Source organism: Ahaetulla prasina, chromosome 1, assembly GCF_028640845.1.
Source record: "Ahaetulla prasina isolate Xishuangbanna chromosome 1, ASM2864084v1, whole genome shotgun sequence".
Taxonomy (NCBI): domain Eukaryota; kingdom Metazoa; phylum Chordata; class Lepidosauria; order Squamata; family Colubridae; genus Ahaetulla; species Ahaetulla prasina.
The window spans coordinates 28,869,056-28,925,294 of NC_080539.1; the positions used below are offsets into that span (position 1 = coordinate 28,869,056).

Consider the following 56,239-nt stretch of genomic DNA (forward strand, 5'->3'; position numbering starts at 1 on the left):
GTCTAGTTGTTCTGGTGTGCAGTGCTCTATAGCAGGGGTCACCAACCTTTCGGAATTCAGGGACCACTAAGTTCATAATTTTAAATCCCGCGGACCACTAATATGATCTGTCTAATGACAGTCTGGGTGGGCGTGGCTAGGTGGTCATGTGACTGGGTGGGCATGGCCAACTCAATGTCACTCATGTCGAGGGGCACCTTGCCAGCTTCTACTCACCCCTCCCCTCCCAGCCACTTCTTGCCTGCCCACCCTTAGGGCACCAACAGTTGGAGCTAAGCAGCCACCAGGAGAAAGTTGGCAAAACAGCTGGCGCAGTTCAAATTGGATATGGCCAAGAAGGAGGCTCAGCAGAAGCACCTCTCTAAGGACTAGGAACATAGGCTCTCCAAGCAGAGGGAAGACCTGCAGGAGTGCAAGGCCAGGTACCGGTACCTGGAGGCTCAGCGGGCTGAGATGGTCAGCCAGTTCCAGGCCATGATGCAGTCCCACAGGAATGAGGCCCTCCGGCTTTTTGCTACCAGTGGTGCTTCCCTCCAGCCTTCACCCAAAGCCCTGCACCAGGAGGTTGAAGCAGACCCCCAAGTCAAAATTTATCCCCCCTTCAACCCACACACAGAGACTCCAAAGGGGGAGACTCTCTGCAGCAACACAAACGTTCATTGCACATATCTGCCTCAGGGGCCGTAGTTTGAGGACCTCTGATTTAGTGCAATATAAAAAAATGCAAATAATTTTTCTGTGGACCACCAAAATTTTCTCGCGGACCACCAGTGGCCCACGGACCACCCATTGGTGACTGCTGCTCTATAGCGTCGTTTTGAGGGTAGGAGTTGAAACAGTTTATGTCCAGGATGTGAGGCGTCTGTAAATATTTTCACAGCTCTCTTGTTGACTCATGCAATATACAGATCCTCCATGGTAGGCAGGTTGGTAGCAATTGTTTTTTCTAATAGATCTCAGTTTACTGTATTGTGCTTTTCATTTTGGCTTTTTGCACTGTGTGAAGTGTCCCTCTTCAACCTTGGCAGTTTGAAGATGTGTGGACTTTATAAATTCCTCAGCCAGGATGGCTTGCTTGGGAATTCTGGGAGTTAAAGTCCATACATTTTTCAAGCTGCCAAGGTTGAGAAATGTTGCTTATTTTATTTGATTGAAAGAACATAACAAACAGCACGACACTGCTGGGTCTATAGAACATTCTAATCCAGATCAGTTAAACATTTAGCAATGCATTTCCCTAACAACCTAAGCTTCATTATTGTTAACTTTCACTTACAGCAAATAGAGCTGATTTCCTTTTGAGCAAGATACTGTCCTGTGTATTTTATATTGAATGCTTTGGTGTGGTGCCTGTAATAATGATTACCAGCAACCTACGATGTGAAATAAGGGTAACGAAATTTTTTTAACACAAACAAAACTTTTCTACAAGAATTTTAGTGTGGCAAACATTCGCAGCAAGGGTGAAAATGAGACGGTCTTTGCTGAAGTTTGTCTTGGCTGGACTTTGGCTGTCAGAATCTTCAGTATTAACCAATAGAAAAGAATGCCATTTTTTTCCTTGTTCAACGAACTCTTTTGTCTTTTTTCCTGATATTTAAGAATCTGGTTATCCTTCCCCCTTAATGGAAAAAAGTCACAAACCACTCTAGCCATACTAAAAGATTTGCTGGTTAGGGAATTCTGGGAGTTGAAGTCTAGGCAACCTAAAGTTGCCAATATTGAGAAACACTTCTTTTACGTACCTTTCTTTCTACACTAAAAATTCTAAATACTATTGTTTTTCCAAGATGGAGAGCAATTTTAACCCTTAACTATTTTGGTTACCCTTCTTTGTATTTTTTGTATCTCGGAGTACTTTTTAAAATCTACTGCTGTGTGCACAGCATTCCTACAATTGTTGCACTACATAAAAATATTGCTGTCAGACTCTGGCCATATCTCAAGATCTCTCATAATGTGAAATTGTTTCAGATTCGTTCTGTGTTCCCAGACATTGGTGCAATCTGAGCACTGAACCCAAAGATAGCAGGTACCCCAGAGGGTTGTAGGCCAAACTGATGGAATGTGTTGATATGTCTGCCTATATTAAAGAAAATGACTCTTAGGTTAGTTACCTGGAGCTTTCTTCTGATCCAGTCAGGGCAGAATTACCCATTGTGCTAAAAAAAAATTCCCTCATATATTGTACATGTACTTATACATTTTACAAGACTCTCATGAATTGACATCCTTCCTTCCCTTTGTGTCAGTCTCTGGGAACAATGTCCTTTTTATGGTCTTGGATTGGGTAAAGTAAGCACCCCTTAGACTCAACCAAAGGACCCAGCAAGAAACTGCCTTGCTGGTTGAGCTTTGCTGGCTGAGGTATTCTGGGAGTTGAAGTCCACAAGTCTTAAAGTTGCCAAGGTTGGAGATCCCTGGTTTAGAGGACTTTCCTCACAAAGGTTGTTAAAACAATTGCTCTTGGATCAGCTCCTTGGGAAGGGTGAAATATTATATGTAACCTCTAGAGGAGTCCATTATCATCACTGCTAGCTATATAAAGAACTATGAAAAATTAGGAGTTAGCACTGGATTCTCCTGTGCTTTTTCCCTTACCCCCATTGTATATAAATTCTGAGATGTAGTATTAGAAAGAATCATGGTAATGGTTTACGTAAATGCTTTCTAAGTTTTCCTCAAATTTTGTAAGAGTAGGGCTTATATGAAGCTTTTGGATGCTGGTAACATAGAGAAAGAAAGGGAAGAGAGGGAGGGAGGAAATTGTGTGGCTGCAACTTCAGAAGTGTTCCCATCTTGGATTTATTTTTTTTATCATTGATAGGTAAAATTGTCTATATATTATGCTATTCTTTGAAACAGCTCAGCGTGGCACAGACAGATAACAAGAACCGTCTTGGGATGGTGAAACCGTTAATGCTTTTATTTTTTTTATAATAATTAAGTTAGAAAAACAAAATCTTGGCTACAAGCTCATGAAATATAAAATCTTTAAAAAGAGAACTTTAAAAAAGGAACAATTGAACAGTACCCATCAAAGTAGGCCTAAATAACTCCTTGCAAGGGCAAACTCTTTCAAGAGGACTGACAAACATTGAGACCCCTGACTAGGATGTCAGCTCCTGTAAGGTCTTCCTCTTTAGAGTCCAGAGCCTCTAACCCTAACCCTAACCCTAACCCTAACCCTCAAGCACCATGTAAGCCAATGGTGCCTGTTCAAAAAATGACTAATGAGATATGTTACAGTTGAACCTATATGAAATGGGGAAGGTAGGAGGTAGCTATCACCCTTTGGTCTCTTCTCAGGAATCATATGACCAGAAATCTCCAGTCCTTGTTACCTTGGAAGGCAATGCATTCCCACTTTTCATGTAATCACTAGTGAAGTTGGCCAGGATAAGCTATTTCAAGAATTGTATGGCTGTTCATGCATTTACACTGCCGGCTAAGCCACAATGCCCAGATTCATTCAACAAGCTATGTTGAAACAAAGCAAATCATGTGATGGCTTGGCTCAGCGTATGAATCAGGTCACAAGAGTTTCCTGCCCATCCATTGCTCAAGGGTAAAACTATTCAACTTTGCCACATAAACATCTGTCAGAATTGGACATTTAAGTATCATTGGATCTTTAACTGAAGAATTCAATTTTATTTTAAAGTCATTCAAACTGATTGAAGACAGCAAGAAAACAACATCAAATGAGTTCACCAATTAAAAAATTATTATTATTTTGTGACATTCATTCTTGCAAGTTTCCAAAGTCCGGCAAGCTACTATAGGAAAAATAATTTAAACATCTGCTTTATATATTTGTGTTTCAAGTGCCCTTCCTCCTGACGCTTGCAAAGAAACATTTGAAATCATGACTCTCATACTCAGAAGGCCAGGCAAGAAGAACTTTAGCTTAGGGAATGGGAGAAAATATTATGTATATGAGGATACTCCAGATGTTTTCCATGAATATTTAAAGAAGATCTTTTCTTCCTCTTTTCTCAAGGGAAGATTTTATCCAATAAATGATCATCTACCTTCCAGCTACTGAGTTCAAAGGCACTGACATATGTAAAATGTATGTTAGTCAGATGCACAAAATGCAAATTTTATTGTATTGCTTTTAAGGCAAATAATATTAAACATAAGTTATCTGTATTTAGCTCTGGCTGTTTTGCATTTACTTTGTCCCTTTCAAGCCCATCCCTGCCCATCCATATCCCCTTCTGCTTTTTCACTAGCACCCGCCTAACTCTGGGCCTGCAAACAGGTTGGGAAGACACAGCTGCATTTCTGCCTGGCTGGGAGCTACCAAAATAACACAACAGGCTGTTGTAAACCCATGTAGTTCAGATCAGCATGCCAGTGTGGAAGAGATATTCTTCTTGTCTTGAAGCATTTGCTGGGCCTTCCCAGAAAAAAATTTCCTGAATGAGTGAATTTAGTCAGGCAGCAGGAGTCACATGTAAAATGGTTAACTTGCAGGTCCATGGGAGACAATATAGGGAATTAATCAGGCCTGCGCTTGACATACTCCCAGTTTTACCTTAATGACTGTAAGTTTACTCTGTTCTGAAGCCATTTTCTTCTTATATTTAGGCATAGCAGTTTTTGCCTCCATGTTTTGTCTCTAAAGAACCCGTATTCTGCTCCTGCTTAGCCTGGAAACACAGCTGGGCAAGCACTGGCTGCAGGAGATGCCGCTGAGATGTTTGCTCAGAGATTCTTCTGGAAGCAGCACAAACATGTAGGTGCGGCTGGAATACTTTCCAGGTGGCCTGCCCCAACTCAGGACAAAAAATGGACCTCAGTGGGTTAACTAAGGTTTGAGAAAAGATTTGGGGCGAGAAAAGAACAGGACGTCCATACAAGTGCAGAATGCTTTTGGCTTTGTTTTCACTTCCCTATGGTGCCATTTGCCCATGAGGGAAAAGTGTCTAAATGGAACATGGAACGCCCCCAACTATTGATGGCCAGAGTTACGCAAATGACTCCAATGATGTTCATCACAATTCCAGTTTTAACCTGGAGGGGAGAGAAAAGCAAAGAAAACAATGAGCAGTCCAAAGGTTCTGTGGCTCATTCATAGAGCAAGCAAGAGGAGGAGTCATAAGGCCCATGTCAGTTTGTGATGTTTTTTATAACCGGAAGGGAATCACACCATTCTCCCTGTTCCAGGAATACATTGTGCAAGTACCCTTTGCTCCCCCTTTTGCATATTCTGGGAAATTCCAAAGAACAAAATGAACACCAACAACCTCCCCCTCCATTTAGAACTTAACACCGTCACTGGGGGAATTGTATCATTGGACCTTCTGAACTTCTCACATACGAACTAAGCTCAGATTTAACTGAGACTCACTATTATGCAAGATTGTTCCTTCATATATATATATAGGTCTTTGGATATTCGGGTTTTCTCCCACGTAAAATTGAAAGTGTCTTGGCGACGTTTCGACGAAGTCTCATTCGTCATCTTCAGGCTTCAGCTTCGTGCTTCTGGGAGCAAATTCTGGGAGCAAATTCCAAATTGCTCCCAGAAGCACGGTTGAAGCCTGAAGATGACGAATGAGACTTCGTCAAACGCCGCCAAGACACTTCCAATTTTACGCGGAGAAAACCCGAATATCCAAAGACCTACATACAAACACCCACGAAACCTCAGAAAACAAATATATATATATATATATATATATATATATATATATATATATATATATATATAGTCTCATTCGTCATCTTCAGGCTTCAACGTGCTCCCAGAAGCAGGCTGAAGCCTGAAGATGACGAATGAGACTTCGTCGAAACGTCGCCAAGACACTTCCAATTTTACACGGGAGAAAACCCGAACAACCAAAGACCTATATACAAACACCCGTGAAAACCTCAGAAAACAAATATATATATATATATATATATATATATATATATGTATGTATGTATGTATGTATGTATGTATGTATGTATATGTATATGTATATGTATATGTATATGTATATATATATCCCTATTTTATTCTAAAGAAAAAAAAATCAACACTGCTGAATTGCTGGAATAGTTTGGACAAGCTGCTATGGGATAGAATGGGAGCTTTCAGTCCATTTTGTTACTGCTCCTTCCTAATTTGTTTTTTGCCTTCAAAGTGGGAGTTACAACACTAGTTTTATGGAAACTGGAAGGTTAGAATGTATATATCACTGAACAACCACTGAGCTTTCTGGTGCTAACAGTAATTTATTTATATCCTACTTTACAAAAAATAAAGTGTGGTATTCCAACAAGTTCTAAATTAGTAGTAGGAATGCCTCAAAATTTACACTTGGACGCCAAATTGAAACTCTAGTTTTGTATTTCAAAATAAGGGTAAATCCATTTTTTTCAGAACTTTTATTTAAGTCTACATTCCAATAGAAGAAAAAAATATCTGGCTTTACAGACAAAGCCTGGTGTGTGATACTTTGCATACAACAAATATGTAGACCTTTTTCTGACAGATACATAAGCACTTTGAGTGGTGTGCCTAAAGACATACTCCCAAAAGAAAGCAAGTTCAGGATGAAAAATGTGTTTTGAGTGAATTTAAACCAAAATGCAATGTCAACACAACACCTAGCTTTACCCTGATGGATACTGAAAATAAAACACAAGTCAAATCTGGTTGCTATTTCCATCGAAGATCATCAAAAACCCCAGTACTGAAAATTAGGCTGAAAAAAATCTTTAAAAATGGATTTCATTTGTATGTTCCAGTCAGCTGAATATAATAATAATAATAATAATAATAATAATAATAATAATAATAATAATAATAATAATAATAATAATAATAATAATAATAATAATAATAATAATAATATTTTAATTTGTATACCGCCCTTCTCCCGAAGGACTCAGGGCGGTGAACAGGCAGATAAAATACAAATACCACACAATAATTAAAAACATCCCTTAAAAAACTAATTTAAATGCCCAAATGTTAAAAAACATACTCCCCCATAAAATCACAAAATTTTAAAAACCCATCCAAAAAGATAAAAATCAGGCTAGTCCAGCCATATGAAATAAATAAGTTTTAAGTTCGCGGCGAAAGGTCCTAAGGTCAGGTAATTGTCGAAGTCCGAGGGGAAGTTCGTTCCACAGGGTCGGAGCCCCCACAGAGAAGGCCCTCCCCCTGGGGGCCGCCAGTCGACACTGTTTGGCTGACGGCACCCTGAGGAGTCCCTCTCTGTGGGAGCGTGCGGACGATGGGAGATAGAAGCCGGCAGTAGGCGGTCCCGTAGATAGCCCGGTCCTAAGCCATGGAGCGCTTTAAAGGTGGTAACCAATACCTTGAAGCGCACCCGGAAAACAACAGGTAGCCAGTGCAGTCTGCGCAGGATAGGTGTTATGTGGGAGCTCCGAGCCGCTCCCTCAATAACCCGCGCAGCCGCATTCTGAACTAGCTGAAGTCTCTGGGTGCTCTTCAAGGGGAGCCCCATGTAGAGAGCATTGCAGTAGTCCAGGCGAGAGGTAACGAGAGCATGAGTGACTGTGCATAAGGCATCCCGGTCCAGGAAGGGACGCAACTGGCGGATCAGGTGAACCTGATAAAATGCTCTCCTGGAGACGGTCGCCAAATGGTCTTCAAAGGACAACCGACCATCCAGGAGCACGCCCAAGTTGCGTACCTTCTCCATCGGGGCCAATGATTCACCCCCGACAGACAGCCGCATCTGCAGCTGACTGTGCGAGTGCCGGCATCCACAGCCACTCCGTCTTGGAGGATTAAGTTTGAGCCTGTTCCTCCCCATCCAGACCCGTCGGCTTCCAGACACCGGGACAGCACTTGACAGCTTCACTGGGGTGGCCGGGGTGGAAAAGTACAGCTGGGTATCATCAGCGTACAGTTGGTATCTCACCCCAAAGCCACTGATGATCTCACCCAGCGGCTTCATATAGATGTTGAACAGGAGGGTGAGAGAATCGACCCCGCGGCACCCACATGAGGCACCTTGGGTCGATCTCTGCCCCCTGTCAACACCGTCTGCGTCCGATCAGAGAGGTAGGAGGAGAACCACCGATAAACGGTGCCTCCCACTCCCAACCCCTCCAACGGCGCAGCAGGATACCATGGTCGATGGTATCAAAAGCCGCTGAGAGGTCTAATATGACCAGGGCAGAGGAGTAACCCCTATCCCTGGCCCTCCAGAGATCATCCACCAGTGCGACCAAAGCTGTCTCCGTACTGCATCCGGGCCGGAAGCCGGACTGAACGGGTCTAGATAGACAGCTTCATCCAGGTACTGGGGTAGCTGACATGCCACCACACTCTCTACAACCTTCGCCGTGAGCGAAGATTGGAGACTGGCCGGTAGTTCCCTAAAACAGCTGGGTCAGGAAGGCTTCTTGAGGAGGGTCTCACCACCGCCTCTTTCAAGGCAGCGGGAAAGACCCCTCCGCAGAGAAGCATTTGTAATCCCTGGAGCCAGCCTCGTGTCACCTCCTGAGTAGCCAGTACTAACCAGGAGGCACGGATCCAGTAAACATGTGGTGGCGTTCAGCCTACCCAGCAACCTGTCCATGTCCTCGGAGTCACAGGATCAAAGTCATCCCAAACCACCTCAACAAGGCGGGCCTCAGAACCCTCGCCTGGATCTACCCAATTTTGATCCAATCCGTCCAAGCTGAACGATTTTGTCGTATAGATAACCATTAAACTCCTCGGCACGCCTTGTAGGGGTCCTCCGCCCCTCCTGTTGAAGGAGCGAGCGGGTCACCCAAACAGGGCGGCGGGCGGTTATCTGCCGACGCAATGAGGGAGGAAACATAGGAACGCTTCGCAACCCTCATTGCCACTAGGTAGGTCCTACTATAGGACCTAACTAGTGTCCGGTCAGCCTCAGAGCGGCTGGATCTCCAGGCACTCTCTAGGCGTCTTCTCCGGTGCTTCATCTCCCTCAGCTCCTCGGAGAACCAAGGAGCTGGTTGAGACCGACGCCGGGTCAGAGGCCGCAAAGGCACGACACGGTCCAAAGCTCCAGCCGCAGCCCGTTCCCAGGCCGCAACTAGTTCTTCAGTCGAGTCGTGGGCCAGGTGCTCGGGAAACGGCCCAAGCTCCGTCAGGAACCTCTCCGGGTCCATCATATATCCTTGAAGTTATTATAGCATTACTAACTCAAAGGAAGCTTATACAGAATTACAGTATAAACGTGATAACTAAAATCCCTTTCAATCAAATAAATAATTACAGCTTTTATATTTGGTTTGGCCCCCTAGATGTTGGAAATACCTCTACTTAAAAAAAACACCTTGCCTTCTTTTTAAAAACTTAGATATTGTAGGTTCGGTTGAAAGCAAAACTGTCAGCTTACCATATCAGCTACGTGGAGATGGCCATATGAGAATACAATGGCATTTGGAGGGGTTGCCACAGGAAGCATGAAGGCAAATGAAGCACTGAGAGTGCCTGGAATCATGATGTACAAAGGGTTGATTTCAATGGACTGTGACTAGACAGACAGAAACAGAGAAGCAATGGGAAAGACAGGAGAGAAACATTTACAGTATTGAACTGATATGTGGAAAGACGTGCAGGTCTGAAGCAGCAAAGGAATATTTTAAAGGCTCCCACAATACAACCTAAAATCACTTCCCGAGCAGAAACACAATATAAGGGAAACACTTGGTGGAGCTGGCCAAGCATTTTGTACTCCTTTCAGAGGCTATAAACAAAAGTCAAGGTTGGTGACATCATCAGTTGTGTCTTAAAGCTGGGGTCTCCAACCTCGGCAACTTTAAGACTTGTGGACTTCAACTCTCAGAATTCCTCAGCCAGCAAAGTCTTAAAGTTGCCAAGGTTAGAGACCCCTGTCTTAAAAGATCAAATTAATGTATATTGATCTCTTGACTGCCACACCAAACAAAGAACAAAATAATTTCTGAAGCACAGGTTGTCCCATAAGAGTATAACCTTGGCATAAAAAGTTGTTGGGCAGAATTGATATGTTATTAAACGATTCTCCAACAAGTTGCGACTCAAGGATAGCTCTTCCCACAATTCAAAACAATGGACCTCTCTCCAAGTTAGGAAGAAATCCTGAAAGCACTAATTTCTACATCAAAAATATACTTCCCCTCACATACTCCTCCTATACAATAATAATTGCTGCAGTTATGCACCTGAGACAAATTCCTTGTATGCTCAATCACATTTGGCCAATAAAGAATTCTATCTTGCAATTTTATAGTGTGATCAGATTGTACTGAAAAAACGAAGCATGCCCTAGGGCAGGGGTGTCAAACTCGCAACCCGCAGGCCAGATGCATCACACGCTAACCACAGCCATGCCTGGTTTAGGGAAGGGGGAAAAAGTTGTGATACGTCACTGTGACAATGTGAGTTTGACAATCCTGCTCTAGGGCAACTGCTCTGAGAAAGATTGCCTCCATATACAAACAAAGAAAGCATAAATATTTAGTCATCAATTCAAAAGCTCCCTCAGTATTTGTCCTTTTTTATTTTCCCTTCCATTGAAAACTGCTTTCCTCCCTTGTTCTTCCAAATTTCTCTATAATGCTATTGTTCTCATGGTCATGCTGGGTCAATCCCCTATTCTAACATCCTGTTCCATTGTTTTGTTCACATAACATGCTTCACCTGGTTTCTGAATTAACCCATTGTCTGAATTTGCATAAACACTGAGCCATAAACTAAATTTCACACAAAATGGAACATCACCAAAAAAATTAACCAAGGCTAATGCTGTAAGAATGCTGTAGGAACTGTTGGGTTATTTAGTTAGCATATATATATATATATATATATATATATATATATATATATATATATATGTCTTTGGTTGTTCGGGTTTTCTCCCGTGTAAAATTGGAAATGTCTTGGCGACGTTTCGACGAAGTCTCATTCGTCATCTTCAGGCTTCAGCTTCGTGCTTCTGGGAGCAATGTGTGATCGCAGCTGTTTCTTCCTTTTAACTGCTAGTGGGGGTTTGAACTGATTGGGTGGGAGCTTGGCTGTGCTCTGATTGGATGGGGTTTTTTGTGCTCTGATTGGCTGGGGTGCGTCGTGTGTTGGTGGGGGCTTGGTTGTGCCCAGTCTAGTCTGTGCTGCAGGGGGATTTGAGCTGGTGAGCTGCATAGCTGTTGTTTGGCTTTGTGGTCGTGCTACATCTTCATAGTGGGTGTCAGTCTGCTGCATGAATGGATTGGAGGGGTTTGAAATGGCTAATGTTGCAGCTGCGGTCTGGCTTCTGGTCCTTGGTCGTGCTTCATGATCAGTGTGGGTTTGGGTCTGCTTTCTGGGTGGATGTGCGGTGGTGACATCCTGTGTGGACCTTGTGAGTGTGGGTCTGGTGTCATTCCTCGTGTTAGGGACTCGTTTGTCAATAAGGCGGGTTTCCAAATGGCTGGTAGGCGGAGGTGTCATCTCGTTTGTTCATGCTGTGTGGGCGTTTTCTATCTCAATGGCTTCTCTGATTATTCTGTTGTTAAAGTGTTCAGTTTTGGCGATAGTTCTGGTCTTTTAAAGTCAATATCATGTCCTGTGACTTTAAAGTGTTGGACCAGGGAAGAAGTTGGTTCCTCTTTTTGAATGAGTTCTTGTGTTCTTCAATCGTGCACTTATTCTTCTGTTGGTTTGTCCAATGTATGTGGTGGGGCAGGCGGTGCATGGGATTTCATATACTCCTTGATTTTCTAACTCAATTTTGTCTTTGGGGTTTCTTAGGATGGTGGATATTTTTCTGTTTGTGCAGAATGCTGTCTTGATGTTGTGTTTGTGGAGGATCTTGCTGATTCTGTCTGTGGTGCCTTTTATATATGGGAGGAGGGCTGTGCCGTTTTCTTGTTCTCTGTCTTGGATTTTAGTGGGGGGTTCTTTTTGGATTAGCTTGGTAATCTTATTTCTTTGGAATCCATTGGATGTTAGTACATTAGTGAGAGTGTCTAGTTCGGTTTTTAGGTGTTGTTCGTCAGCTAAGCATTTTGTTCTGGAGATGAGTGTCTTGGCTACGGAGTTGATCTGTGCTGGGTGGTGGTGTGAGAGTGCGTGCAGATAGCGGTTTGTGTGTGTTTTCTTCTGGTAGATGGTGTGTCCTAGGGAGCCATTGGATTTACTGTAGACTAAGACATCCAGGAAGGGAAGTTGGAAGGGAAGTTCACTTTAACAACAGAATAATCAGAGAAGCCATTGAGATAGAAAAACGCCCACACAGCATGAACAAACGAGATGACACCTCCCGCCTACCAGCCATTTGGAAACCCGCCCTTATTGACAAACGAGTCCCTAACACGAGGAATGACACCAGACCCACACTCACAAGGTCCACACAGGATGTCACCACCGCACATCCACCCAGAAAGCAGACCCAAACCCACACTGATCATGAAGCACGACCAAGGACCAGAAGCCAGACCGCAGCTGCAACATTAGCCATTTCAAACCCCTCCAATCCATTCATGCAGCAGACTGACACCCACTATGAAGATGTAGCACGACCACAAAGCCAAACAACAGCTATGCAGCTCACCAGCTCAAATCCCCCTGCAGCACAGACTAGACTGAGCACAACCAAGCCCCCACCAACACAGGACACACCCCCAGCCAATCAGAGCACAGAAAACCCCATCCAATCAGAGCACAGCCAAGCTCCCACCCAATCAGTTCAAACCCCCACTAGCAGTTAAAAGGAAGAAACAGCTGCGATCACACATTGCTCCCAGAAGCACGAAGCTGAAGCCTGAAGATGACGAATGAGACTTCGTCGAAACGTCGCCAAGACATTTCCAATTTTACACGGGAGAAAACCCGAACAACCAAAGACCTATATACAAACACCCGTGAAAACCTCAGAAAACAAATATATATATATATATATATATATATATATATATATATATATTGAACATAGCTATAAATATATAACTGAAATAAATGTACCTTCCACTGCTATTTACCCTTGATTTTACTTTCTTCCTTTCCTATTCCTTGTGTTGAAATATTGTGTGCATGTTACTTGAGTAATGGATCATCTTCTTTATAACTATGCACATTGACAAAGTTATCAAAGCAACAAATCATCCATTTGGTCCTGCTGCTTTCAATTAATCAAAGAAAAGTCACCTCTTGGAGCCCCAGATTGAATCTGATCCCATAAAAAACACTGGATGATCCCCAAGCACCTAATCCAGAAGCCTATGGATCATTCATACACCTTGCTGGAATGGTCGTATTATGCGTTACAAAACAAAAATTTCAAAATAAATGTCAGCCATGGAAAGAGATTTACCAATGATGCAAAGACAGGCAGGAAGAGGGTGGCTGTGGCTACATTACTGGTACATTCAGTGAAAATGGCGATGGTAATAGACAGAATAATTGCAATGGCCCAGGGAGGAATGGTATGCAGTGGTGTCATCTGATTCCCCAGCCATTTGGACAGCCCCGAAGCCTGTTAGATAAAGGGAAGAAAACTGAATTAGAAAGAAAATCCTCTAAGATAAAAACATTACAAAGATTAAATTCATATAATACACAAGATCTCGGTTTTTAAAATGGAATAACTGTATTTAGGAATATGATTTGCCCAAATAAATAAGTCACGTTTTGGCTTAATGTGATGGCATAACTTACACAACATATTATCACAGTGGTTACAATATGCTGAACCACAATCTACCCAACCCATTTTAATGTAAATTAGCGCAAATCCTGGCATATTCCTCTCTTGACTATGAAGACAGATTGTGCTCTGCAAAGAAGAAACATAAGTCCTTATAGCTAGCTAAAAGTCAACTTCTATTTAATGGTGGAGAGATTTTTATCAACAACTATTTGCTCTCAGATTTAAATGAAACCTCCAAATTCAGAAAAAAATATATCTCTGTATAGTAGGTCTAGGGCCAAACAATTACTGGCTATCATAATACAATATTCAGATCAGAAAAGTGGAAATTGTGTCTGAATATGTTTAGCCTTGAAAATAGATGATTTTCACATCAATCACACTGGAGCAGAGGAGGAAGAATGTATGTTTTTAGTGGCCCAGAGGGAAGGACTAGAACCAGGTAGTAGGAATTGCAGGAAAGCACAATTTTTAGTAATCCTCAAAAGAAATCTCCTAACACCAGTTTACTCTGGGCTGTAATCTCCCACAAAAAAGGGTTTTTTTTCCTCCTTTCTTTCAATTGTGTCTGATCTTGAAGACTTTCTGGATAAGTCCGGTGGTGGAATTCAAAAATTTTTACTACCAGGTCTGTGGGCGTGGTGTGGCTTGGTGGATGTGGCAGGGGAAGGTTACTGCAAAATCCCCATTTCCTCCTAATCAGCAGGGACTCGGGAAGCAGAGAATAGATGGGGGTGGGGCCAGTCAGAGGTGGTATTTACCGGTTCTGCGAACTACTCAAACTTTCCACTATCGGTTCTCCAGAACTGGTCAGAACCTGCTGAATACCACCTCTGGACAAGTCCCTTCAGTTTTCCTGGCAGGGTGTTTCAAAAGTGGTTTCCCATTATGTGCTTCCTAGGGCTGAGAGAAAGGGACTGGCCCAAGGTCACCAGGGTGGCTTTGGGCCTAAGGCAGGCCTAGAACTCTCCGTCTCCCAATTTCTAGCCTGAATAACTGCACCAAACCAACTCTGGGGTGGAGCTTAAACAGCAATTTAGTCAAGGAAGAGGTTTACTTACACCTCTGGCTAATTGAGAGACTGGGTGTATATGATGTCTAAGATCCCTTCCAACTCTATGGCTGCATTCATACATACATTACCCCTGAATACTGAATTAACACACTTAATTCAGTTCTAAACCAGCAAAACTGTTCTTACAAATAGTTGGCAGAATTTAGCCATCCCTCCATAACAAAGCTGCTTTTTAGAAAAACAATGGGTTAATTTCTAAGCCACATACTTAAGGATATAACATTACAGAGACCTTGGGGCTCTTTGAGCTTGGTTATCTGCTTGGAGATGTTTCATTATCCAACTAGAAAATATCAACAGTGCATGATGTTATCTAGCTGGGTAATGAAATATCTATAAGCAAACAACCAAGCTCAGAGAGCATCAAGGACCACAGTTCAACTCAGATCTGCAGATTTTCTATTTAGATGCATTATTATTCCATGCACCATTTTTTCCTATCCCAGCTGCTTACTGGAAGGCTACAGCATGTGCTCTATTAGGCAAACATAGCTCAGTAAAGAATCTCATGAACCCTTTCCTATGTCTCACCAATTTTTTTTTTTGCCTGGGGGGGAAAGTGACAATCCCAACTTTTATTCCACGAGATGCAAAACGTATTTTATATTCTTCACATATACTAAGGAAGCAATGTCCAGTTCCTCAGGAGCCACATAAAATCCTCACACAACTCTTTCCACATCCATGAGGTGTGCACAGGAGAATTTGCCTATTCACCTCTAAAGCTATGAGAGTAGTAACCCACAATACGTATCTGCCAGCTGTAGAGGACAAAGCTCAGTGTCTGCTTCTAGTCAGTCAGAGCTCAATTACAGTATAACCTGAAACACATCGGAATATGAGCAGCAGCATCTTTTGGGTGACCATATACTCTGCAAGGCATCAACACCAAAAGAAGGGATGTGCCTGGCTGGGAGGCACAGGAACCTCTTTGTCTGGCTTCTGTGTTTCTCTCTCCTGCCAAAACTCTTTTGGAGAACAAGGGCAGCCTGTTCCTTACAGTCACTGACTGCTCAATTTGAATGGCTGGGTATTTTTGCATTAAACCTACAATTTAAAATGTTGCCAGATGAACCATGCTGAATAACCAACAAGCTTGCAGCCTAACTATTAGATGCTGCTTCCCAGATGCTAAATTTAGGTCAAGTTCTCCTAGTCCTGATGCCATCTGAATGCAAACGGCAGCTGCCTGCCATTCAGGCAGAAGCACTCTGGTTGGGTGCCAGGCAGCAGGGCGGGGAGCTCTCCTTTTGAACCCCCCCAGAACCTCATATGCACAGTCCTGACTGGTTTGCTATTAGCAGCCACAGTTGCACCAGCAACCATGTTTTCTGGAAAAGCAAAGCAGAATGTGCTAATTGATCGGTGCAGTGTGCTGGCCCAAGCTACACACAACATCACTTGTTTTGTAATCACGGGTTCTCCAGAAAATGTAGGACAAGTTTACCAAAGGGCTTCGAAAACCTATGTCATAAGATGTTGGTCTTTCTTTCACTTTTCTAAACTGTATTTAAAGCCCAGGATGCCCTAATATTACCTACAAACATGAATTGGGGTTTCATGAGTAGGAACAGAAATTATACTTTGTTTGTTTGTTTCTTTATGTCTTGAATTTTGAGGCCATATGGTTGATTTATGTTATTTTAAGAACTACACAAGTAGCATCCCCCAAAATTCAACAAGGGCTCTGCAGACAGCCTAATCTCAGGCCTGGGAACAGAACCAGGTCCTAAGATACTCCCAGAATGCTTGAAGAGTGGAAGCCATAGGTATTTATTTATTTATTTATTTTATTTATTTTATTTATTTTGTCACACAGTATATATAAGCATAAGCATGAAATAATTATACAATATATAAGCATATATATGAGTATGAGTATGTAATAACTATATTAATTGGCTATAACGAAAGGAAACAATAGGACAGGAATGGTAGGCATGCTTGTGCTCTTATGCACGCCCCTTACAGACCTCTTAGGAATGGTGTGAGGTCAATGGTAGATACTTTTTGGTTGAAATTTTTGATATCTCCATAGATATTGAGCAATCACTTGAGGCATACTGGTACCTCTTCACTGAAAACTCTACATTAGACCAGAGGAAAATCCTGATAATCTGACCCTCTGCATTGTGCAGTCCATGGGAAGGCTTTTTTGGTTTTGTTTTGTTAAGGGAAAATCTGCTCCTCACAGCAGTTGCTATCAATAGGGCTGCATTTGGATCCTGAGCAAGTTTTATGCAAACAGAATAACTTGGTGAATCTAATTTAGAGGTCAGTTGAAAAACAACCAGGATTGTGTATGGACAGAACCAGTGTTTTAGTTTAGCCATAGTTTAAACAAGCTGCAACGGCTAAGTTTATACATCACACTAAGAAATAAAGCATGATTTGTAAACCATACTGGCTGAGTCCATCCATTGCATAAGCTACATCTCCACAAAAGTTCAAATTCAAGTTCAAACTAATCAAGCTTAGTATGTTTAGCAGCTGCCAAATTTCTTACTAAAAACACTTTAATCCGGGGGGGTGCCAAACTTGCGGTCTGCAGCCCGGATGCATCACACGCTGATTATGCCCACCCCTGGTTTAGCGAAGGGGGGGAAAAGTCGTGATACCTCATATGATGACAATGTGACACCATGAGTTTGACACCCCTGCTTTAACCAATTCAGTTAAAATTGGCAGCTGTACTCACACAATATACCAAGCATAGTTAGTTGTTTGTGTGGTTTAACTCAATTTACAAACCCTACCTGTTTGGTTAATTTATGGCTCAATGTTTGTTGAACTATAGAAAGTCTGTGTAGAAATATAGGACTCTGTGCAAATGCAGAGAAGCATGTCAATTTAATCATGGTGTTATATGAGCACAGCACAGTAGGACAGGAAAAGAGCTCAGATGGCTGGGCTCACAAAAACGACAACAACACTCAACCTGGTAACTACAGCATGAGATTTCCATCATAAATTGGATCAGGTTTGCAAAATATGTTAAACCACAAAAAACCAATTAAGCAAGCAACAAGCAATCAGCAATTCTGCCTTTTTACACTGATCCATCTGTAGATAAGGTGCAACCATTGTGAATGGACTGGGTTTCCTACTGTAGGATGAATGCTACCAAACGGAATTCCTCTTGTAACTGAGTCTAAGCATTACAGGAAACAAGTTCTAAGGACTTACATCACTTCCATTGGCCAAAGCAAAGCCACCTCCAAGTAGCAGCACAATACCCCAAGGCAACTTCTTCTGAACAGTTTTCCAATCCAGCAACGGGGCTGGGAAAAATGGTTCCTTCATATCTGTAGAAAGAATTCAAATTCAATTCAAATTCAAATCTTTATTGTCAGCGCACCACAGATGTACAATGAGATTGGTTGAGCTCCCTCAGTGCACTCCCCCAACACAATAGAACTCACAGTGAAGACAGAAAATCCCTAACCCAATAAATCATATTAACAAATATTGCACCAGTATAAAGAGCAGGATAAACTAGATGTGTAGGACGAGGTCTGGGGTGAGAGGAGGACATACTTCATTGCCAATATCAACTCTTTCTTTCCAAGAAAGTAGATGAAAGGCTTAATTGCCATTGTGAGGAATGCATGTTTTGTCTACACTCCACTGTTGAACTAATCTGGAGAATGGTATCCGTTGTTCCATGTTTCTGGGACACCTCTAATACAATTAGAACATTCCCCAACAGCAACACTTATAGATGCCTAGTCAACAAGGAGCAGCTATTTTACATTTCTCTCTCAGCCTTTTGATCTAGAGCTAATCCTACCTTACTCACCTCCACTCATTCTGATTGGGTTTTTCTTCTAATCTTAATATACTTGTGACAGTATATTTGAGAATATGTATATTTCAAAAATACTTTGGAAGAAATGCTTTGCACACAAGCAACTATAACACCTCCCTTCTATGCATTAAAACGGCCCTTTTTTCCCCTTCAGCCTGCCTTATGAGTTCTGAAGCACTTCTGAGAAATTTTTGAAGTATCCTCAACCTTGTTGAATCCCCGCATAACTCATGTCTCTTTGTGAACAGGATCGTTCCATTCAATGTGACAACATGGAGCATCACACAGCCCAGGTCTCAAAAAGCTTTCTGATTCCTTCCCTTGAAGAGCAACCTCCTTTCTTCCCTGCTTCTTGGGAAGAAACTGCTCTTCTGTAGTTCAGAGTTGGAAGATAAGCTTCCTGAAAGTTTCCAGGACCGAAGGAGGAAAATAGTGGTTTTCATCAGCTTTACCTTCCTCAGCCTCTTCCAAATCACAGCTGTTCTGGCTGCAGAAACCACATCTGGGCTTCGTGGAAGGAAGAATGAAGAGCAGTAGGGCCACAAAAATGGCCACAGTGGCGTCAGTTACATACCTGGAATGAATTTTAGAAAAAGACAAAGGAGAACTGAGGCCCATCTCATTTTTTTCAGCCCCTGAAGCCACCAATCAACCAGTGGGAAAGGTTTGTCCTTCCTGATTAAACATCTTGAAGTGTGCACAAGCCACTCTGTATGAGGAGAATCAAGATTGCCATCCCTCAGCCCTCAATCTCTCCTGGAGATTATGTGTATAACGCTATGTTTGGTAGCGGTTTAGCAAATCAATAAGGTCTCCCTCAGCTTTGCCTCAATTAACCTAATGTCTGTGTTCCAACTTCTTTGAAATATAAACAATTTTCAGATCAATTGTATGACTGACTTGGGTCAATATTTGTCATGAGTCTGATGTTATTCCTGACCTCTCTCCAAATAGGTTAGGATAATCCAGTGGACATCCAGCAATGTCCACTGGATTATCCCATAAACATCCTGCAGAGAGAGGCAGGGTTTGCCCAAGCTGTTTACTCACAGCTAAGCAGAGATTTGAACTCAGTATGGGATGTCAGAATGCCATATGCTCATCATTGTACTATAAAGCCTCAGTTGCAGCAAACCTGCTTACAAATTCTCTGCTTTCCCTCCATCTGGAGTGGATGGTGCTAATTTACATTTATGTCTTCAATTTATGTAAGAACAGCAGTGATCTGTCGATTCACTGTCAATTATAAGCTCTGTGCCATCTGGGAAGATACGGAAAACTCTCTCAAGGTAGACTCCGTCAAAGCAGTTATAATATCCACTCACTCCTTGTCTTTATTGAAGAGAAAAGTTGCCCAGCCTGGGATGAAGCCTGGATCTCGGGTGAACCAGAGGAGAATCAGCAGTGTGAAAACCATGAGGACATTGATTTCAGCAAAGGAGATGGGCCCCAACTTTCGGTACTCCTCCTTCAAAACGTTAAAAGCAGCCTTCTCTTTCTCCGTCTGTTGGCTTCCACAGCCCCAGGTTTTCCGAAAGCTAAAGGCAGAAGTGAACAGTCAAGCTAGCTGGCCAAGCTTTTCTTGCCAAGTGAGATAGAGGAGACTTGAACAGTTGTCAGCATTCTCTGACACTAAACTATGTACTTTACATGGGTTACCTTTGAAGATCACTCAGAACCTTCAGCTGGCCAGAATGCAATGGCCCAAGCGTTGCCATAAGCATAGTTCAATGAAAAGAAGGACTAGGGGAGACATGACAGCAGTGTTCCAATATCTCAGGGGTTGCCACAAAGAAGAGGGAGTCAAGCTATTCAAAAAGCTATTCAAAAAGCTATTCAAAAAGCTATTCCCAAAGTGTCTGAGTGTGGAACAAGAAGCAATGGGTGGAAACTGATCAAGGAGAGAAGCAACTTAGAACTAAGGAGAAATTTCCTGACAGTCAGAACAATTAACAAGTGGAACAACTTGCCTGCAAAAGTTGTGAATGCTTCAACACTGGAAATGTTTAAGAAAATGTTGGAAAACCATCTGTCTGAGATGATGTAGGGTTTCCTGCCTGGGCAGGGGGTTGAACTAGAAGACCTCCAAGGTCCCTTCCAACTCTGTTGTTGTTGTTGCTGTTATTTTTATTATTAGAGTGGTGCTGCAGGCTTTATACTGCCTCCCTATTGGTTTCCAGATGCAATTCAGAATGCTGCCTTTGGTTCCAAGGTAACTACAGGGCCATCTCATTCAACCAAAACTGACCCACTGATTCCTACATCTGAGGAGAAGCTGCTGGTGGTTCTTCATTACAGGTAACCCTCCACTTACAAACTGTTCATTTAGTGACCATTCAAAGTGGCACTGAAAAAAGTGACTTACTGCCATTTTTCACACTTACAACTATTGCAGCCTCCCCATGATCATGTGATCAAAATCCAGACGCTTAGCAATTGACTCACAATTATTATGATTGCAGGGTCCCGGGGTCACCTTTTGCGGCCTTCTGACAAGCAAAGTCAATGGGGAAATAACTGTGTTATTAACAGCTGCAGTGATTCGCTTTACAACTGTGGCAAGGAAGGTCATAAACTGGGGCAAAATTCACTTAGCAAATGTCTTAGAAAGTTTGATCATAATTTGAGAACTATCTGTACTGCAATATAAAGGGAGTTGAGATGCACGACTTTTTTTTTTTTAAGGGGCTGGTTTCTATGTTGTCAGATTGCCTCCCTCTAGACCAGGGGTCTCCAACGTTGACAACTTTAAGACTTGTGGACTTCAACTCCCAGAACTCTTAAAGTTGCCAAAGTTGGAGACCCCTGGTCTAGACCTCAGACTTAGCCCCTCATTCCTAGCCTTCCAGAAGCTATTAAAAACCAAACTGTTCTGGACAATGAGTGGTGATTAAGAGAACACCAATGATTGATTAATGGATTGTTACCTTGCCATAATCTTAGTTTATGTATTTAAGTATGGCCATTTTTTATTTCCTTGTGGTGCACCTCTGAGAGTTCTACTTGCAGTGGGTAGAAATGGAGTAGCATAAACAAAAGAAATGAGCAACGTTGATAAGAAAGGACAAATGTGGGCAAGAAATGACAAGCCAACAGAGGAAGGTGTGTTGGGTCACCTGTTCATACTGGGTGGTTTCATTCTGAACAGGGAAAGAGGTGAACAAGAGGGAAAGAGACATAGCCAAAAAAGTGCAGGCCACAAGAACAGGGAGCAGCCAGGATACAACAAGGAAAGAATGGAGAGGAAAAGTGAACGTCTGGAGAAGGAAATAAGATAATAATAACAATAACAGAGTTGGAAGGGACCTTGGAGGCTTTCTAGTCCAGCCCCCTGCCCAGGCAGGAAACTCTACACCACTTCAGACAAATGGCTATCCAACATCTTCTTTAAAATTTCCAGTGTTGGAGCATTCACAACAAGATGTTCCACTTATTAATTGTTCTAACTGTCAGGGATGGTCTGGGAAAGTAGCTATGCATGGTGGGAATTACCACTGCAGTTTGGGAGGCCTCAATAGAGGACAACACCCAGACTAGAAACAAAGAGATGGCTTGGCATAAGCCAACAGGTAACTTGGTTAATCTAATTAACTGATTTAATTAACACACTAAGCCACTAACCACTTTTTAAAACTTTCATTAAAACTAAGCAACAATATTATGTTGTGCAAATGTGATTGCTAGATATTTAACTGATTTATGTACATTGTGCAAACGTAGCTGAGCCCCACACTCACACACATACTGTCCCTTGTTCAGAGGAAAGGACAATTGGGAAAAATGAACCATGAAGAGATCTATCTGGCCCTAAATTTTCCCCCAAAGCTGTATTGCTTAACCTGGTCAACACATTGTCCCAAAGGTACTTTTTCCAAAACTTTTCGTTTTTCATCCAAGCAAATCATTTTCAAAGAAAAAAAACCAAAAAAGTCCAGTTGCCTTTTGGAAAAAGCACCTTTGGGACAATCATGAGCTGGATGACTGAAGATCTCCATAGATATTTGTCAAGACATTATTCATTCATTCACTCAAAAACTTACTTAAATCCTATAAAGGAAAACTGAAGCCAAAACCAGGCCAGTACCAGCATCAGTAACATATTGGGAAAAGCAAATCCAAACCAGGAAGCAAAATTCACGATGTCATCATTTTTGGGAAACAATCTGTTTGCAAAAGGAAAAAGAAGAAGAAGATGTGATTGTGCCCTGATCTAGTGACCTATGGCACCCTGAAGGTAGATTGGGATGGGTGACAGTCAACTCTGGGAAGCCCATATAATTTGGGGTGCTACCCACGAAAAGGATCGTGTCCTCTTTCACAAAAGGGAATCCAATGGGCAAGATTTGGGTGGATGCTTTCATATGACCTTGGGAAAATGCATTTCTCAGGGACAGTTGACAATTACAAGGAGCATAACCTCAGTTGTGATCCCAGGAGGAACGAATGAGTCCTCAAGATAAGGAAAACCACTTCCCACTCTGGTTTTAAAAATTGTATGTCATTAGGGCACTTACTGATTCATCTGACCTTTCAGGACCAAGTTAGGGCCTGTCCCTGTAAGGGTGGCTGTCCCGCCAATGCTTGCTGCGTAACACACACAAAGGGTCATTCCCCTGTTAGTGCGCTTCTTTGCTATCCTGTCTTGCTCTTGAGAATCATCAGGAAGGTATCCATTGCCTACAGATAGGAGAAAAATAAGCACTGCTTGACCTACCACAAATCACCTTTGTGATGAGAAGAAACAGCAGGGCACAAAATTAACAGCAGAAGAACACTTTTCAATTATGCTCCCAATACCTGCTCTCAAAGTTCAAAAGCCAGAGAGATAGTTTCTTCATTATCTGTCCTGAACATCTGCTATCTGGAAATGTATTCTCTCTGAACACGGAGCTTTCATTATGCATGACTGATAGCTTCTAGTAGTCTTACAGGTAGGTGGGTGTTTAGATATCTACATTAACAGGCAATGATTGTATCTTCTGCCAGCAAACAATTTGCTTTAGATTTCATCAGTGAGAACTGTTCCCAGGCAATTGTTCCTTCTAGGCTGGGAACTGGCTGGCTGAACAGAAAGATTTAAAGTATAATATTTCAGATTTTAATTGGGTTCATCGGTTTTGTCACAAAAATGCCAACATACTTGGTATGTTAATCCACAGGGACTCAATTTACACACTGCAATAAGTCATATTGTGGTACGTTACAGGTGCATAAACTGTGCCTGTGGCTTACCAACTTTTAGTTTATTCATTTACTGAATTTCTGTACTGTATTGCCCAATCTTGTGATGCAATGTGTGAATTAAATTGAGCCCTATTTAGGCAAGCATAGTTAGCAGAACCATGTCTTAGCATGGTGTATCACTCTAAGGAAAGAAGGTTGTGGGATTTGTAGTATTTGAGATCAATTTGCCCTCTCCTGGCTGAAATGGTGGACAATAGCTTGGAACCTCTCCAGGGACTAGGCGGCAGTCCCCTTATCTTTGATTGCTTTATTATTGCATTAGTAAGCAGGAAACACCTTTTGTTTATCTCTGTTTATGCGATTGCTCTAAAGTGATAAATTATGGGTCCAAAGGCAAAAAGTTAGAGAAATTGATCCAACCACCACCTTCAATATCAGAGGGAAAAGAAAACCTTCACAGAATTCAGGTGTAGAGGAGTGCAGAGATGAGCTTGCAGCAACTGTTAGTAAAACATGGGCATAGTCTGGGACAACAGGAAAGTATGAAAAAGAAAGATTGCCCTGTCTTGACTCTCTTTGATATAAGAGTAATGTTTCTCAACTTTGGCAACTTTAAGCTATGTGAACGTCAGGTCCCAGAATACCCCAGGCAGCCATGTATAGAGGGTAGGAAAGAGAAACACTGCTGGGCTTTCAAAATTCTGTTACTACAGCCTCTGGTGGCGCAACAGGCTAATGCAGCCTATTATTAACAGCAATTGCTTGCAATATTGCAGGTTCAAGTCCCACCAGGTCCAAGGTTGACTCAGCCTTCCATCCTTTATAAGGTAGGTAAAATGAGGACCCAGATTGTTGGGGGGCAATAAGTTGACTTTGTATATAATATACAAATGGATGAAGACTATTGCTTGACATAGTGTAAGCCGCCCTGAGTCTTCGGAGAAGGGCGGGATATAAATGCAAAAAATAAATAAATAAAATAAATAAAAATAAATATATTAATAAAGCAAAGTTCCAGTATTTCTTCCACCCCAAAGGGCAGACATGAAGTTGTTTAAAAAGCCATTAATTGGGATTGCTCTTTATGCTCAGAGTTGATGAGTTAAAGTCTTTTAGAATAACTGAATTTATTTATGCAAGGCAAGATTTCAGTGGATGAATTGAAACAGTAACTTGGACATGAGATAAAGACTTAGACAGGAACATGGCAGAGTTTAAAGCTTTAGTTATTAAATCACATGAAAAATGTATTCAAAAATCCTGGGAAACAACAGGTCATAGATGTTGAAACAATGCTGAAATGAAATAAAAATATTCAAGATTAGACTCACAGCTTTGCTATGATTAGATTTTTCAGATCCACAATATGGGTCTATATCCTGCACTTATCTCAGTAAGAAGGATCTTTGGCATGAAATGCTAATAAAATCATGTTTTTTCCTCTCTGTATTGAGGTAATTCACAAGAACAAGTTGTTTAATGGAGGGATTTTTAGCAGCAAGACCCAAAGTACCGTAATTAAACGACTTTTCATTTTCCAGGATAGTCTGTTTAACTTTGTGTTCTGGGATGATGAAAAGTTTAAAATAAATTTTATTAAAAGTTTTACAAATAACACAAGAACACAAATTAATACAGAGTAAAGAAATAAAGGAAGGAAGGAAAAAAGCAACAGTGCAGAAAGAAGGAGTAGAAAGAAGATACGGCTGTCCATTGTAGCAAATATAAGTATAATTACAAAATTATCCCTTAGTCCATGATTACAGTATAAAAAAAGGCTCAATTTCCCCTCCTATTATCCAGGCTTTTTGTTCTACAAATCTAAGTGCATTTTTTATATTTCATGTAAAAAGTCTATAAGGGATTTCCTGTCAGCCATAATTATACATACTGTCTTTTGTCTGATCAAAGAAGTCAATTTAGCCTTCTCCACAAGTCCACCTTCAGCATCCATTTCTCTATTATGGGTAATGTCAAACCCTTCTGGGATGGTGCAATTATTTGATCAGCAGACTGCAGTTAAATTTATTGGGTTAGGATGAGCTGAAATGAACTAGCACCTGTGTGTAAGGGGTAGGTTATGTATACATATCTGAGCTGAATCAGTGGAGAAATCCTGCCAGCTTGAGTAAATCGGTAGTGGAGGTGGTGTGTGGTTCGGCAAACCGGTAGCGACAGCAGTGCGAGGCTCTGCCCACCAGCCCGGATGTCATTACTGCCTTGTTTTAACCAGAAAGCAACCTTCTGCGCATGCACAGAGGGTCAAAAGTTGGACCTGACGATGGCATGCGTGGTGTGTGTGTGAGCACAGCGAGCACGCATGTGCGGCACAAGCACTTCCGGACCGGTAGGGAAGGTAAATCACCCCTGAATGAGACCCTTTGCTATCCTTGCTGGGATTATAGAAAAGAACAAGTTAATTATTTGAGAAAGACAATCTTGAAAATACAAGGATGCTGAGCCTTGTAGGGCTTTGTAAATTAAGACCAGCAATTGAAATTTGGCTTGGAAACCTGCTATAGTGAATGCAATGTCGGTGCAATACCATTCCTCCCATTAGTTGTTAGATACCGCATTTTTAATCAACTGCAACTTCTCAGTTGTTTTCAAAGTCACCCCTATGTAAACATGTTGCAGTAAACAGGCAATAAGGGCATCAGAGCTACACCACTTCCATTCATTAATGAGATAGTCTAATAATTGTATTGCATTCATTAATGTCTACAGCAGGGGTCGGCAACCCATGGTCTGGAGCCGCATGTGGTTCTTTCATCCCTCTGCTGCAGCTCCCTGTTTGCCGGTTGGCTCCACAATTGATAGGGCTTTTGATTAGGACAGGTATTTATTTATTTATTTATTTAATCACATTTCTATACCGCCCTATCTCCCAAGGGACTTAGGGCGGTTTACAGCCTATTAAAACACAAAATACAGAAATATAAATACAAAATAAAACATTAATTAAAAAACTTATTAAATAAGGCCAAATTTAAAATTTATAAATTAAGATAATAAAACCCCATTAAAAACTAAATTTAAAATTAAAATCCTAGCCCAGTCCTGCGCAAATAAATAGATGTGTCTTAAGCTCGCGGCGAAAGGTTCGAAGGTCGGGAAGTTGACGGAGTCCCGGGGGAAGTTCGTTCCAGAGGGTGGGAGCCCCCACAGAGAAGGCCCTTCCCCTGGGTGTCGCCAGTCGGCACTGCCTGGCGGACGGCATCCCAAGGAGTCCCTCCCTGTGAGAGCGCACGGGTCAGTGGGAGGCAGTCGGTGGCAGCAGATGGTCCCGTAAGTAACCCAGCCCTAAGCCATGGAGCGCTTTGAAGATGGTTACCAAAACCTTGAAGCGCACCCGGAAGGCCACAGGTAGCCAGTGCAGTCTGCGCAGGAGTGGTGTCACATGGGAGCCACGAGGGGCTCCCTCTATCACCCGCACAGCCGCATTCTGGTAGAGGAAAAAGGATGCCACACTAGGAGGAGACTCTATGGTGAGGGAACCCGACTTCCAGTCAGCAGAGAAAGGATGCCACGCTAGGAGGAGACTCTATGGTGTGGGAACCGGACTTGAGAATTGAATGGGGGGGCTTCCGGTTAGGATTTTTGTGGCTCTTTGAGTGTTTAAGTTTGCCGACCCCTGGTCTACAGCCCTACTAAAAATCATCTGCAGGTTTCATATAAATTTTAAAAATCTTCTTTATTTAGCTATGAATCTGGTGGTTATGGATGGACATTTTCATTACATGTTCACTTTTCTAGGGCCATAATACTACTCCAATTAAATTTCGTTATTGTACGTTGAAAAGGCTAGTAGCTTTCACAACTAAAGATTTATTTGTTAGATATAGGTAGTCTTCGACTTACAACCATTCATTTAATGGCTGTTCAAAGTTACAACAGCACTGAAAAAAGTGATTTATGATCAGTCCTTGTATTTACAACCACAGCAGCATCCCCACTGTCATGTGATCAAAATTTGGGTGCTTGGCAACTGGCGTGTATTTATGATGATTGCAGCATCATGTGCTGGAATCATGTGGTGCCATTTGCAACCTTCCCAGCTGACTTTCAACCAGCAAAGTCAAAAAGGAAGCTGGATTCATTTAACAACTGCAGTGATTTGCCCAACAACCACAGCAAAAAAAGGTTGTAAAATCAGATACAACTTGCGTAATAACTACCTTGCTTAGCAGCAGAAATTATGGTCCCAATTGTCATAAGTTGAGGACTACCTGTATGTGACAATTTTTAAATCCTTCATAACAAGAATATTCTTTGGCTGAGGGGACTTTGGATCCACCCTGTACCAATTCCACCGTTTAATCATTACACCATACTCAAGATCATATTTATATGTTCTGCTACTATTATTATACATGCCTCCTTGAATATTTTTTTTTAAAAAATGAACATTCGGATAATGGTTAAAGAAACTTTGAATCTATAAGTGCAAGAGAACCTACAGCAAAAGTACACAAACTTTTTACATTAGCCAAATTCAAATTCAATTCTCTTTCTGGAGCCAAAATTGTACTGAATTGCACCAGTGATATTGGGAGTGCCCTGATAAAATTATTGGCTATAATAGCAATTTTAAAATAACATAATTTACTCTGCTAAGTATGTGAAGAGCAAATGACATAACGACTCTAACAAATCAGCAAGTTTTTTTATTATTACAATTTACACTTGACCTTATAATACTGAGTTAAATATTAACCAGGGCAGAAATTAATTGCTTCTTGAATAATGTTGTTCTTCCAGAGATCACATATAATCAGGCTGTTACACATTTACTTCTTCAAGAAATAATAACTACTATTAAATCTATAACCAAAAAACATGCTGGAGGTGATACTTCAATGAATTGTCCTAAAATTTGTTCCCATTGTATATTGTTGGTGGTTTATAACAGTCTTTTTTTTAAAAAAAAAAACTTCTTTTCAATTTATTTTAATGAGGATAAATAATTTTGAAAGCTGGTACACATCTACTGATTATACACATGATTATCTAATTCTTAGTTAAGTGCCTGATGCTAAAATTTTGATTCTTGCATATAGATTACAAATGAGATTACCTTTGTTTAGTTACCCATCTACAATCCGGTTTTATGAAAGGGCAACAAAACTAATAGTTGAGTATTAACTGATTATTAATTATGCACTTTCACAAAAATTGGAATTGGCAATAGAATTTCATTGGCAGTGGAAAAATTTATTTTATTTTTAAATAAAAAATAAAAATAAAAATTAATTATGCACTTTCACAAAAATTGGAATTGGCAATAGAACTTCATTGGCAGTGGAAAAATGTCTTTTGCAGTGGTGGGTTTGCTACCAGTTTGCCCTAGATCGGGCGAACCGGTAGCAGTGGCGGTGGGAGGCTCCACCCACCTGCCCGGAAGTCTCCGTGCATGCGCAGAAGCTTCTGCACCAGTGATGGGTTTCAAAAAATTTTACTACCTGTTCTGTGAGTGTGGCTTGGTGGGCGTGGCATGGCATGGCTTGGTGGGCGTGGCTTGGTGGGCATGGCTTGGTGGGCATGGCAGGGGAAGGATACTGTAAAATCTCTATTCCCACCCCACTCCAGGGGAAGGATACTGTAAAATCTCCATTTCCTCCCAATCAACTGGGACTTGGGAGGCAGAGAATAGATGGGGGCGGGGCCAATCAGAATTTTTACTACCTGTTCTCCGAACTACTCAAAATTTCCACTACTGGTTTTCCAGAACTGGTCAGAACCTGCTGAAATCCATCTCTGTTCTGCGCATGTGCAGAAGCATTGCACACGTGCATGAGTGCACACCTATGAGCAAACTGGTAGAAACGGGATTTGAATCCCACTACTGGTCTTTTGATATTGTGAAGCTGAAATTTATTGAAACAAGTTTTAGTCAAAATAATTGGATGAAAATGTAATTGTGCAATCCTTTAGTCAGACTGATACAAACAGAATTATCACCTCAACTACCATGAAGTTGATTAAGGTTTTCTTTATTTTCTCTTATATTTAATTTAATATTGGAACTATTATGCCTGTATTGTTAAGGGCATAAAAGCAACTAAATACATAGTTACTATACGCTGATAGATTATTTCTACTGATCTACTGAATGTTTTGCCAAAATGTGTTGGTATAATACAAAAGTTTAATTCTCAGGCTACTCAATTACGGTAATTGAACCATTTCATATACATTTTACTGGTTCTAATGTGTCCATATATTTCTAAAAAAGTGAGTTTTACTTGTATGAATTATTTTAAATAAGAGATTTTAAAAAATTATTTGTAAATGTAAATATTTCAAATTATATGATAAAAATTACTGTAATTATGCCTAGTCCAAATGTATTAGTGACATCAAAAGTTCTTAATTTTGAGTAATGAAGTGTTTTGGATTATCTCAAATCTATGGGGTTTTCTTAATGGATAATTAAAGAACACATTAATTAATTAAGCACTATTAATTATTTGCAAGAATTCTGAAATAAAAGTTAGAATGTACCATATTGAATAATCAATGGCTAAGAATCCAAAAGGCTATTAAGTAGGTTTCTTATAATTTTATGATTCAATAAAAAGTATTTTCAGGTTTATTGGAGAATGTTTAAAAACTTAAGAATGTTTAAAAAGAATAGGTTGTCAATATGTTAAAAATATAACATAATGGCGTGAACTAACATACTATATATGGTATCAGCTTGTCCAACTACTATTCTATTTATCCACAAGGCTGAATATAGTTGTGGGAACAATAATATGTTTTAAAGATATGGATGTGATTTTCAAGTATGTGTTGAAGTAGTGCATCTGGCCCCCGGGGGTACTTAGATCTGGCCTGTGGGGCCGCCCTGGAAACAGCGAAGGACCAGCCCGCAGTTCTTCTGCCAGTAAAAAAAGAGCTCAAGAGGGCCTCACACGAAGGTCACACGACCTTCCCGAGCTCCATTTTCACTGGCAGAGGGTTGCAGAAGGCCATGGCAGCCGAAAAAAGAGCTTGGGAGCCCACTTTTGCTAACAGAGTGATTGGGCCACTATAGGTGCCCCCGACATGAGTATCGTCGAGTTGGCCATGCCCACCCTGGACATTCCCACCCCGGCCCCCTGAGGTCAAACACAACGTTGATGCGGCCCTCGATGAAATCGAGTTTGACACCCTTAGTGTAATCTATCAATATATGAAGAATTATAGTTTTAACAAGAGTAGGACGTGGAAAAAATATGGAAAAATATGCATCTTGATTTAATTATTTGTATTTTCTTTCTATTTGTGAATGTTTTAATAAAAACTTCTATTAATATTATTCTATGTGACCGAGATGTAATGCTATATTTAAAAATTATTTCCTATAATATATGATTTCTTTGTTCTTGTTCTTTTTTTCTCTCGTTTCAGATTACTCATCTTTCTTTTCTTATTGTATTTCTGTATTTCCTACTGATTTCCATATATAATGCGCTCGTGTAACCAACTAAAGATAACAAGGGGCTTCAAAGAGCAGGAAATACAAAAAGTACACACCACAAAATACTCTGTTGTCCTTAGTAGCTTCTGGGCCCTACTTATGTCAGCCAACTGATAATTCTGTTTATCTTTAAGAGAATGTGAGATTCTCATTTACTCTCATCCATGTCATAACTGGGTCATTGCACTCTCCCCTATTTAGCTCATTTAAGCGTTTTTGCAGCTTAAATCAGTAGCCGGGAAGCTGCCAAGGATATAAATCCCAAACAAATTTCAGAAACGCCGTTTTCTTCTACCTGCTGGGGAGGGAAGCCACTCACCTTGCACTGAGGAGACTCCAGTGGCCACCTTCCCTTCCATTTCAATAGCGTTGTTGACATGTCCAGCACTTGATTCCATGACTCTCAGGTCATGCTCTGAATTGTTCATCTGCTCTAAAACAGCCTGGATGATGGGAACCATCATAGCCGTGGTTGCTGTGTTGCTGATCCACATGGACAGGAAAGCCGTAACCCCCATAAATCCCAACATCAGTCTGAAAAGAGACACAGTGAGGGGGAAAGCATCTCGTAAGTTAGAAGCACCAAATCTGTATTTAGGCCTCCATGCTACCATCTGGTGGTGATCTGGGGTTTTGTTGCCCAGATCTGGAGCCTCTGTTAGCTCTGTTGAATGAGGTGGGATTAACTCCTTGGGATCAGACTGAAAACCTATGGATTTCCCCCTTGCTCTTGAACAACCAGCATCTGCATATTCAGGAGGGGAGTCATGCATGTGTCATTTTTGCATAATAGCCTTAATCTCCCCCACACATTTAATCCAGCCTGGCCTAACTTTGGGGAAAGGGAGAGAAGAGTTACTACTTACAGTGCAGGCTTCACTCCAACAATTAGCAACACCCTGAGTGCAATCCGCTTGTGCAGGTTCCAATGCTCTACAGCCACAGCCACAATCAGGCCCCCAATGAAGAGCATATTGGTGTCCTTTAGATACTGCATGCACACCTGAGAGGGACAGAGGATGGCAAATGTAGCATTCTCCCCGCCAGTGAGCATTTGGACACACGCAGAATGCTTGTCCCTTAACATCAAGGGTACAGCTTACCTCTTCAGAGTTAGAAGCTTTCATACAGGAAAAAGGAACTTAAACTGCTTTTTCCATAGTAACTGGACTTTTGAAGGTTTCGCTTCTTATCCAAGAAACTTCTTACTTCTTCAGAACAGCTCAGAACTGAAGAAACTTCTTGGATGAGAAGTGAAACGTTTTAAAGAAAACACTGAGAAAGTCCAGTTGTCTTTTGCGGGGGTAGGAAGCATCTTTGGGACAACCATGACCTGGATGATTGAGAATCTCCATAGACAACTGGGAGCCAACACTATAGGAATCTATGTTACATAACTAGTGCAGGCATCGTCTGCTCCTTCCCCCCCCCCCTATTCACTTCTAACGGAATAGAACACCTGTGTTTGTGCAAACTAGACCAGATTAAAATGAGGCTGAATATTCTTGTTTCAGCATATAGTTTGGAACCCCAGACCTCATCCTAGCATACTGTGTGAACGGTCCACCTTTTTAAGTGACGATGATTTACTGATTTGAGAATAACGTATTACTTGAACATAACAAACAACTGAACATAGTGGTTGTGTTCTGTTAATCCACATTTAGGGTTTCGTGTCTTGTGTGAATACAGTCAATGTTTCTCAACTCCCTTCCACTGGATGAGGATTATGGGATTTTGTTTATCTAAATTCAGTTTGTGATTTCATCGGGAAAGTAAAAACATCATTGCTTTTGCTCCTACCTTTTTTGATTCCAGGATGCCAAACAATGGGAATAAAATGACTGGCAAGAGAGATGTAACAGCCAAAGGAATCACCTCTGTGCACCAGTATACAGCCATGAGAATGATCACATAGCCACATCTGGCCTCCTGCGGACAAGGAAGCACACATTCAGATACACAGAGGCAGACATAAATATCTATAGCATTTTAAACTCTGGATCACAAGTTATGATATAAGAGTGTCTAGGACATTGATGGCTAACCTTTTCCGGACTGAATGCCTAAATCATGCATGCGAATGCGCACTTGTATGCCTGAACCCGCAAAATGCAAAGCATGCATGGCTCCTGCGCACGCGGCCCGTCCCCTCTGCACAGGTACGTGTGGCCTCCTGCATGTGTGCAGCCCTCCACATGCACATGCACATCCGTGCACACACACCCCGCACATGCCCCACCCCATGCATGTGCACATGGCCCCCTCATGCACCCTGCCCCTCGCGCATGCGTGGCCGAGAACTAAAGACCAGATGGCTCGTGGGAGGCAAACATGCATGCGCAGCGAAGCTGAACTTGGGCAATGGCTCTCGTGCTCACAGAGAGGCCACTGTGTGCCACCTCTGGCCTGCGTGCCATAGGTTTGCCATCATGGGCCTAGGATGTATTCTCAGAATGCAAAAAGTACAGCCCGTGGCATAAAACTCATCAGCATAAGATTCCTGATCTACAACTCATTTTTCAGCCTTTGTTCATTTCTGCTCATGACATGATGCAGAAAGCCTGGTTTGCTTTCAAGGGAAAAGATATTGGACATTCCTGCCCTAAAGAAAGAGAGGTTCTGTGTGTGAGAGAGACAGAAAGGGAGAGAGAGGGACTGACTGACTGACTGACTGACTGACTGGCTTACATACTTACTTTTGGGACACTATTCTAGTAGCTCTAACTTCTCACGCTAGAACAGATAAATCAGTGCCCTTAAGAATTACTAGAAGTGTTTCTCAAACTTGGCAACTTGAATATGTCTGGGCTTCAACTCCCAGAATTCCATCTGGCCACGGAATTCTGGGAATTGAAATCCATACTCTACAAATTACCAAAGTTGTGATACGATACTAGAAGCAAATAAAGCAATCCGTCACTTTTCAGGAGCCACAAGCAGCCCCGATTTCCTCATCTATCAGGAACGGAACTGAAATATTCATCTGGAAATTTCATCAGCCACTTTTGGCGCATGGAGAGGAGGGATTCCCCTCACCTTCACAAGTTCCTGCCTGTAATCAGAACAAGATCCTCAAATCACAATTTAAGTGCCCACAACTCAGGTAATGTTGCATACACATGCCAAATTAAACTGCTGATGAGAGAGTAAACTAGTCTGGAATTTGTGAAGTCAATTTTCTTGTGGGAAGACTAATTGAGTGGCCATAAATGGTGCTTAAAAGCTCTTGGGTGCAAATGCTTCATACTTGTTAATTTGCCTGTGCCCAAAATGACTATGTATAAAGCCTTACTTGAGGGCAACAAGTGGATTCATGCCCTGCCAGACTTGCAAGTTTGTCTCTGGACTAAACAAGTGATTTTCACCCATGCAGTAGAATTTATATTAACCCTATCATGCCTAACAGGAGGAAAGATTTATTGGGTAATAACCGCAAACAGCCTTAAAGTACCTTAAAGATAAAGAATGTAATTTGCCTTTAAGGTAACAAGACATTTGTTACAGACCAACACCCCTAATGTTTGTCTAGAAATTACTATGTAATATTCATCTTGGGGGGGGGGAAGGGTTGTATATTTTTGCATGTGCAAAACAGGCTTGCATAATTTTGCCACTAGAGCAAAAAAAAATAGATATTAATTATGACACTTCTGTTCAGCTCTATTTTGTCTGCAGCATAGACAAGCAACCACATGCCCTTCAGGTATTTTGACTTTAAAATTCCCCAGTCAACCTGACCCATGGCAAAGGGATGTGAGCTTCCACAAATATCTGGTAGGTACCAGACTGATTACTTATATTTCCGGATTCTCTTAGACAGATGTAGATCCAAGGATCCACTGGTCAATCAGATTTAAGGTCTATATGTTCTGCATATTTCAACTGTTGTACAGTGTCAACTGAAAATGTCTAATGATGCTCAAGATTTCTTTGCAAAACATTTCCAGATCTTATCTATACTTCACTACCTAGAAAGGTGCTTCCCAAACCTAAGTAAATTATACAAAATTGGGTTAAAGTGTATTTTCTTTGACTAATGACACACAGACCCATTACCCAATCACAACAAGGACATGTAAAAAAGACTTTCTGATAAGCCGTAAAGCAGGACTTTCTGATAACTGGTTTTGAGTAATGAAGGAAAAAGTTTGGGAAGTGCTGACTTAGAGGATTATTTGGTTAACAGCTTCCTCTTCATGTACCGGAGAAGAGTACACTAAGATCTCTGTGCACACGCAGAAGATCTCTGTGCATCACAATCCCTTGAACCTACTCACCCTTAGAAAGAACCGTGTCCTTACTTATTTAGAGCAAATAATTAATTCAGAGGACAAAGAGAGACAAGGGAGGCTTAGAAATTAACAAGCTGATGTTGAGAAAAAATTAAGGAAGAAACACATTTGTGTCTTGTGAAAAAAATGTATGGCTGTAACTTGACTGAGAAAATGCAAAACAACAGGTGACTAGCCCCCTGCTTTCTGCAGCAACACAGAGCAGTAGTTATTAAGGAGACAGACATCTCCCAAAACAGAATAGAGGTAGTCCTCGACTTACAACACTTCATTTAGTGACCATTCGAAGTTACAACAGCACTGGAAAAAGTGACTTAGGACTGTTTTTTACAGGGAAGACCTTTGAAGCATCCCTATGATCACGTGATCAAAATTCAGATGCTTGGCAGCTGGTTCATACTTATGACCGTTGCTATGCACCGAGGTCATGTGATCACCTTTTGCAACTTTCTGACAAGCAAAATCAACGGGGAAGCCAGCTTCTCTTAGCAACTGGGTTACCAACTTATCAACTGCAGTGGTTCACTTAACAACTGTGGCAAGAAAGGTCGAAAAATGGGGTAAAACTCACTTAACAAATGCCTCACTTGACAGAAATGTTGGGCTCAATTGTGGTCGTAAGTTGAGGACTACCTGTGTTGCAGAGTGGAGTGAGAGGCAAAATATCACCAGAAAGCTCAGACAGTCAAAGATCTCGTGAGCAGGAAATTTTGTGTTAGCCTTCACCATGTGCCAAAGCAGCCAAATTGCAATCTTGAGGGATCTGTAAAGTCCGCCTGCCTTTTTATCCTCTAGTGGCCAGATATAGCAGTCCCACCCAATTCCCAATGGGCCACTGTGAATTTGAGAGTCTGCTCTTTGCTTGAATCAGTCCTAATAAGACTGACTCTTCATTCCAACGGTGCAAAGTATTTGGCCAGAATTTTCACTTTGGTAACTATTTCAATATTTGGCTCATCACCTCCCCCTGCCTTTTCCCACTTCTCAGGATTACTTTAAAAAAAGAAAAAAACATGCCTTCCTTATTCTCAGCAGCACAATCTCCTTTGAATTATGTCAACATCCAGGCATTAATGTGTGACTTAGGGGAGAGAGTACCACAGTGCTTATGCAGAGGGGTTGTCCTGCAGTAGTTGCTGGTTCTAGAATTGCTACAGACAGACAAATTCTCCTGTTGCTTGTTTCTCTACCTCCCTCCACCCTCTTGCAGCAAGCATTTAGAGGTAGACTGCCTCTGAGCACAAGATTTCATTTGGCTAGTAGCTATGAATTTAATGTTTCAATCTTCTCCTTATCTCAGTTCTAATATCATAAGAAAAGATAAAGATGCTTCTAGCCAATTTCTCCAAACTGGCCATCCTTGTGAAATCCCAATTTCCCTGTCCTAGACTTTCTCAATCTTGTATGTACTTCAACTCCCAGAATTCCCCAGGCAGCCGGTTGAAGCCCACACATATTTGGAGCTGCTGACGTTGAAAAACTCTGCCCTATCCCTTAAATAGAGAGAGGGACAGAGAGGGACTCCTCAGGGTGCCGTCAGCCAAACAGTGTCGACTGGCGGCCCCCAGGGGGAGGGCCTTCTCTGTGGGGGCTCCGACCCTGTGGAACGAACTTCCCCTCGGACTTCGACAATTACCTGACCTTAGGACCTTTCGCCGCGAACTTAAAACTCATTTATTCCGTATGGCTGGACTAGCCTGATTCTTATTTTTATTGGATGGGTTTTTAAAATTCTGTGATTTTACGGGGAAGTACGTTTTTTAATATTTTGGGCATTTAAATTAGTTTTTTAAGGGATGTTTTTTAATTATTGTGTGTATGTATATTTTATTTGCCTGTTCACCGCCCTGAGTCCTTCGGGAGAAGGGCGGTATACAAATTAAAATATTATTATTATTATTATTATTATTATTATTATTAAATGAGGACCCAGATTGTTGGGGGGGCAATAAGTTGACTTTGTAAAAATATACAAATAGAATGAGACTATTGCCTTATACACTGTAAGCCGCCCTGAGTCTTCGGAGAAGGGCGGGGTATAAATGTAAACAAAAAATAAAAATAAAATCATCCCTTGTGCAAGAAATTTTCAATCCCCTTGACCGCTTTGCTGAGCAGAAACAGGCTGCAGCTTTGCCTGCTGGAGGCTAGGCAGACAAACGTCCTCCAGATCGCTCAGATCAGTTCCCAGAAATCAAAACTCCTGACTTGATGGTTACCAGCCTGATACAGGTAGTCCTCAACTTACTGAGCCCAAAATATCTGTTGCTAAGCGAGACAGTTGTTAAGTGAGTTTTGCCCCATTTTACAACCTTTTTTTGCCATAGTTGTTAAGTTAGTAACACGGCTGTTAAATGAATCTGGCTTCCCCATTGACTTTGCTTGTCAGAAGGTCACAAGAGGTGCTCACATGACCCTGGGACCATCATAAATATGAGTTAATTGTCAAGCATCTGAATTTTGATCACATGACCACAGGGATGCTGCAAAGGTGGTAAATGTCAAAAGTGATCCAAAGTGGTCCAGTGTCGTTGTAACTTCAAATGACCACTAAACAGACTGTTGTAAGTCTGTAAGTCTTTTTCTGACTGTTCAAACATTGCAAAACAAGACAAAAATGACAGAAGGCTGATATATGTTCTGAAAAGAATATAAATTAGTACCACTTTATATAAAACCTTGGTAAAACCTCACCTGGAATACTGCGTCCAGTTTTGGTCACCATGTTACAAAAAAGATGTAGAGACTTTGGAAAAAGTGCAAAGAGCAACTAAGATGATTAAAGACGTGGAGGCTAAAACGTGAAGAACGATTGGAGGATTTGGGTTTAGCTAGTCTAGAGAAAAGAAGAACTAGAGGGGACATGATAACAGTATTCCAGTATTTGAGAGGCTGCCACAAAGAAGAGGGGTTCAATTTATTTTCCAAAGCACCAGAAGGCAAGACAAGAAACAATGGATGGAAACTAATCAAGGAGAGAAGCAACCTGGAATTGAGGAGAAACTTCCTAACAGTGAGGACAATGGAACAGCTTGCCTTCAGACATTGTGGGTGTTTCATCACTGGAGGTTTTTAAGAAGAGACTGCGCAGTCACTTGTCTGAAATGATATAGGATGGACTAGAAAACCTGCAAGGTTCCTTCCAACTCTATTCTGATTCCAAAAAGCTTTATGTTATTATTAAAGTTATTAGATTTGAGCCAACAGAGACCAAAATCTACTAACTTCCTGCTGGATCACTCAGACTAAAAGATCTGCTATCAGATCTGTCCAGTGGTCAACAAGATGATTCAAGCAGTTCACACTTGGGGTATGAGAAGGGCGTATTCCCCAACTTCAGGTACTATGACTACATACTGTCTGTGAACAATGGACCCAATTCATACTGCAATGCTTACTTTGCCTCCTGCTTTTACTATTATATATCTGCTTCTTATGATCGCTATTGGTCAGTTGTAGCCTTTTTGTCAACACCTTCTCTCCGAGGTGGAAAACTACTTGTGTTTCCCCAAAAATAAGATCCTGTCTTATATATTTTTTGAACCCTGAAATAAGCGCTTGGCCTTATTGCCATGCGCTCAAAGCCAGATTGGGTTTATTATCAGAGGATGTCTTATTTTTGGGAGGAAAACAGGATATCTTCCCCACTTTTCGCCACAGAACTAGGCATTTGAAGGTAGACTGAATTTGTCCATGGAGGCTCTATCTAGATATCACAATTTTAAGAAGCCACTCCGCGGAATAGGGAGTTTCCTCCAATCCCGGCTGTCTTAATAACGTTACACAAAATTTGAAGTTTTTTTTTCCTTCCTCCATGAGGGGAAGAAAATGCCTGCGCTATTTCTCCCGCAAACCGTCGGCAAAACGGTTAGTTAGAGAGAAAGGTTCTCTGTCTTCCGTTTCTTCCGAGAGATCGTGGCGCTCCCTCTCTCGCTCGCTTCCGAGCTGTCATCGCGATCCGCCAAGAAGCCAAGGGCCATTCGGTTCAAGGGGGGGAGCCCTTCTCTCGCGGGCGGTGGGCATCCAATCCCGCTGCTAAATCTGGGATCGTCGGGAGGATCGAAGGCCCGTCCGAGAGAGACCCGCGACAAGCAGCCTGGGGATTTTCACGGGTGGGTGCAGAGCGCGCCGCGCTCTCGCGTCTCCGGCGCGGGGCACCAGCACCCCCGAAAGCCGATCCTCTCCCCGGCAACCGACCCACCGTGCCGCCGGGGACCTACCGGGGTGGCGATCAGAAGCGGCAACGGCAGCAGGACGAGCGGCGTGCCGAAGAGCGCGACGAAGTCCTTGTAGCGCAGCAAGGAGCGCAGAAACGGCGGCAGCGGAGGAGCCATAACCGGGAGAAGCGGGGAGCAGCAGCTTAGACGGGACGGGCGTGCTGCGGAGCGGGCCTTTTAAACGGCGCTCCTCCTGGGCGCCGGCCCTGGTCCCTCCCTCGGCCCGGCCCCCGCTGACTCTCTCTCGGGAGGCTGCGCTCCCCACCTCCGCGGAGTGTCTCTGCCTGGGACCCTTCTCTTCTTCTCTGGGCAGGCCCCCCTCGCAACTCCTGAAAGGCTCCCCTTCGAAGCAGCCACACGCGGCTCTAGATCCTGCCTCCCTGCCGCTTTTCCCGAATCTTTCCAGGCCGACGGCTGGAAAGTTCCACGTGTTCCCCCGCTGGTCCCGGAGAGATGGAATTTCCCCAGCCAGGCGGCCCTGCCTATTGCCGCTACAAACGGCTTTCGAAGGATGTCGAACAGCTGGAGAAGTTCGAGCGAGCCGCACCGGGGGGGGGGGTGGAGAGGCGAGGAGGGTGGCGCACGTGCCACCACGAGCCGCAACTACAGGACCAGCATCGGCTGGATGAGTGCGGAGGAATCCCTCTCCCCAGTTAGTTACCGAAGGGTTCCCAAAGGAACCAACGGTGGCTGGTGCCTCTCAATTTGGTACAGGTGGTCCATCGACTTACAACAGTTCATTTAGTGACCGTCCGAAGTTACCCACGACACTGGGGGGAAAAAAGGTGACTTGTGATGACCATTTTTCACTCTTATGACTCTTGCAGCATCCCCAGGGTCACCTGATTTTATATTCAGGATGCTTGACAACTGTGTCTCCCATTTATGATGGTCGCAGTGTTCCAGAGTCACGTTTGGGACCTTCTGACAATGGGGAAACCAGATTCATAACATAACATAACATAACATAACATAACATAACATAACATAACATAACATAACATAACATAACATAACATAACATAACATAACATAACATAACATAACATAACATAACATAACATAACATAACATAACATAACATAACATAACATAACATCAGAGTTGGAAGGGACCTTGGAGGCCTTCTAGTCCAACCCCCTGCCCAGGCAGGAAACCCTACACCATCTCAGTCAGATGGTTATCCAACATTTTCTTAAAAATTTCCAGTGTTGGAGCATTCACAACTTCTGAAGGCAAGTTGTTCCACTTATTAATTGTTCTAACTGTCAGGAAATTTCTCCTTAGTTCTAAGTTGCTTCTTTCTTTGATCAGTTTCCACCCATTGCTTCTTGTTCTACCCTCAGGTGCTTTGGTGAACAGCCCGACTCCCTCTTCTTCGTGGCAGCCCCTGAGATATTGGAACACAGCTATCATGTCTCCCCAAGTCCTTCTTTTTGTTAAACTAGACATACCCAGTATGTTAAACTAGACATACCCAGTATTCACTTAAGAACCGTGCCATTAATTTAAGAACTGCAGTGGTTCACTTAACAAATGGAGTGAGAAAAGTCGTAAAATGGGGCAAAGCTCACTTATCAAATTTCTCACTTAGCAACATAAATTTTGGGCTCAGTTGTGGTTGTAAGATGAGGACTATCTGTATTTATCCCTCCCGCTCAGAAATTTTCAGCAAGCAAATGGGGCATGTGTCTGCCGCCTCTCCTCACATTTTGAACTGGTCCGCGTGGAGTACACGGGGGGGGGGGGGTAAATGCTTTCCTGCTTCCTGCTTCTTTTCTGTCTCCTCTTAGGTTTCTCCTTCCTGTTGCCTCTCTCACCTTTCTCTCCCTCTTCAGTAGAACTTGAATTCAAGGCCAAACTAATTTTTTCCCCAAAAGGTTTTTATTTGTACATCAACCAAAATCCCTCCATGAGGGACATGGGTGGTTTCTAAATTTGACGAATAAATAATTAAAAAATGGAAAGATGGAAAGAAATTATGAATTGAGATTGTTAGATCAGGGTCCAGTAATCTACATTTTGCATGGCCATTGCCTCCACAATAAAGCCATTCACCTGGGTTTTTGTCTCTGGAGCCGATGGTAGAGCCACTTTCTCTACCAGTTGAGAGTCTCCAGAATCCATATGCTTAGACTAGAGGCTTGGAATTGACTCATTATAATCATTCTTTTTTTAAAATACCAAATATACCTGTTTCACTGCATATACAGAGATCAGTTCTTATCCTTCTTATAATTTTTCTATTGCTACACAATAGCAAGAAGAGTCGTCTTTTAATTAGTCCAAAACAATGATTACTAGCTGGGGTTGATGTATTTATTTGTTGCATTTACTCACCACCTTTCTTCTAGGAGTTCAAAGTGGTACACACAACAAAGTTTCTTGCTATTTTTCCTGCAACAACAACCTTGTAGGTTGGGCGGAAAGAACATGACTGGCTCATAGTTACCCAGGGCTCCTGAATGTGTGGATTTGAACTTGAGCCTGTCTAGTCTCAGGGTAGAACTTAAACCAGGGCATTACACTGGCAATCTTTTTGTCGGGGGTCATTTCCAGGTATAAACAAAAGGTGAGTTCAGAGCAGGAAAAGGATCACAAGGAAAACTTCTCACCTGGGCTGTAGAAAACCCATAACCTGCTAAATGGCAGCAAAGTGAATAACAGAGATACAGAATAACAGAGTTGGAAGGGACATTGGAGGTTTTCTAGTCCAGCCCCCTGCTCAGGTAGGAAACCCTGTATCATTTCAGACAAATAGTTGTCCAATCTCTTCTTAAAAATTTCTAGTATTAGAACATTCACACCTTCTGGAGGCAAGTTGTTCCACTGATTAATTGTTCTGTCAGGAACAATTCTTAGTTCTAGGCTGCTTCTCTCCTGGATTAGTTTCCATCCATTGCTTCTCGTCCTGCCTTCAGGTGCTTTGGAGAATAGCTTGACTCTTTCTTCTTTGTGGCAGCCCCCTTAGATATTGGAACATTGCTGTTGTCATATTCCTTCAGATTCTTTATTTATTTATTTATTTATTTATTTATTTATTTATTTATTTATTTATTTATTTATTTATAATTACATTTCTATACCGCACCATCTCCCGAAGGACTCAGGGCGGTGTACAGCCAATATTAAAATACACATAACACTATAATATAAATATAATAAATAAACACTATTTAAAAACAATTTAAAAACAAATATTTAGTGGCCGAATCACTAAAACGGTCGAAGACCGATTAAAAACCCATTAAAATTTCGCTAAAATACATTCTTAGGCTAGTCCCGCTTGGTGAAATAATAAAGTCTTTAGTTCACGTTTGAAGGCCCGGAGGTCGGGGAGTTGGCGTAACCCCGGAGGTAACTCGTTCCATAGGGCTGGTGCCGCCACAGAGAAGGCCCTCCCCCTGGGGGCCGCCAACCTACATTGTTTGGTCGACGGCACCCTGAGGAGGCCCGCTCTGTGGGAGCGCACAGGTCGTTGGGAGGCAATCGGTGGCAGAAGGCGGTCTAACAAATACCCTGGTCCTAAGCCATGGAGCGCTTTAAAGGTGGTAACCAGCACCTTGAATTGCACCCGGAAAGCTACCGGCAGCCAGTGCAGGCCGCGCAGGATGGGTGTTATATGGGAGCAACGTGGTGCCCCCTCTATCACCCGCGCGGCCGCATTCTGGACTAGCTGGAGCCTCCTGGTGCTCTTCAAGGGGAGCCCCATGTAGAGAGCATTGCAATAGTCCAGGCGGGAAGTGACGAGGGCATGAGTGACCGTGCGTAAGGAGTCCCGATCAAGGGATTGATTGATCTTCCCTTAATCAATTCTTCCTTTCTTCTGTGCAGATGTCTGCTATGACTTTTTGGGGGTCCCTGGCTTGGCTACAAACATTTGTCTGAAACATTTGGACAACCACTAAACATGGAAGCAAAAGACTACAGGAAACGTGATGGCTTTACTGCCATCTGGTCGTAAAGATGTTTGCAGCTTAGAGATGGGGGCCCTATTCTGCACCATAAGAGCTATTGAAGACATTGGGAAGGGTTAGGATCTCTCTGGACCATTTCCTGCAGCTTTTGTTGATAGGATTGGAGGGGAAAATCTTAGGGTCTTTCAAAATCACTTGACAGTATTTTATAGGCTGACTTGTGAAAAATCATAGCCAAACACTTTTTCATTTAGCTGTTTTATTAAAGCTTTCAAATCAAAAAAAGGTGGCATGTAGGTGCAAATAATGACAATAGGTTGATGGAGAAGAAAAAAAATATTATAGTACTAATGGTATTGTGTATATATTTAATTTATTGCTTGTAATATGCTTGTAAATTAACATTTACACCATATTCCAAATACTTATTGTTCTTTTAACAACTCTATATAGCATGCAACATCATCAACAACAACAACAACGGAACAATAGTGTTCTGTGCGCCTTTGGCGTTTAGTCATGCCGGCCACATGACCACAGAGACGTCTTCAGACAGCGCTGGCTCTTCGGCTTTGAAACAGAGATGAGCACCGCCCCCTAGAGTCGGGAACGACTAACATGTAGGTATGAGGGGATCCTTTACCTTTACAGCATGCAATAGTACATGTTGCGTACTTATACAATAAACTATTTATCCATTTGATCAAAAACAAAATGGGGAAAACAAGATTTGTTTAACTTCCTTTTCTCTTGCTTACAGTTTCTTCTTCCTTTTTTGTATACCCTGAAAAAGATTTATGTGATGGGTATGTCTGTTCAGAAACCAAGTCAACAAAGTTGAATTGAGACTCTAGAAAGAGTGCAGAGAAGAGCAACAAAGATGATTAGGGGACTGGAGGCTAAAACATATGAAGAACAGTTGCAGCAATTGGGTATGTCTAGTTTAATGAAAAGAAGGACTAGGGAAGACATGATAGCAGTGTTCCAATATCTCAGGGGTTGCCACAAAGAAGAGGGAGTCAAACTATTATCCAAAGCACCTGAGGGCAGGACAAGAAGTAATAGGTGGAAACTAATCAAGGAGAGAAGCAACTTAGAACTAAGGAGAAATTTCCCAACAGTTAGAACAATTAATCAGTGGAACAACTTGCCTGCAGAAGTTTGAATGCTCCAACACTGGAAATTTTTAAGAAAATGCTGGATAGCCATTTGTCTGAAATGGTGTAGGGTTTCCTGCCTGGGCAGGGGGTTGGACTAGAAGATCTCCAAGGTCCCTTCCAACTCTGATATTATTATTATTATTATTATTATAAAGACTATTATTATTATTATAAAGACTAATAACGCTTTCAGCATTTTGTTGCAATACACCTTTCAAACTTTCAATATTCTTTATAGAATAGGAGGAAGAAAATAACTGATATGCTGTAAGAACGGGGAATCCCCTCTGTGGCAGCATGGAAGCTAATACTCTGAGCCCCAGGAAATACGGAAAAAATAATAATGACCTGGTTTGATGTAAGGCAGCTTTAAGTAAATTATGACTTTTTTTTTGGCAGTGATCACAGGTAATTAGGAAAGCACCTGCATAGCAGTGAAAACCCTGGTGCAATCAATCCCAGTGGAAGAAAAAAACTGGTGCTACGCAACGTTGGAAATACTGAATTATATGCCAGAAGAATCTGATTTCTTGCAAGCCAACATCAGGGGTTTTATGAAACGGCATGTTACTCCCACAGTTCAGTGAAGTGTTTGAGAAGATGAAATACACAAACCCTTCTGAATCACAAAAGCTCCCATCTACCAAGAGGAGATACATCAGAAATGTATTTTCCCTCACACACACTATTCAGGGACTATCGAGCTAGAGTTCAGAGGTCTGGCTGTCCTTGCTCGAAGGCCAAGAGGTGTCAAGGCTATCAATAACTCTGGGTGGCTCTTTCAGGGCACAGGCCCTCTCCCTAGGAATCCCATTTGTGTACATGTATGCCCTCGATGTGGGAGTTATCAAAGATACGGGCATCAATGAGTTACCAGAAAAACTGGCTTCTCCGCATAGCTGGAGGTAAATAAGTTGTGTCAAGCAGTGTCCTTAATCCACTTCTGATCTCTGCTGCGAAGTTGCCTAGACTGTGCCTTTCTTTTCACCTGAACCTGAACTCCTGGCTCCCCACAGCCAGGAGGTCAGGCCTTGATTAAAAAATAATAATAATTTTCTTTCTGTCCTGCAGGTGGTCCTGCTCTGAGGTAAAGGAGCCCTCTTGCTTCCTTTCCTTAGTTTCCTCACCCTCCCTCTCTATATTTTTATAGGGAGGGTTTATTTATTTATTTGATTCTTATAGCCGCCTATCTCAGTCAATGACTCTGAGTGGCTTACGATTCAAAAAGCATACTACCATTAAAGCAATAAAAACATTTTAAAACAATAAAACGATTTCTCTCTTTCATAAAAGCCTTTCTCAAATTAGGGCTCTTCAAAAGTATTGTGACTGCAATGAGAGGGGGCCTGGGTCTGGGCAATGAATGCCCCATCTCTTTTTGTCACGGATTGCGACATATATTTTAAAAAGGGGTGGAGCTTCCATTGCCCAATTGCCCCATTATAATTTCTTTTTCTTGCATGGCCTAGGACTGGGTTTGCCATGCTTGTCATTCTAGAAGCAAACTACTGACAGAAACATTTGAAGGAAGACTTGTCTTCATAATCTCTGAAACAACTCGGTTCCTTGTGTTGTGCAAATCTGGAAAACCTACCCTGAAGCCGATGCACCACACCTTGTACCACACAGACTAAATAGGATTGGTTCATGTAACACACTGAGCGACAAAAAAGCAAACCAATGTTAATTAAATTTAGCATGTCAGAAAGCAGCTACTCAGTCTCCAATGAGTCTCTTCTTCTTCAAGCTATTCACGATCCCACTTTTTCTTCACATTTATAATATTTATTCAATCAATCATTCAGTTTCTATAGCCTCCCATCTCAATCCAATTGGGTGACAAACAATGTCACAGTACTGTATCACACAGCAACTGTACATACTGCGTGCATAAGTGCACCCGCGTGCCTACCGTCCCTGTCCTAACATTCCTTTTTTACTTACTCTTTTCATGTATCCAAATTATGTTTATACTTTTACCTGTTATCTTATATCTGATTGACAAATAAATAAATAAAACTTTGAGAAATAGTGTGAAGCACAGCCTAAAATGTATTTATTAAAGTAAATATTATACTATGTTTCTTGCCCAGCTATAATCATAATTAAATCACCACTTTTCTTCATGGTGAGGAATTCATGCAAATCATTTTGTCAGTCAGGGTAACCCTCACCTTGAGAACCCTGTAGTAGGAGAGAAGTAGTCATGTGCTTCATATTTTTCAGTAAACCTTCTCAGCTATATGCAGTAAGTGCACTTCTGCTAAAATATACTTGTGTATTTGCATGTATGTGTTTGTGTGTGTGTTTGCACATTATTATTATTTCTCTTAAATCTCCTCTCACAAATGTATTTCCTTCCCTTGGTTTTGTGATGGGTCTTTCAAACCACCATTCCATCTATGATCTGCAAAGTACAAGGTGCTTCCCATCGCAGGACTTTTAATTTTGGGATGCTGGTCGCACATAAGCAATTAATCAGTCAAATACAGGTAGTCCTCCACTTACGACCAAATTGGAGCCCAGAATTTATGTGGCTAAGTGAGAAATTTGTTAAGTGAGTTTTGCCCTATTTTACGACTTTTCTTGCCGCCTTTGTTAAGTGAATCACTGCAGTTAAGTAACATGGTTGTTAAACGAATCTGGCTTTCCCATTGACTTTGCCAGAAGGTCACAAAAGGTGATCACATGACCCCAGGACATTGCAACCGTCATAAATATGAACCAGTTGTTAAGCATTCAAATGTAAATCACATGACCACGGGGATGCTGCCATGGTCATAAGTGTCTGACTTTCATTGTTGTAAGTTTGAATAGTCGCTAAATGAACTTGTAAGTCGATGCCTACCTGTACTGGAAGGGGTGAAAAGTATCCTTTTCTTTTATCCATTCATTCTCAAACGTTAGGGTTGGGAAAGGTGGAAGTACAAGTAATCCTCAGCTTACAACCATTTGTTTAACGACTTTGAAGTTACAATGTCACTAAAAAAAATGACTTACAACTGGTCCTTATGCTTCTGACCATTATAGCATCCCCAAAGTCAAGTGATCAAAATTCAGGGGCTTGGCAATTGGCATGTATTGAGGATAGCTAGGATCTTGGAATCAGGTGATCACATTTGCGACCTTCCAACAAGCAAAGTCAATGGGGGAAGCCACATGTGATTCATTTAACAACTGCACAGATTCACTTAACAACTGTGCAAATAAAGTCTTATAATGGAGTGCAATTTACTTAACAATGGAAAAATCTGCTCCAATTGTTGTCATAAGTTGAGGACTATATGTATAGTAAAAAGGAGAACAACTAGCAAAAGGTGAGTGGTCAGTTACAGAAGGAATGGGGTAGGGAAACTGGCAAGGCAAGTCATGGTCCCATGATATCTTGCTTAACAACCACAGTGATTCACTTAATGATCCCAGGGGGAAAAAAAGGTTGCGGTCACATGACACTTCACTTAATGACTGCACTCCTTAACAATTTTCCAATTCCAATTTTGGTCATAAGTCAAGGACTACTACCTATAATAAAGTTTCTTCTGAATGAATTGAGACAGGGTCAGACAACATTTAAAGTGCTTATTTCCAAAGTATCCCTTTTTAAAAATATAAATGTTGAATTGCAACCTCAGATATGAATGAGCCACTGTGGTAAATTTCGACCCCCTGTGTTGAATCTGATATGGCAGAGGAAACAAGAACTACCACTCAAAACAAATGGCCCCCTTGAGGCTTCCCTCAGCTCACAGTGCCCAACACACCTATTTTGTATTGTTCTGTCACGCACCATAGAGCTCACACAAGCCTTTGTATGAAGGTAAGAAGGTGACAGAGTGAGTGACATGTTCTTCCACTGTGTCCCTGTTTACTAATTGTGTACCTTCAAGAGTCTCCTTTGACAGCCTCCAAGGCAACAGTTCTCAAGTTGTGCTATGACTTGTATGCAGTGGTGGGATTCAGCCAGTTCGCACCAGTTCGGGAGAACCGGTTGTTAACTTTCTGAGCAGTTTGGCAAACTGGTTGTTGGAAGAAATCATTAGGGCAGAGAACCGGTTGTTAAATTACTTGAATCTCACCATTGCTTGTATGTCACCAACCCAAAGTTTTCTGGGAACCTTCAGATAAAAAGTGATGGTTCAGTCCCCCCCAAGGTGTTCCTTTACCATCACTGAGGTACAGCCTCATCATTCTTACCTTTAGGTAGGCACTGATCGAAAGTGGAGGCTAGCAGGGAAAGGTAGAGTAGTGGTGGTGGTGGTGTGTGTGTGTGTGTGTGTGTGTGTGTGTGTGTGTGAGTGAATGAGGATTTCAGATCCTTCACACTAGGAACCTGGAAGAAAATGCTCATGAGATTCTAGGGTCCACCTGAAAAGAAGACGCCCCTAGTTTGCCTTACAGTGTGTTGCCATACAGTTTCACTGGCTTCATTCTATCATTTGTGCCAGTGGTAAAATGTAAAATTTGTTACTACCAGTTCTGTGGGTATGGCTTGGTGTGTATGTGGGGGTAATGTGACTGGGTGGGCGTGGCCAACTTTTTATTTTTAACTTTTAAAAGCATTTTTTCTACAAACTCTTCGGCCAAAGAGGTTGTAAAAAATGCTTTTAAAAGGCTCTGACGATCCCAGCTGAGTTGCCTGATTGTCAGAGGCTTTTGTTTTCTTTTAAAAGCATTTTTTTTGCCTTTAAAAGAAAAAAAAGCCTCTGAGCTCTGGGATCATCAGACACTTTTAAAAACTTTTTTTTTACAACCTCTTCAGCCAAAGATCATGACGATCATCAGAGGCTTTTTTTTTTACTTTTAAAAGCTTTTTTTCAGCTGAAGAAAAAATGCTTTTAAAAGTAAAAAAAAAAAAAAAAAGCTCAGCTGGGCATGGGGGGGGCAGGGATTTTTGCTATTGGTTCTCCGAACCACCCGCCACCATCGCTACTGGATCAGGTGATCCAGTCTGAACCGGGAGCATTTCACCCCTGATTTGTGCCCTGCTGAATCCCAAGAAAAGGGTGTGCTGTTTACAAGAGTCATCTAGAGGTTTTCATTATAAGATGCAGAAAAAAGAAACGGAAAAAAATAGTCTTCGAACTGCAAACATTCACAGCTGTTGAGCCACCTTTCCCCGGATAGGCAATGTTTTATCTACCAGAATCAGTAGGGATGGTGCCGTGAAGGATTTCAGTTGCTAAATTCTGTGGCCCGACTGCTGTGTTAAAGCTTACTTTTCCTAAGTAGCAGCCTCTCCATCTTTGCAGTTTAGCTTAATTGAAATTTCATGCAGGAAAGGAAGCCTTCTTTACGAAGACAAAAAAAATACAATTGTATCTGAAATACAATCAGACAATGGTATTACAACAGTAGTAGTACTGTATTAATTGGTGTCTACCAACATTCATAGCACACCCACTGAATGAGGCCTGCTACCCAGATATGATCCCAGACATCTCCTGTAAACATCAAGACATCTTCCCATGTAAAGCACGTTGCAAGTAATGCCTTTGGGAGGTGACCGAGGCATGAGTGACCATGAGCAGAACCTTTCAGGCCAGGAATGGGCTCACTTAGCACACAACACGAAATTGTGCAAAGGCCTTCCTGGCCAAGCTACATCTGTTCCTCAAGAATGAGCCATGAGTCCAGGTGAACCCCCGAATTGCATGCAGGTTGTATGGGGGGGGTAGTCCAATCCCATCCAGGACAAATGATGGAAAATCCCCCAAACCAGGGTGGCCTAATATCCAGAGTAAGTCTTGCTAGAGTTGATCCGAAATCCCAAAGGTGCTTTTTTCAAGAGGCAACTGGACTTTCTGGTTTTCCTTTGAAGATGTTTTGCTTCTCATCCAAGAAGCTTCTTCAGCAGAAATGGACAGATTATCTATGGAAATGAAGGAGAGGGAAGGTACCAAGTACTATTGAATATGGAATAGATGGTATTCCTGGCTGGAGGTAAATGTAAAACTTAAGGGAGATTTTTGCTATGAGATTGAATTCTGAATAGAGGTTAAGATAATTTAAAAAGGATGTTAGTTTAAGATAGGGATACTTAGAAGTAGAATCTGTATATAGAGGTTAAATAGGATAGAGATACTGATGTAGAAAAAGCTGTTATGAGTATTGTAATTTCGATGTGTTTGTTTTATATTTTTTTGTTTTTGTTATTGTGTTTTTTTTTGTATTGTGTATTTTAACTTTTGGAAATTTAATAATTATTTTTTTTTAAAAGAAGCTTCTTCAGCTCAAAGCACCTTTGGGACAACCATGACCTGGATGACTGAAAATCTCCAGAGACAGTTGATCTGAGGCCTATTGTTCTCCATTCTAACCCCACAGCCTCCAGACACTGAGAGAAAACCTCCATGGCATCACTTGTGGGGGGGGGCAGGGGTGCTATTCAGCAGGTTCTGACAGGTTCTGGAGAACCGGTAGCAGAAATTTTGAGTAGTTCGGAGAACCGGCAAATACCACCTCTGGCTGGCCCCCGAGTGGGGTCCGAATGGAGATTTTGCAATATCCTTCCCCCAGGAGTGGGGTGGGAATGGAGATTTTGCAATATCCTTCCCCTGCCATGCCCACCAAGCCACACCACACCCACAGAACCAGTAGTAAAAAAAATTTGAATTCCCCACCACTGGGGGAGGGGTAACGGGTAGAGGGGTAATGGTGCACGTCATTAGCATACTGATGATATTTCACTCCATGCTGCAAGATGACCTCATCCAAATGATGTGGATGTTAAACAGGAGCAGATAGAGTAAAAACCTCTGTGGAACCCCACACAACAGAAACTGAACTTTCGCTCCCCACCAATCAACACCAACCTGGAAGTATGAGAAGAACCAGCATAACACAGTGCTACCAACTCCCAGAGTAAATCAAGATGGGTACCATAATTGATGGCATCAGAAGCTGCTGCCAGATCAAGAAGAGCAAAGATGGATACACCACCCCCATTCCACTCCTGTCAGAAGACATTGACAAGTGTAATCAATGCTGCTTTGATCCCATGTCCATGTCTAAAACCTGACAGAAAGAGGTCCAGAAGTGGTATTCAGCAGGTTCTGACCAGTTCTGGAGAACCGGTAGCGGAAATTTTGAGTAGTTCGGAGAACTGGTGAATACCACCTCTGACTGGCTCCGCCCCCATTTAGTCTCTGCCTCCCAAGTCCCAGCTGATTGGGAGGCAATGGAGATTTTACAGTATCTTTCCCCTGCCACGCCCACCAAGCCACACCCACAGAACCAGTAGTAAAAAATGTTTAATCCCACCACTGGTCCAGATAATCTGTGTTTTCCATTCTCTGAAGCTGATCACCTTCTCTACAACCTTCCCTAAAAAGGGGAGGTTAGAAATTGGATGTAATTATTTCAATACAGTTGGCCTTACCAATGGCTTCTTTACTCACTTTAAAAGATGAAGTTAGTTAGTAAGGGTGAAGTTAGCAGCTGGAATGCAACACTAGAATAAAACTTCAAGAACATGGTTCCCTGAGATCGGTCTCCCCATCTCCCACCATACTTCCCTATCCGTCACCACAGAGATATTCTGGCTTGCCCTAGGCCTCCAGAAATCCCATTCTCCCACAACCCATATCAGCTGGCCCCCAGTCAGAGGGCCATCATCCCACAAAAATCATAAACCAAACACCCCTAGAGGCTCTATCTGGATCCAGGGCAGTTCTGCTCCCACACAGCACTCCCAGTGATCCCAATCAGGACCCACTGCAATCAAACATTCACTCTCTGCCAAACCACCTGGACAGGTGAGGATAGTCATTTCTCCATCTAACTTGAAGATAATCTAAACCAGGGGTCTCCAACCTTGGCAACTTTAAGCCTGGAGGACTTCAACTCCCAGAATTCCCCAGCCAGCTTTGCAAAGAATTCTGGGAGTTGAAGTCCTCCAGGCTTAAAGTTGCCAAGGTTGGAGACCCCTGATCTAAACTGTTCCTCCACTCCAGGTTCTCATCCAGGACAGGCCAGACAGCCTCCTACAGTTAAGGAGGAATTATTGTACCCTATACAAATCCAACCCTCATAAGATGCTCAGTCCATATCACACCAACTACAGTCCACCAATGGTGGACTGTGGACTGATCTGGGTTAATATTAAAATGTATTTACTTTAGTCAGTTTTAAGGCCACCACTCATGGAGCAATGCTGGGTGTCTTGTATTTCTTAGGATTTTTCTTTTTAAATCAATGTATGAAATAACGGGTCCTAGCCCCTGAGTGATGGCTCAGGGGCTATCGAAAGGTCGGCAACTCGGCGGTTTGAATCCCTAGTGCTGCTCTATAACGGGGTGAGCTCCTGTTACTTGTCCCAGCTTCTGCCAACCTAGCAGTTTCGAAAGCACGTAAAAATGCAAGTAGAAAAAATAGGGACTACCTTTGGTGGGAAGGTAACAGCGTTCCGTACACCTTTGGCGTTGAGTCATGCCAGCCACATGACCATGGAGACGTCTTCGGACAGCGCTGGCTCTTCGGCTTTGAAACGGAGATGAGCACCGCCCCCTAGAGTCGGCAACGACTAGCACGTATGTGCGAGGGGAACCTTTACCTTTAATAACATTCAGAATCAGAGACAATTAAATCTAAGATCACATCCAGACAAGTTCAAACAACATCCTGGCCCAAGTGCCAAAGCAAGGGGGGGGGAAATCAGGTGTTCAAGGCCCCATCAAAGGCCATCAATGTCTCTGAATTAGACAGAAGATGAATCTAGGTATGAAATATTTTGTATCAGATTTGCATGAAAACTTACAATAGGGAGAGTGAGATGAAAACCTATTCAATGTTTCCATTATCAGCAACTTTGTTGAATGGCCACACTTAATAATTATTTTTCATTGTTTAAAGGAGTAGGTAATTTTCTCAAGGAAATTTACAATAACATAATTGTCACTAACTATTCTTTGTGTTTAACGTCCCTGTTTATTTCCATATTGGCTCAGCATACGTTGTTTTATACTAGTTGACTTAGTTCACAACATGCTGTGTACTGAATTATCCCATTTTCTGGGCCAGAATATATTGAAATGTAAGCTAGGAAACCAGTAAACATTCCACCACACACTGACCTATACATAACCACATTTTACATGTGCAATTGCAATTATTTGTTTTTAATTGATTTGTTTAAATTTATCCCTTGCTAACTAATTAACTCTATTAGCTGAGTTAGCAGAACATACCCAACCGTAAACTAGCCAACTAGATGGGTTCACATAGTATGTTTGGCCCAATCCAGTCACAATTATAGCCAACTGAAACCATCAATTGAGTCAGACTATGGATTTAGCTAGCCCAGGACTGCCAATGTCAGATTCCTCTTGACTGTTTCAAACTTGGCTGAAGTTCTCCAAACACTTAGCATAACACAGCTTTAAAAATGTTATTGTCCATTAAGAATGAAGCTATTTTAAACAGTTGAAAGCCTTATGACCGTTACAGCTCCAGTACATACCAAGTTAAGTTTAAATTCAAGACCTTTGTCCTAAGTGTTGGTTTTACATTTCCTCTGTTTTGTACTAGATGTCTGTTATTTATATTCTTAGCATTCTTTTCCTAGGAAATTAGCTCCAATATATCTCCTACAGTTGGGGTGTCAAACTCAATTTCATTGAGGGCCACATCAGGGTTGTGTTTGACCTTGGGAGTGGGGTGGACATGGCCAGCTTGACGTCACTCGTATCGGGGGCGCCTGTGGTGGCCCAAGTGCTCTTCCAGTGAAAACAGGCTCCTGATCTTCATTTTCAGCTGCTACGGTTTCCTGCAACCCTCTGCCAGTGAAAACGGGGCTTGGGACGGCGCTCCCAAGCTCCACTTTCACTGGCAGAAGCACCACAGGCCGGTCCTTTGCTGTTTCGAGGGTGGCCCCATGCACCCGATCTGGCCGGTCCTTTGCTGTTTTGAGGGTGGCACCCAGCATGCCAGATCTGGCCCACGGGCCTCGAGTTTGACACCCGGGTCCTACAGTCATCACCGACTAGCAGGGGCTCCCTAGAGTTTTACAGTGCTGCTTTTTTCCAGGTAATGCAAAGGGAGTGGACCAGGAGTGAAATCCAGCAGGTTCTGATAGGTTCTGGAGAACCGGTAGCAGAAATTTTGAGTAGTTCAGAGAACGGGTAGCGGAAATTTTGAGTAGTTCGGAGAACCAGCAAATACCACTTCTGGCTGATCCCAGAGTGGGGTGGGAATGGAGATTTTGTAGTATCCTTCCCCTGCCATGCCCACCAAGCCACACCCACAGAACCAGTAGTAAAAAAAATTGGATTTCACCACTGGAGTGGACCTATAGTCAGTTGCTTTTAAATCATGTGTTTTTCCACTGAACTATAACAGCCCCTAACTATGAACATATGTAAATGATGCATTTCATATATTAAGGAAGTGAGTTATGATCTGGTACAAGTCAAAGAGGCTAATCTTTAAAGTTCAACAATACTTATTTTAGTCTTTGTGCAATTATTTATCTTGGCTAGGGTTGCTTGTAAACCAAGGGTGCACATTGGCTATGTTCCCACAACTGGTTTAACTAAGCCAGTTAAAGACATACTATAACTAAGGGGCGTGCATAAGAGCACCAGCATGCCTACCATTCCTGTCCTAATGTTCGCTTTGATTGCATCCAATTCGTATGGTTAGTTCATGCTCATACTTATATATACTGTTGTGTTTGACAAATAAATAAATAAATAAATACATAAATACATAAAATAGCTACATTCCTGCTTTACTTAGATAACATGAGCTTTTCATATTTCTCTCTCTTCCTCTTTCAGCCTAGGAGGTTGGATAAACCCAATCGTATTGGCTAATTTAAGTGGAATATATCACTGAACCTCCCCAAATGGCATAATTCAATATCCAGGTGACGTAAGTTATATGGGTTCAGCTCCTGAGTCATCACAATTTCAATGTATGAGAGGGTTTTCCTATCCTAGAGTGGTTCTGAGGTCCAGCATCATGATTCCAGCTTGAGCAAGAACCATGATCATGACCATGACCTGGTACAGGGGTCCCCAACCTTGGCAACTTTAAGACTTGTAGACTTCAACTCCCAGAATTCCTCAGCCAGCTCTGGCAACTTTAAGACATATGGACTTCAACTCCCAGGAATTCTGGGAGTTGAAGTCCACAAGTCTTAATGTTGCTAAGGTTGGAGACTCCTGATCTGGTAGGTTCCTCTACCATTGAATGAGAAAGTGAACCACTCTTTAAAAGACCACTCTCCAATGGCTGCTGAGTGACAGACTGGTTGAATCCCAGAGCCATGATTGGTTGACTCAGCAAGAACCATTGTTACACTGATAGAGGACAAGGTGATGAGCTATAAAAACATTATTTGCTCTCTTGGGGCTGGTCCAGACATCATAAGGGGCCCAAGGACGGGTAAGTTCAGAAAAAATAGGGACATCTCAAGAGCTGCTTGGTGACCTTAGCTGAGTATCTGAGATTTGGCTCTTGCTGCATCTCATAGCCTGAGTAAACCCAGGGCTGTGGGACTGA

At 42.1% G+C, this 56,239-nt stretch overlaps 1 protein-coding gene across 1 annotated transcript; it reads right to left on the reverse strand.

The window, feature by feature from the left end:
* Positions 1 to 2,905: 2,905 nt before the first annotated feature.
* On the reverse strand, positions 2,906 to 39,787 carry SLC13A5 (solute carrier family 13 member 5). The gene is made up of 12 exons (XM_058161940.1): positions 39,664 to 39,787; positions 32,952 to 33,080; positions 32,015 to 32,151; positions 31,468 to 31,682; positions 23,014 to 23,176; positions 22,540 to 22,662; positions 19,825 to 20,037; positions 18,952 to 19,073; positions 17,878 to 17,996; positions 13,281 to 13,442; positions 9,348 to 9,485; positions 2,906 to 5,022 (listed from the first exon to the last, which is right to left on the reverse strand). Exons 1-12 carry the CDS (start codon positions 39,775 to 39,777, stop codon positions 4,894 to 4,896), a joined length of 1,764 nt encoding a protein of 587 aa, XP_058017923.1. The 5' UTR covers positions 39,778 to 39,787; the 3' UTR covers positions 2,906 to 4,893.
* Between the last annotated feature and the right edge of the window lie 16,452 nt (positions 39,788 to 56,239).

Bases quoted from the DNA above. Each gene is read 5' to 3' on its own strand.
- SLC13A5 (XM_058161940.1), bottom strand. From the start codon at position 39,777: ATGGCTCCTCCGCTGCCGCCGTTTCTGCGCTCCTTGCTGCGCTACAAG. The intron at 33,081-39,663 runs GTAGGTCCCCGG...CCTTGTCCGCAG, and splicing joins CGCTTCTGATCGCCACCCCG to GAGGCCAGATGTGGCTATGT. The intron at 17,997-18,951 runs GTAAAGCTGATG...TTCTTTCTACAG, and splicing joins TTTGGAAGAGGCTGAGGAAG to ATATGAAGGAACCATTTTTC.